The sequence below is a fragment of the Haliotis rubra genome, unplaced genomic scaffold, assembly GCF_003918875.1.
Source record: "Haliotis rubra isolate DU_JTF1 unplaced genomic scaffold, ASM391887v1 Scf142, whole genome shotgun sequence".
NCBI classification, from domain to species: domain Eukaryota; kingdom Metazoa; phylum Mollusca; class Gastropoda; order Lepetellida; family Haliotidae; genus Haliotis; species Haliotis rubra.
Genome location: NW_025765359.1, coordinates 1,079,279 through 1,151,367, shown reverse-complemented (window position 1 = coordinate 1,151,367; position 72,089 = coordinate 1,079,279). Strand labels below are relative to the sequence as shown.

The following is a 72,089-nucleotide window of genomic DNA, read 5'->3' as shown; positions in this document are numbered from 1 at the left end:
GGGGCACCTTATCAGTTCCAGTCTGATTAGCACAGACAGTGATTTCCGTAAAATCACTAATCTAGCCTTTTGAACTCACCCGTCAATGGCGGAAAGGTGTGAGCCGCGCTGTATACCCATTTTTAAAAGTTTCTGCTCTTTTAGCAAGTCGAGAGACAGTGGTATACACGTCCTTCCTTCATTTCCTAATGTGCAGCTACATTTAGGACTCCAATACAGTTCGCGGGACCAAAATATCACGTCAGCAGACAGATTTGCACCATCTAGCATCATGTTTTATATTATTTGTAAAGTCTAATGTGCTTTTGAGTAAGCGTTGTTTTAACAAACACGATTTTGTATAATTCATTTCGTTCATTCTACCATTCACGGACTTATGTTTGTTGTTAAAAGAAATGTGGTTTCTTAATCCTTGAATATGTATTTTCCACCACTTTCGTCTTTTAGATTTGTCGATCTTGCTGAAACTGTATGTATTATATGTGATCATTACTGTCTTTTAAAGCATGTAAGTCTGCTTCAAACGAACAAATGTTACGGATGTTGCTATACACCAGATCAAGATGTGCCAAATGTTTTGATATTTGACTCATGTGTTGATACATGGGTGATTGTTGCCACAGCGATGAAATGATACCACATTGATTTAACCTAGTGAGCAGCCTTGCCGTAACACAATATCGTGAGGTTATGTAAATCTTTTGTCATTTTGTTATTTGTAATATTATTCGTCTCATCTTATCGTCTCCGTTGATGAGCCATGTTCTAGTGGTAAGTTGTAAGTTATTGTTCAACAAGTAAATACCCATGGGGAGGGAGGGCAGCAATAGGAATTGCATGTCTTTTCCAACGCGTAACTTTTTAACCTTTAGGTTTTTTTGTTGCCATAAAAACATAAATCTTAAATGTTTAGAAAATGCTGTTGACTACAAACATTGTATCATGTCTCGAGCTGCTGCGTATCCCATTGTTAACAAATCGTATTCCCCAGTTGAAACACACCAAATGATTGAAATCGACACATTGAAAATTTTGTCACAAAATTGTAGAGGGTTAAACAATCATAAGAAACGAAAGGAAAAGTTTACATATTTTAAGAAGAAACGAGCCGATATTTATTGTCTTCAGGATGTACATATTACACAGCAAAAGTTTAGAGATAGGATAATTAAATTAAAGGATGATTTTGATCTCCACGATCCATGGAGGGAAATAAATCCGTATGGGAAAAGATATGGAGGCAAACAAATCCCTAAAACAAGGAAGAGTAGACTTGTTACCGTAACATAACATATAACCGTCGTTGGTAAAAGCCGAAATTGATCCAAGTTTCAAATCAGACCACTCCACCATAACCATTTCAATCAAGATATTATACGCGGTAAGGATTTTTGGAAATTGAATTATTCATTATTAAGAGATAAAGATTATGTAAGCATGATAAAGAATATAATTAAAGAAAGGATAGAACAATACCGAAAGGAGGATAGCATTGATGAATACACCATCGCTGACCACCTACTTTTAGAAACTGTTTTAATGACTATTAGGGGTAGGACAATACAACATTCGGCAATAAGGAAAAGAAAATGTGTAAAAAGAGAGAAACAAGTACAAACAGATCTTGACAAACAGTATATAAAACTAGATACGGAAGAAAATTGCTTAGTTAAAAGTAATACTCTTGGAGAAATTGACATGTTAACCCATCAATTAGAGCAAATATATGAAGCAAAATGGACCGACTTTGGAGAAAAACCAAGAAAATATTTTCTTGGACTGGAAACCAGAAATTTCTTAAATAAATCTATAACTAGAATAGAAGATAGTAAAGGACAGGTTAGTGTCTGGAAGATATATCGGGGAAATAACTCGTCAAATTTATGGCCTTATGGAATACACAGAAAACTATCAAATACATGATCTCTTATTACTGATCGATTTTGAAAAAGCCTTCGATACGGTCGATTGAGGTTTATACAACAAACCTTGACCTTTTTCGGTTTTAGAAATTCCATCAGACCTTCTACAACGGAATTCAATCTTGTGTGATAGTAAATGGATTTGGATCAATTTTTTTCGACATAGCCAGAGGTTGTCGCCATGGCGACCCCTTTCACCTTATATATTCCTGCTATGTGCCGAAATACTTGCTACACTCATCAGAAATAATGATAACATAAAAGGAGTAACGATAGGGAATATAGAACATTTACTTTCCCAATTTGCAGATGATACTACTTGTGTTCTAGATGGCACAGAAAGATGTTTACTTGCTACCCTGCAGGTATTGACATTCTTTGGTCGGTTCTCTGGGTTTAAAAGTTATTATCGAGAAAACAAGATTAATATGGACTGGCTCAAAGAAACGATCAAGATGAAACTATGCCCCCCCCCAAAAAAAAAAAAAAATTGGAGCCAGCAACCTTTTGACCTTCCATGTATAACATTTGACACTGACCTAACCCAAATGATTGAATTGAATTTCAATCATAAGTTAAGAACTTGTGAAACAATAATGTCTATATGGTCATTAAGAAACATGACACCTTTCGGAAGAAATACTATCCATAAATCCCTCATAATACCTAAGTTAAATCACCTGTTTTCAGCATTACCAGACCCTCCCGATTCGATATTAGAACCGTTCCAAAAGAAAATATTCAAATTCTTATGGGGCAACAAGCCTGACAAAATCAAGAGGACACAAATTATTTGCAACACAGAAGGTGGTGGTATAAATTGCCCCAAAATTAAAGAACTTATACAGGCTCAAACGATTTCTATGTTGCGGGGACACTGCTTAAACCCTTCAAGCAAATCAAAACAATTGTTTGAATTAAACCTGCCAAAGAATATTCGAAAACATATCTGGACGACAAAAATGAACGATCCACAAACGTGGATACAAAACAATGTTGCTAGTTCTTATTACTCCGATTTGCTTTTGCTTGGTTTCATTTTTTAAACAACGCTAGCCAGGTAGATAATTCTGAAATTAATATGCTATCTAAAAGTATTTGGCTAAACGACGACTTTCAATTGGTAAAATACCTGTCTCATTAAAGCTATGGCAAAGTAAAGGAATACATTTTATTAGTGATCTTATTAATGAAAACGGTTATTTTCATACCCTTGAAGAATTCAAACAACGTTATGACATTAATGTCAATTTTCTAGAGTTCAACAGCGTGTTAGCATCTGTCAAAACATATTGTCGTGGAAGGGGTTTTCCAAATTTTAAAACAAATCTTGAATGTCCTATTATGCCATTTACTATCATACATCTACTTAAAACGGTAAAAGGGAATCGATATTACTATGAAACTCTTATACAAACTCAGTGTATACGTAATCAACACTTTCCAAAATGGGAATTGATATTTGGAGAAACAATACTGGAACCCAATAGACAAAAGTATAATATGATTCCAACTATATGCCTGCAAATTCCTAAACAGCAATGGTTTCAATATCAAATTCTTCATAATATCTTACCATCAAATTCCTTACTCTTTAAAATGGGACACTCAGACAGCAATTTATGTGGTTATTGTAATAATCAAAGCGAAACAGTTGATCATCTGTTCTGGTATTGCAAACCATGTGAGTTCCATCTGGACACAATTTGAAAAATGGGTCAATCAGAAAGCCGATTTATCCATTAAACTAAACAAGAAAGATATACTTCTTGGCTCGCTGCTACCAAATTTTGGACCAATAAATCTTTTAATAATTGTATGCAAACAATTTATCTTCAAAAATAAAACATATAAAAACCAATGAATTTTGAAATGATCCAGGAAGAACTCACATGCTTTTATTTATTTATGAAATACACAGCAAAAATGTACGGACATCTTAACCAATTTACTAAGTTCTGGTCATCTTGTCACCCATTGTTTATATAGACAACTATGTACATGTGCAACTGTGTACAAATGCAACAAAAATAAAGAAATAATAAAAAAATAACAATTTCGTGAGGTTATGTAAATCTTTTGTCATTTTGTTATTTGTAATATTACTCGTCTCATCGTATCATCTCCGCTGATGAGCCATGTTCTAGTGGTCATCGGTTTCTACGTTTTAAACGGTGAAGAATCAGTGCAGTATACACTTACAGCTTGGATACATTCATGTCGTGTGTTTGGTACTTCAAAACATGATAACTGGTGAAACTCTGCATTGTTTGACGACGGAATATGGATTATACTGAAACGTCGCATTAAAATAGAATAAACAAAGGTCTTGCTGTTGCTCTGAGTTACCAACTTTTACAATAACAAACAACTTTTGGTTCTATGATTTGTTAGTGCTTAACCAAGTGATAATATTTGTCATATTTGTTTATATCAATAAAATTGTTTGCACATTACAGTTTTGTTTTATGTTTCCTACATCAGGAGTAGCATAAAACTGACATCATAACAAAAAACAGGAACATAGTATAGCAGGTGAATACTCATGTGTTAAATAAATATAGTAATCCAGTGACGTGTAACACGATGGTTTGTCACCCCTGTGACAGTCCTCGTGAACCTGTGTTAGTATCAAGCAGAGACGCCAACCTCTACGATGTTATCGTAGTCGCTACGAATTTTAGCCTCAAACTACGCCAATACGATTGCACTAGAATTTCTAGGAAATGTGAAGACAATTCATTAAAATTCGGATATATAGACAAAAACATATTTTCGTCGATCTAACACATTTTCGCCAAAAAGAGTTGACAAACAGAAATGTAATGCTGATAATTATGGAATTTACTGTTGGAGGTATGTGAAATTAAAGCTTCACTCTTGATTAGTGTCCATCATGACTTTAAGTATTTGGTTGACTACTTATTTCATGGTCAAACTACTAATTTTGATCCTTGAATCTACTATTTGGAACACTTTGGGGTTGGCATCTCTGATCAAGGTGTGAGATTATGAATACGATGGTCAGAAGGGGTCAGGATGCAGATGGAATGTCTCCTTATCTGACTGTAGCCCGTTATACCAAACCCCCTGTTGTGTAATCACTCGGTGGAGGTCAACATCACAAGGCAACAAAAGAAGAACGCCTTCAACCTGTGGATTTCGTTTCATCAGTCTCCATGGGTTTCTCTATGGTCATTCGATCCAGTAATCGATTAATATTTTCAAAAATGAGTGACCATTATGAGTATTGTATTCTTGTTTATCATCCGGAATTTATATACAATACCTTACTTTGAACATCCACCACAAGCAGAAGCAGCATTTCGTCCCTTTAATCTTAATCCTATATGCATTGGTTCAAAATCATTATTAGTTCTCATTATTTGCCCCTGCTTTAACTAAACAACGCATATTGAATTGTGTTAGCATCGGAAAATGAAACTGTTTCGAGAACTGACTTTCATAATTTTAAAGGAATTTAAGGCATCAAGTCTCCTGTTTTCAAACATCAAATGAAGGATTATTCTTTTGTCTAATTTAGTGACGTATGCTTCAAAGCAACATCAAGAAGTACATGCTCTAACTGATACGTTAAGCTCTTGGTGGAAACCCACCCATCTGTAACATGTGCATGCATACCTGGTTTCTTTCCATAACAAGGTGCAGCAAATCATCGAATAGTTTAATTCAGCCTTCGTCTTTTCTTGTGACCACCCCCGCAAACAGTCGAAATCCAATTATTTTCTCGGAAAATCCCCTAAGATCGTCTACATTTAATTCTGTTACACAGATATTATAACTTCTCTATTATCCAAATTAACGTGTACACCATACAGTGATTTTCAGAATTGAAGCGGCGGTACACACAATTGAAAAAAACTTTGTTGATGCCCAAACGGTCGATAATTCTGCCGTGTCTCTCCAATTATGAGGAATCAACAAAAACTATAGATAATACCATATACCCAGAGTTAGCTGCACATAACACGCCTCCAAATAGTCATTCGAATAGCATAATTAAGCATTCGTCTTTTTTTGTGACCACCCCTGCAAACAGTCAAAATCCAATTACTTTTTTCGGAAAATCCCCTAAGATCGTCTACATTTAATGCTGTTATCATTTAATACACGGATAAGATAACTTTTCTGCTATCCTAATTTCCATGAAAACCATATCGTGATTATCAGAATTGAAGCGACACAATTGGAAAACTTTCTGTTGATGCCCAAACGGTCGATAGGTCTGCTGTGTCTCTCCAATCACAATTAATCAACAAAGAAAACAGATAATGTCATATAAGCAGTGTTAGGTGCACACGACACGCCATCATTATTTGATCAATCAAGAAGACCTATTCACATTTCTTTATCTATGAATTATGAAAAATCAATGATCGGAAAAGAGAGTTTATCCAAAAGACCACTCCGGTGTATATTGCAGACAGTTGCCTGTGAGGTAAGACGTTTGTTAACAGCCATGACCAGAAGCGAAATTCCACTTCTTTTGTTGATAACTTGTTGTGGGTTTGATCTTGTCAGAAGTAATGTCTGTGGTGAATGCCAGGTAGAGCCACTACCTCTATTCCAGAATAAGAGGGTCAGCGTTGGTGTTCAATGGACAAAGACGATGACCAGCCGTGCAGAATGTGCTGCGCTCTGCAGCCACTTTCACAGCATCAGGTCCTTTGGCTACAAGGACAGCAGCGGAGAATGCGTGGCCTACACCGACCCTCTCACAACACCAGAGGACACAACCTATGTTGGTGAATCCGGATTCAACATGTATTCAACATGTGTATCAGGTAACAAAAACACACTCAATTCTGGCTCTTGTAAATATTTATGTCAGCTCTATTACATTTTTGGTTTTTTGTTGTTTAACGCCACACTCAGCAATATTATTGCTATATGGCGGCGGTCTGTAAATAATCGAGTCTGGACCAGACAATCCAGCCATCGACAGCATCTACGCAATTGGGATAAAATGACATGTGTCAACCAAGTCAGCAAGACTCGTGAAGATCTGGGTTAGAATTAGTCTTCAGCAAACCATACCTGTCATAAGAGGCGACTAATCGAGGGTCAGGTTCAATTATTTGATTGATGTTTGTCATCGTATCCAAATTGTGTAGATCAATGTCTATAACTGGATTGTCTAAAGAAAACAAAACAATTTATATTAAAGAATGAATTTATCCTTCTGAAGACCCAAAGATGTTATGTTGATTGCGGGGCACTCCTACAATTCAAGTAAGACCAATCACTTCTTGTACTTTTCAGTCAACCATTTCGGTTCTTGTGTCACCTCTACAGATTGCACTGGAGCCAACACTACTTGTAATGATGGGTTGTGTGTGTGTAACATCATGCACGTGTACTCCCATGGCAGCTGTGTTCAAGGTAGGTTTATTCCTGGGTAATAAAACACGGAAGCATGAAACACAACGTTATTTCAGACAAACCGTGGTGTTGGTGGACATAGATGATTAGGTTTCAAACTTCGATTCACGCAGCTTTTAGCAATACTCCAACACCAGGAATGGGGACACCAGAAATGGCCTTCACACATTGTAGCTATCGAACTCGTGTCTTTGGCTTGACGAACGAATGCTTTAAACACTTGGCTACCCCACCGACCCCGACATATATGATAATTAATATTCAAAATCAGCACATCATATGAAGACCATTTGCTTGGTATTTACAGTTTTCATTCCGATATTAAATTAATGACAAATTACAGTTTACAAACTATTTACAATCTTTGATGTTTATAGTATCTTTCGTGTTCAAATATGAAGAAAATACCATCATCTTTTACATGAATTTACCGATGTCTCCATTCCTACAGTGATAAACGTCTATGAGACTTGTATAAAAGCAATGTTCGCTCGATATGAAATGTAGCCAACCTTTATATGTCAGACATTTACTGAAAAAATAACCCCCCAGTCAGGTTATTCATTTGGATTTGATCTGTATTATGGATGCCGATTTTGTCAAATTATTTATTGTAGACTTTACGCTGTAGAGATCTAAATTATCATAAATGTGAAAGATATATCTCAAAAGATCCGTCCTGTTCGTACGGTGCTTATAGATGCACCATACTATCTACTTGCCTGTCCAAACTACGCTATGTTAAGAAATTATTAGCTTAAAGGCAATTCTATACGGAAATAGTGAAATATGTGGTTCAAGAATTGTTAGCTTTAAGAAAAAGTATCAGTTGTTATCATGAAAATGCTATTGAATTATTAATTAACATTTGATTGCACATTAACCTAGTGGTTTGTAATACGACTTTTGGCTTTTGGTTTTAACTTTATATATTGAATGGGGCGGCATTATTATAAGCTTCTTGCTTGTTTGTCAAACCCATTCATCAGTGTATGAAATAAGCCAAAAACCCACCCAGACATCAGGGCTGGTAACTTTAAAATGTTACCAGCACAAAATGGATTTAACCCGACCAGACACCACAATATGGTGAATTTACTCAGATGTATGGAACATCTAAAGTTTTTACCAGAACATCGGGCTGGCAAGCTGTAAATTTAGACCGTCCATCAGAAATCAAAACTGTCTCGGGCGGGCGGACACTGCATGTCATACACTGCATTCATGTTTCACGAATAAATATGTTTAAACCATATGTGAGACGTGTTTTGGCATAAATAACATACATTGTGTCACTTTTGCATTCCACATTCCTAACGTATCAACAAAGATAATTATCGTATGACACACATGTGTAGCTCATGAACATGTGCAACATGTCCAGCCTAAAAAGTGATCTTGTAAAACCTTAAAAAAACATATTTTATTTGATTTTTTTTTTAGTTTTTCCATCACTTGGACCAGTGAGTTTGTAACACTATTCTTCAAGAACAAAAAGATACTTCTAATTTCATTTTGCTAGGGTATGGGTTGGCCGAATCTCTTTGATGTGTCAGTGTGATTCACACAGAACTACTTTTTCAGGTTGTCCTCTGTACGGTACGGGATTCACCATATTCAAAAATAAGAACCTTGACGGACACAACAGCAGGATCATAAGCAATGTCACCACTATAGAAGCATGTATGTCTTTGTGCCTGGAAGAAACCGATTTTCTGTGCGTTACAGGGGACTACAGCTGGGGATTACAAAGATGTCTTCTTAGCATCTCGGCTTGGTATGAAGTCTCGTCAGAAGACACTTTGGACACTACCACTTTCGATCAACTCATTCGTAATTGTGCTTAAAACATGGAAAGGATTTTCCAGTTACAGACTACGAGTAACCGTTCAACCAGCTTGGTTTTCCGCTGCATAAGAAATACGTAAAATGTTTTGGTGTTTAGAAATCATTGCGCTAAGAACACAGATTTGCACAATCCAACAAGTGGTTTTAAGGTGGGAGGGCCTGAGTGGTGTTCAGGTGGGAGGAGCTGAGTGAGTGAGTTGTGTTCTGGAAGGAACGGCTGAGTGACTGAGTTGCGTTCGAGAGGGAAAAACACTTTTTATATGGTGAGAATGTTAACCCGAAACCTCTTCAAAACACCTGCCAAACTCAACTCAACAAAACACCTGCCTGAATACAGAACGTTTAGCCACTAGGTAGATGTGTTACAACAGAGAAATAGTATTATATGTTTCACTTAATTATTATTATCACTAGGTTGTTTGCTGGTTCGAATTCAGATCATTTAACATTTACTAAAATAGGTATCTTTAAAGTCAATACGATTTAATGCAACTGTCCAACTTGACATAGGTAGGGATGCTTTTGACTGCAATCTTCAGATAATTGAGCGGATGCACCAGAATCTCACTTAAAGCAGCGTCATATCAGAAACATTCTACACTCTCTTAACCGTTTGGAGTAAATAGCTAACCTGTCATGAATTATAGATTCCCTTAAAAGAAAACATGCACATTTTAAAAGTTTCTTCTGTTATAGCAAATGGAGAGATGCTATGGTATATACGTACTTCCTTCAATTTCAAACGCTCCTCCACGACAAGGGACCGCAATGTCACGTCAGCAGACATCCTGAAAATGTTATGGAGTAAAACATGTTTTAACTGATGCAATATTGCATGATGCATTTCGTTCATTTTACCATTTACAGACTTATGTATGTTGTTAATTGACAAGTAATTTCTTAGTCCCTGAATTTTTCCTTTTCTTCACCAGGAAAGTGTGTTGTCCTTCGTCTTTTCGAGTCAGAGATCTTGCTGAAACCGTTTGTAAAATATGTAGCTATAAATTTGCAAAGCATGCAAATTTGCCCTCAGTGTAAGCCAGTTTTAAGTATGTTGCTATGTATCAAATCCACATATACCAACTGTGTTGATATTTTGGCATGAGCGATTGTTGTCATAACGATGAAATGATACCAAATGGTTTAAACATATACTGAGTCAAAAAAGAAACTTCACAAAATGTAATTTGAAAAATAATGAATAATTTTTCTCTGATGATACATCTATGTATTCGAAATGGGATCCCTATCTTTCGACTCTAGAAAAACGTTAGCAAAACCCACTCAAACCCATCCATTCGTCGTGCAAATGACGTTAGTGCCAAATCAGGTTTTGCACGTGCAGTCGATCACGTGATCTTCGCATCGAAGTTTTCTTCATATGCACGTGGTTGCATTGGCCTCAAGAATTGAAAAAACACTTTTAAACCACAGTTCTAACGGTACTTGAAATGCCACGATTGTCAAATGTGCAACGTGAACGTGCCGTTGGCAAGCGGGAAGATCAGTTATTGACGTCGCAAGAGCAATGGGATGCAGCCGTCGTACTGTGTATGACTTGCGAAGTCGTCTACAACAAACTGGCACCACTTCTGATCGCCCAAGGTCGGGTCGTCCACGTGTGACGTCACGAGCAGAAGACCGTCAAATCGTCCTACGTCACCTACGTGACAGATTTCTGCCGGCTACACGAACCAGGGCTGAGATGTTTAGAGGTCGACTGTCCTCACAGACCATTTGAAATCGGTTGCGGGCTGCCAATCTCCATTCTCGACGTCCATATCGTTTCATCAACGTCAACGTCTGCTGTGGGCCCAACGTCACCTCCGATGGACCCAGAGAGACTGAAATCGAGTCGTCTTTAGCGATGAATCCAGGTTTACCCTCAGATTCGCGGACGGCAGGCATAGAGTCTGGAGACGACGTCGTGAACGGGATGCCCAATGTTGTGTACAGGAAGTCGACAGATTCGGGGGCCGAAGTTGCATGGTGTTGGGTGTTTTTTGTGGGAACAACCGTTCCCGACTTCTGGTCATCTGTGGAAACCTCACAGCTGCTGCTTACCGCGACCAGGTGCTCACCCCTGAACTCGTTCCTTTCATGGCGGCTCATGGCCCAGGTCTACAGTTCCAGCACGATAATGCTCGGCCACATACCGCGATGTTGACACGAAATTTCCTTCAAAACGCTGGAATCAACGTCATGGACTGGCCATCGAGGTCCCCTGACCTTAATCCAATAGAGCACGTTTAGGATGCACTTGGGAGGAGGCTTCGTGGTCTTAGGAACCAACCTCAGAATTTGCAGGAACTTGGCGCTGCCTTACAAGGGCAATGGCGCAGAATCCCCAACCACGTGTTCACAGGCATCAGGCAGTCGATGAGGAGACGGTGTTTGGCAGTGGTGAATGCGCGGGGCTGCCATACACGATATTGAACTGAGAAATTTCGCATTTTTATTCTTGTGACTTGACATTCTGTATACCCATGTTTTGGAACGGCGGTGTAGCCTAATGGAACTGATTATGGCACTGTCAGTGTATCGAGTACATCACACAGATCTCAGCAATGAAGTAATAACAATTTCACCATCTTACCATCTCTTGTTCTTTTATAGTGCCCTGAAGAAAGAATGTGAAGTTTCTTTTTTGACTCAGTATATTTGTATTTCACAAAACGGAAACCTGGATAGGCGAACAAGGCTAGTGACAAAAATCATTTCCGATGCAATTCCCTATGTTGACTTATACTATACGTTCCCGAATTATTTCAGACGAACAAATGACTAGACATAATATGTTTATGACGGGTGCCACCGGTGGGGCAGGATACGCTCACCTTATCAAGAACACCTGGTATCATCACTATTTCATAGTGATTCATAAACGCATGCCCTGTCATCGTATCGCTTGACAGTCACTGGATTTTCTGGTTTAGACTCGGTTTGTTTACAAACAACAGCATACAGCTGCAATACAGCTGGAACAAATATCTGCTCATGATATAGTCACAATTGTACAATGGTTTTGGCACAGATTTCTTATGTATGTGGAAAGGGTTTTGTCACTTCTATTTGTATGAACACTGCTCCAGTACTTTATAACAATAGCTGGATACATAAATGAAATAATCTAACAACAAAAGAATAATACTGTTAAAAATATTGAGAAAACATCATACATTATATCAGACATGTCATTGACTAATGAATAGGTTCGTTATGGTGTTGGTTATGGCCAGCAACGAAATGATACCAAATTGATTCAGCTCTTGATTTTACCGAGTGAACAGCCTTGCCTTAGGATATTTTCGTGTGGTTATGTAAACCCTTTGTCAATTTTTAATTGTAATTTTGCCCTCATTTTGAATATCGTCTCTCCAAACCACCCACGAGCCATGATCTAGTGGTGAGCGTCCTCTACAGTGGACAGTCAGGACATTATACACTTTGCATTTAAATTTCTTTTTGCTTGAATACATTTATGTTGTGTGTTTGTTACTTCAGAACATGATAACTTATGAAACTACATGTAGGCAAGCTCTGTATTGTTTGACGACGGTATATGGATTATACTGAAACGTCGCATTAAACTAGAACAAACAAATGTTTAAATGTTTTGCCGTTGCTCTGAGTTACCTACTTCTACAATAACAAACTTTTGGTTTTTGGTTGTATGATTTGTTTGTGCTTAACCGAGTGATAATATTTGTCATATTTGTTTTATCAATAAAATTGTTTGCACACTACAGTTTTGTTTTATGTTTCACTAGTAATGCATTAGGGTTTACAGCATAACACTGACATCATAACAAAAACAGGAACATAGTATAGCAGGTGAATGCTCATGTGTTAAATCAATATTGTAATACACTGACTTGTTACACGATGGCTTGTCACCCCTGTAACAGTCCTCATTAACCTGTTTGTATCAAGGTGTGGGAGCATGGAGCTGATGGTCAGGGGGTGTCAGCGTGCAGATGGAGTGTCTCCTAATCTGACTGCAGCCCGTTATACCGGTGTCCTCACATAAGAACTGCATCCCATAAGAACTACACCTTAAAACAACACATGTTACGGTCCAGTGCACAGATTTACATGCCAGAAAACAATACTATTTTAACTTAATAACTCATTCGTTTATATTTCACCTTTACTCCAATATACCTTTACCTTTACTCCAGTATACTAAGCTTGGCTTGTTTTTTCTATCATATGCATACACGAATATTCACTAACTACAATATACCCTTCTCTCTTAAGTCCTTTGCTTTCTCCGGATAGCGGAAGGTCGCGGGTTCGATCCCCGACCGCGTCATACCAAAAGACGTTAAAATATGGTACTTGTTTCTTTCCATAACAAGGTGCAGCAAATCATCGAATAGTTTAATTCAGCCTTCGTCTGTTCTTGTGACCACCCCAGCAAACAGTCGAAATCCAATATTATTTTCTCGGAAAATCCCCTAAGATCGTCTACATTTAATGCTGTAACACAGATATTATAACTTCTCTATTATCCAAATTAACGTGTACACCATACAGTGATTTTCAGAATTGAAGCGGCGGTAGACACAATTGAAAAAAACTTTGTTGATGCCCAAACGGTCGATAATTCTGCCGTATCTCTCCAATTATGAGGAATCAACAAAAACTACAGATAATGCCATATACGCAGAGTTAGCTGCACATAACACGCCTCCAAATAATTATTATTTGATCATCCAAGAAGACCTATTCACATTTCTTTATCTTTGAATAATGAAAAATCAATGATTGGAAATGAGAGTTTAACCAAAAGACCGCTCAGGTGTATATTGCAGACAGTTGTCTGTGAGGTAAGACGTTTGTTAACAGTCATGACCAGAAGAGAAATTCCACTTCTTTTGTTGATAACTTGTGGTGTTTTTGGTCTTGTCAGAAGTACTGTCTGTGGCGTATGCCAGGTAGAGCCACTACCTCTATTCCAGAACAAGAGGGTCAGCGTTGGTGTTCAATGGACAAAGACGATGACCAGCCGTGCAGAATGTGCTGCGCTCTGCAGCCACTTTCACAGCATCAGGTCCTTTGGCTACAAGGACAGCAGCGGAGAATGCGTGGCCTACACCGACCCTCTCACAACACCAGAAGACACAACGTATGTTGATGAATCCGGATTCAACATGTACTCAACATGTGTGTCAGGTAACAAAGGTCACTCAATTCTGACTCTTGTAAATATTTATGTCAGAACTATTACATTGTTTGTTTGTTGTTTAACGCCATACTCCAGCTACATGGCGGCGGTCTGTAAATAATCGAGTTATCAACAGAATGCGCAGCTATCTCCACAAGTCAGCTAGACTCGTGAAGATCTGAATTGATCTTCAGCAACCCATACCTGTCATGAGAGGCGACTAATGGGATCAGGGGCCAGGTCCAATGATTTGATTGATGTTTGACATCGTATCCAAATTGCGTAGATCAATGTCATAACTGGATTGTCTGGTCTAGACTCGATTATCTACACACCGCCATCATATAGCTGGAATATTGCCAAGTGCAGTAATTTGATGCTTTAGTGAAAAAGATAAAGGAACATTTATAAACTTGTTAAACGGCAGGACAGTGTATGGTTCTTTTATATGTTTGAATGTATCTTATTGTTAGGTATTCATGTTTGTAAATGCCCATCCAGTAAAACTCCAGTCTACAGAAAACTAAACAATTTATATCAAAGAATGAAGCCTCAAAGATGTTATATATTTGCTTGCGGGGCACTCCTAGAATTTAAGCAAGAACCACTACTTGTTCCTTTCAGACAACCATTTCGGTTCTTGTGTCACCTCTACAGATTGCACTGTTGCCCAGACTACTTGTAATGAGGGATTGTGCGTGTGTGACATCATGCACGTGTACTCCCATGGTAGCTGTGTTCAAGGTAAGTTACGGTTTCAGTAATAACAGTGCTGAAGTATGAAACCCAACGTTGTTTCAGAATATATTTTATATGTAAGAATCGATAAATCGTGGTGTTGGTTGACATAAATGATTGAATTTTTCGTTTTACTCAGCTTTTAGCGCTAATCCAGCAATATCACGACGCGGGACACCAGAAATGGCCTTTAAACATTGTAACTATCGAACCCGGGTCTTTGGCTTGACGAGGGAACGCTTTAAACACTAGGCTACGCCACCGCCCCTAACGTAAATGTAAAATATTATCAGCACAACATATGTAGACCCTTTGCTTGGTATTAACAGTTTCCATTCCGATATTAAATAATGAATTACAGTTTACAAACTATTTACCATGTGTTGATGTTTATACGATGAATAGTATCTTTCGTGTACAAATATGAAGAAAATACCGTCATCGTCTTCATGAATGTACTGATGTCTCCATTTTCACAGTGATAAACGTTTGTGAGACTTGTATATATATATGTATAAAAGCAACACTCGTTCGCAATTCAGTTGTTATCAAATATCTATTAGCTTATTGTAAGAATGGATCCTAGGTTTCAGTATGTCATTTCATCTTGTGGAACCCATACCTGCTATTGGCGGGTGTTGTTTATTTGGCAATGACTCGTTCCATGATTTGAAAATCGATGATTGGTGTCATGAAAACCATTTTTATGGTTACTCATGTATCAAGTGCATATGTTTAGATTAAAGTTACCATATTCTTATTCATCAAGTTTTAAATGGATACAGTTTCAAATTATAACGTATTATGAATCTTTGTGATCCTTAGCAAATTGTGAGTATATGTAAATTTTGGTTTGTTTACCTTTGTATATTGTACTGGAGAGGCATTAATATAAGCTTCTAGCTTGATTGCCAACCCAGTCATGTTTCACGAATCAATATAGTGTAAACATATTTTATTCAAAATAAATTGAACTAGGATTGGTAAACAAGCCGTAATGGCTTATTTGAATACCTCTCCATTTCATTGATACATGAATAAAACAAATATTAAATAATATGCAGCATGATAGGAAAGCAAACAACCTGCGTATTAAACATTATTAATCATTTATCAAACCTAAGCGATTTTATTATAAATGTATGGACAGATTGTAGTATGAAAGAATTTACAAGTTCATTTTTGTTTGGATTACCATTTAGGACAGAATTTAAATTATATCCATGTTCGTAAAAATACATGCGATGTCTGATGTTAGAATAATTAGGACAAGTAAAGAAGTAGTGTAAAGTATGCTCATAGGGGTGACCACAGGAACAGAATGGATCAACTGAAATGAGCCGTTCAAACATGTGGACGAACCAATGGACGAACCTTTTTAACTAATGCACCAATGTGGGAGTTCCATTTACAGTCTAATTGCAAGGTTACTCCTAGGTGTTTATGGTAGCCGACTTCAGTAATGTCTACTCCATGCATTTTGAGCTTAAGAATTGGTATTACCGGTATTTCTGCGAGTGAATAAAACAGCTTCAGTCTTACCAGGATTAAAGCTAACCTGCCATATTTCAGCCCAGTGAGAGATCCTGTTTAGGTCATTATTGAAGGAAGCGGCAGTAACAACATGATCATCAACAATAACATATACCGAAGTATCATCGGCAAAAAGACGAATGTTACTACTGATACCCTCAATGATATCATTTATGTAAACTAAAAACAGTAATGGCCCAAGGACAGATCCTTGTGGCACCCTAGCAGTGACTTTCTTTAGATCTGAATTGTAATTGTCTATAGCTACTCTCTGTAATCTATTGTCAAGATAACTGGAAAACCAATCAAGTAACTTACCCTTAATACCATAAGCTTCTAATTTCGCTATGATTCCCTTATGGCAAACCTTGTCAAAAGCCTTGCTTATGTCACAGAAAACTGCCCTGACTTCTTTGCCATTGTCTAATGCATGTGGTATAAAATCATTCAAGTATGTCAGTTGGTATATAGTACCATCCCCAGGCATGAATCCTGACTGCAAATTGGTCAATACGTTATTATCTAAAAAAAATACATTTCTCAAATACCTTTGATAAACATCTGGTAAGAGCAACTGGTCTGTAGTTTTTACATTCATTAAAACTACCTTTTTATGAATAAGAGTGACAATAGCTTCCTTCCATATTGTTGGGAATTTACAATATTCTAGGGATAAATTGAACAGATTAGTAAGGGGAGTACAAAGGGATGGCACAATCATTTTGATAAATCTGTTACCTATTTTGTCTGGTCCACTGGCTTTGGAAATATCAACTGATAATAGGATGTCTCTTACTTCTTGTGTAGTCAATACAATAGACTCAAGTGAAGTCTTTACTTTACATTCAAGTGTAGGAGTCTCCTTATCAGGATAGTCAACTTGTGCATGGTTAGCAAAATATTCATTAAATATATTTGCTTTATCTTTACTATCACTGATCAGATTATCGTTATGAATAATCGAAGGAAATTTCTTATAATCTCCATTTTTGGATTTTATATACTTGTTCACTAAAGCCCACCAAAATTTAGAATTACTCCCCTGATTGTTCTTATCATCTAAATCAGAAATATATTTCAAATTGGCTGCTCTCACGGCTGCTGATACTTTGTTCCGTAAAAGCCTAAATTTTTGCCAGTCTTTATCATAATTTCGAGTCTTTGCTTTCTTATGCTGTCTATTCCTTTTCCTGATAAGTATTCTTATAGCACTATTCATCCATGGATTGTCCCGAGGTCTTATAGTTACCACATTGTTTGGGACATCAACAAATTCATGTGTTAGAATATCAATATCATTACATCTAGAGATGGCATCCCAGTCAACGTTGTTAAGGCCTCGATTCATTCCCTCAGTATTAGCTAAATCATAGTAAAACACTTTCCTTTTAAATTTTAAAGGCGTTGAATCAGAGCTCCCAACAGAGACAAAAACTGGACAATGATCACTGCAAAAAGGATCAAGCACACCCGAAGTGCAAATACAATTATGGTTTGAAACAAAGATTAAATCAATTAACGAACTAGTCGTTTGGGTGATCCTTGTTGGTTCAATATGTTTATTTGAGACGTGTTTTGGCATAAGTAACATACTTGCTGGAAGACATTGGGTCAGTTTTGCTTTGCACATTCCTAACGCATCAACAAAGATAATTTAAATTTATATAAGATATGTGTATTGCTCATTAACATGTGAAACATATCCAGCCTAAATAGTGATCTTCTTGTAAAACCAGAAAAGAACATATTTGGTTCTGGAACAAAGTATGTTTCAAAGAAATCCCAGATTAACTGATGATGTCATAAAAGTTAATAAGCCAAGAATATATATTTGTTGATTTTTCATTCCATCACTTGGACCCGTGAGTTTGTAACACTATTCGACATGAACAAATCGATACTTCTAAATTCATTTTTGCTACGGTTTCGGTTGGTTAAGCTTGTTGTTTTGTTAGTGCGATTCACACAATACTTTTTTCACAAATCGATTTCATAATTTTATTTCAGGTTGTTCTCTGTATGGTTCGGGATTCACGATATTCAAAAATAAGAACCTTGAAGCACATAACAACAGGGCCATAAACAACGTCACAACGATAGAAGCATGTGCGTCTTTGTGTCTGGAAGAAACCTATTTCCTGTGTGTTACAGCGGACTATGGCTTGGGATATCAAAGATGTCTTCTCAGCAGCACGGCTTGGTATGAAGCCTCATCAGCATACACTTTGGACATTACCATCTTCGATCAACTCATTCGTAATTGTGCTTAAAATATGGAAAGCATTTTCTAGATATCGACTTCGAGTAACAGCTAAGTTTCCATTGCTGAAGAAATAAGTATATATAAGGTCATATGACTGTTATTCGTGTTAAAAAGTGGTGTCCATTCGCGATTGTCTGAGTGAATGGGTGGTGTCCATTTGGCAGGGTCTGAATGAATGATTGGTGTTGAGGTGGGATTGGCTGAGTGAATGAGTGGTGTTTAGGTGGGAGGGGCTGAGTGAATGAGTGATGTTCAGTTGTGAGAGGCTGAGTGAATGAGTGGAGTTCAGGTAGATGGGGCTGAGTGAATGAGTGGTGTTTAGGTGGGAGGGGCTGAGTGAATGAGTGATGTTCAGTTGTGAGAGGCTGAGTGAATGAGTGGAGTTCAGGTAGATGGGGCTGAGTGAATGAGTGGTGTTTAGGTGGGAGGGGCTGAGTGAATGAGACGTGTTCAGGTGGGAGGGGCTGAGTGAATGAGTGGTGTTTGGGTGGGAGGGGCTGAGTGAATTTGTGGTGTTCAGGTGGGAGGAGCTGAATGAATGAGTGATGTTCAGGTAGGAGGTGTTGAGTGAATGAGTGGTACTCGGGTTGGAGGGGCTGAGTGAATGAGTGGTGTTCAGGTGGGAGGGTTTGGTAGGAGGAGTGGTGTTCAGTGGTGTTGAGTGGTGTTCAGGTGGGAGGTACTGAGTGAATGGGAGGTGTTCAGGTAGGAGGGGCTGAGTGAATGAGAGATGTTTAGGTGGGAGGGGCTGAGTGAATGAGAGATGTTCAGGTGGGAGGGGCTGACTGAATGAGTGGTGTTCAGGTGGGAGGGGCTGACTGAATGAGTGGTGTTCAGGTGGAGGGGGTACTGAGTGGAGGGGTATGACTGGAGGGGTACTGAGTGAATGAGTGGTGTTCAGGTGGAGGGGGTACTGAGTGGAGGGGGGCTGAGTGAATGAGTGGTGTTCAGGTAGGAGGAGCTGAGTATATGGGAAATGGAGTGCGTAAATGCGGCCTTGCTAACACAACCCAGAACGCATGAAGTAAAGCGTTAAACTTCAAAAACTGTCAACGCGGTCGTCAAGAAATTCATGGGAAAATATAATAAAAAACAGCTTTGACGTCGGTTACAAAAGTTTCGATATAACACTGGACTATCCACCGGGAATGCCACCCATCTTTTGTCGAAGAGAAGGTCATGTCCAAATATTATAGTGAACACAATTAGTTAGACTTTCCAACAGGCTCTTTTGAGCCTCTTTCTTCAGGTCACATTGTAGTGAACGAAGTGGAGACTCCCTTAGGAGCACAACGAACTCGGATTTCACAGGTATGATTAATACACTAAAGTGTCGGGATCGGAAAGCAATTCAATTACTCTGTATTTTGCATTACTTTTTTTATCTAATTTTTAATCTTAATGTTGTCATTTGAACTCATTTGTGTTACTAGATGTTTTTGGCTTACCTTAGCTGAAAGCAAAATTGGCTTTTTGCTATTGTATTTCAGTGTTCATGAACACATCTAAAAACCTGCCTGAATACAGAATGTTTAGCCGCTATGGAAATATGTTTAAACAGACACAAATAATTATATGTTTCACTTATAATTGTTCTCTGAACTATTATAATCATTACGTTTGTTCGCTGATTCGAATTCAGATCATTTAACTTCTACTAAGATATATCTTTAACATGAAGATGATTAATGCAACTGTCCAACTGGACATAGGTGAAGGTGGCTTTGACCGCCTTCAGTACACCTATTAACTGATGCTAGAGATCATATTTATTACAGCTGCATATCGGAAAACGACTCACTCTCTTAACCATATGAAGAGTGAATAATACCCATAGGAACAGGCATAAGATTAATACTGGATGCAAAACATATCATTTCTGGATATAAAGAAAAACGAAATGATGTATTAAACCTGATTATCATCGCAACAAAATACTATATATATGCAAAGAGAATTTCTAATTCGCATCCGCAGTTTGTTGGATTAAAAAATTACTTACACACCCTGTATGAAATTGACTAATGTACTACCTTTTCGCACTGTAACTATGGTAAATTCTGCACCTTTTGGGTCATCTTGCCATAACCTCTTCACATAAATTATAATCACAATGTTTTCTTCTAGCCTACGGAGTATCTAACACTTGTGTCCATACTTTGTGTATTTATATGTACCACAAATGCAACAATTATGTACCCATCAAAAAGAAATAAATTGATAAAAAAGTGAATAGTTAACCACGTATTAAGTTTAACTAAACTTTAAAGAAAACATACAGATTTTCAAAATTTCTGCTTTTTTAGCAAGTCGAGACACACGCTGGTATATACTCCTTTCCTTCAGTTTCTAATGTGCAGCGACATTAAGGACCCCGATACAGTTCGTGGGACCAAACTATCACGTCAGCAGACTAATTTGCAGCATTTTTGTATATTATTTATAAAGTCTTAGCAATGAAGTAAACATTGTTTTAACAAACATAATGTTGCATAATGCATTTTGTTCATTCTTCCATTTACGGACGTATATATGTTATTTAATAGAAAAGTAGTTTCTTAGTCCTTGAATTTGTCTTTTCTTTCACCAGGACAGAAGTGTGTTGTCCTTTGTCTTTTAGAGTCAGAGATCTTGCTGAAACTGTACGTAAAATATGTAGTTTATAAATGTTTTTCAAAGCATGCAAATCTGCCCTCAATTTAAGCCTGTCAAGGATATTGCTATGTATCAGATCCACACACACATAATCTTTTGATATTTTACACGAGTGATTGTTGCCATACCGATTAAATGATACCAGATTCATTCGAAATCTGATTTTACCGAATGAGCAGGCTTAGCATATTTTCGTATGATCAAGTAAACCTTTTGTCACTTTTTAAATTGTAATTTTAACCTTATTTGAATATCATCTCTACAAACCGATGACGAGCCATGATATATTGGTGAGCGTCCTCTAGTGGACAGTGAGTGCAGTATACACTTTGTATTTAAATGTTGTGTGTTTGGTATTTCAGAAAATGATAACTAATTAAACGTTTTAAATTGTAATTTTAACCTTATTTGAATAGCATCTCTACAAACCGCTGACGAGCCATGATATATTGGTGAGCGTCCTCTATAGTGGACAGTGAGTGCAGTATACACTTTGTATTTAAATGTTGTGTGTTTGGTATTTCAAAAATGATAACCGATTAAACTAAGCGAGCTATGTGTTGTGTGACAACGGTATGCGGACTGATACTGAAACGTAGCATTTAAATACAATGAACAAATGTTTTGCCTTTGCTGTGTGTCACCAACTTAAGGCTTTGGTTGTATGATGTGTTAGTGCTTAGCTAAATGAAAACCGTATTTGTCATCTCTGTTCATATCAATAAAACTGGTTTGCACATTACAATTTTGTTCTCATATATACTACAGGGCCACCTTCCTAGAGCAGGAGAATGCTCAGTTTCGTGTCCCTTCAATCCGCGAGTGTATATCCCATCGTCGAATTTCCATGAGTCTGCATGGATTTTGCCATAGTCAGTCGACCCAGGCGTCGTTTGTGAGTTTGTGTACTCAGTATTTCAGTTATATCCCAATTGATCTTACCTCACACATAAATGCCGCTTTCTGATTGACTGAGCGCTCTTCTATTATTTTCAATGCACCCCGCTTACAAGCGAGTAACATTTCAATGTACCCCGCTGTCAATGGCAACTCATTTGGTACTTCGTGGTAGTAATTCTTTATCTCGAATTACATTGAATCACGTATGATGTACGGAAATTACCGATGTTTTGCGAATGCAAATCGATGGAAGGGAGATAACTCTAAATCTGTTTTTCTTGTCAGCAAAATCTAGAGATGGCTACAAACAGATTTATACCTGTGGGTACATCAACCCATGTCCCCCGAGGGACCAGTGAACAACTTATAATGTCGACTTTTGAGAAGAAAGAGAAAAGAAACATGCGGTCACTAATATGGTGATAGCAGTGATTATCAGGGCCAATATGGTGAGAGCAGTGATTATCAGGGCCAATATGGTGAGGGCAGTGATTATCAGGGCCAATATGGTGAGAGCAGTGATTATCAGGGCCAATATGGTGATACCAGTGATTATCAGGGCCAATATGGTGATAGTAGTGATTATCAGGGCCAATATGGTGATAGCAGTGATAATCAGGGCCAATATGGTGAGAGCAGTGATTATCAGGGCCAAAGTGAATTGTGCCACCAACCAAACAAATATATCAAAAGCTGATAACATACTATATTTCTCAATGATGAGTGTGTTGAAACATCTCACAAAGACCCGGGTTTTATTGTGATAAAAGAGATTGTTTTGAACTTTTACTGATTCTCTGCAAAACAATTTAATGCAACTACAACAAGTTACACATTCGGCAACAATTTATTTTCCTTTCTGGACATCGTTCATTTGCATTCAAGGAATAGAGAACTAGGTTTTGAAAATTTCATTTTGTCTTATATTTTTTTAATTTAAATTCTTCAAAGAAAGATTGATCAAGATCATTATTAGTCGATTCCTGCTAATTATAAGGAACATACATCATCAGATTATGTTTTGTTGTTTATTGTATTGTGAAACAAGGAGACAGGTAAATGATATGCATTTAGATCAATTGTTTCCTTTTATCGTTAACGCCTTCATTACTGTTTCGAATATTGATATGGCCTGTGGTCTTCATGCGTAACAAAATTGATGATGATGATGATGATGATGATGATGATGATGATGATGATGATGATGATGATGATGATGATGATGGTGGTGGTGGTGGTGGTGTGTCTTTTGTGTGTCTGGACCCGACATCTACATCAACAGTATCTGGGCAGGGACGGGGCAGTGATATAAAACCTTCCTTCAACCACAGACAGATGCAGCGTTTCGTCCCCGGTTATCTTAAGAGCTATGGTTCAAATTCAACATTCCAGAACTGTTGTGTTTTCGAAGAAATGTTGTCAGTAGTTCAGACAAGGATTTGCTGTTAAATGTATATCTCTTTACTATGGATACTTATGAAGTTTAGCTATCCAGTAGAAAATTTAAATGGATTGTTGAAGACCTTTAAGGAGTATGTAAATATGCATTTTGTCCAATAATACAGCGATTTTCAAAATTGAAATGGTGGTCGATATTTCTTGCCAATATTAATCAATCAACAAATGGTGCAGTAAATGGAATATATGTTGTGACAGTTTGAAAAGGTTATATGCATCATGTAATCAACCAACAAGAACAGCCCAGCTTCCCGTATCTTTAAAAACACAAATGTTAAAAATATACAGTCGATGCATAGCTCCTGGTTGCACCAGAAGCCCACTCCGGTTGTTATTGCAGATAGTTGTCTGTGATGTAAGACGCTGGTTAACAGTCATGACCAGAAGAGAAATTCCACTTCTTTTGTTGATAACTTGCTGTGGTTTTGATCTTGTCAGAAGTACTGTCTGTGGTGAATGTCAGGTAGAGCCACTACCTCTATTCCAGAACAAGAGGGTCAGCGTTGGTGTTAAATGGACAAAGACGATGACCAACCGTGCAGAATGTGCTGCGCTCTGCAGCCACTTTCACAGCATCAGGTCCTTTGGCTACAAGGACAGCAGCGGAGAATGCGTGGCCTACACCGACCCTCTCACAACACCAGAGGACACAACGTATGTTGGTGAATCCGGATTCAACATGTATTCAACATGTGCATCAGGTAACAAAAACACACCCAATTCTAGCACTTGTAAATATATACATATTATCCTCGGTTCTGTTTGTTTTTTGGGTTTTATTGTTGAGTCTGGACAAGACAATTAACAGCATCAGCAGCGATCTACGCAATTGGGATACGAAGACATGTGTCAACCAAGTCAGCGAGATCCGTGAAGATACGGGTTAGAATTGGTCTTCGACAACCCATGCTTTCGTGAGAGCCGACTAATGGGATCGAGGGGTCAGGTTGGCTAACTTAGTTGATACATATCAACGTATCCCAATTGCGTAGATCGATGCTTATGATGTCCGGTCATTTACAGACTGCCGTCATATACATGTAACTGGAATATTGCTGAGTTCGGTAACTTAAAGCTTTTATGAATTACTCCTCTTGTTTTATATGACATAGTAATCAATATATTCATTCTGACTTTTAAAAATATTTTGACCACAGGATGACATACGTTTGTTTCTTTCTTTATATACCTCCCATCAACACTTTAGACTCACTAGTGTAAATAAAGCCACTTACTTCAGGCAATTGTTCTAAACTAAATTTTGCAAAATATTCTACACTGTTTAAAGGTACTTTTTACACATGAACTGATGTATTGCAAAACACAATTCTTAATGTTGAAAAGATTATTGTCATGAGTTTAATAAATGATAAAAATCAGTGAAAATTGGCGAATTCTCAACAAAACTTTACACCAAAACGCAGCTGATCACATTCGCGATATTTGCACATGCTTTTCAGCAATTTGATGCATGATCCTCGTGCAATTCATCTGCATAAGGTTTGCAGTTGGTTCCCCCCAAGTAAGTGGATAAATTAATCTGCGATGTAACCATATATACACACACACACACACACACACACACACACACACACACACACACATAACATATAGTGGGTGTTTTAGGCGAGTGTAAAACTTTTGATGGGAAGTATATTAACATCCGTGCCAAGTACCGAGTTGGTGGAACCTTATACGATTATCTTCATAATTGCATAAATAAGTAGGGGCGGTGGGGTAGCCTAATGGTTAAAGCACCCGCTCGTCACGCTGAAGACTCGTTCGATTCCCTACATGGGTACAATATGTGAAGCCCATTTCTGGTGTCCCCCGCCATGATACTGCTGGAATATTGCTAAAAGGGGCTTAAGGTGACAACACACTCACTCATTCACCCACCCACTAAAACAATATAATCTATTAATCAACATTACATGTGATTGTATACTGTATATTGCTGGAACATTGCTTAAAGCGGCGTAAAATTATGCACATCATAAAAGTATAAGTAGTGGTTTTCGAAAGATTCCTTTGAGTAGGTGTTTCAAACACTGGACTGGATTACCGCATACTACTGCAAGCGAACACACGTTAAAGGTTGGTCACTCTCAGAAATATCAACGTAATTAAACGGTTTTTTGTACATTTTATAGTATTTCTTTCAGGCCAGCAGCTGGTGAATGACAGTGCACACGGTCATCCTGTCCTGCTGCCAACAGGTACAAACATAATGTACAATTTGAGTAAGGTTTGCATTTTCGTTCACACAATGAGTTACATAGTATGGATATGTATCCATGTTCAATCTCATGTCAAACGTAGATCTAAAGCCGAAAATGTAATATTCCACAATATTTTAAAATATATACTGAAAGTATTCTTGGGCTTCTGGTGTCCGAAATGTGTTATTTTCAAGCGGGTTTTCTTATGTTTGGTTTAAGCAAGATGTTGGTGATATAAAAATGTTTTTTGTTAACTTTTAAGCAACGAATAAAAGATATATATATTCAGAATTGGCACGCATCAGTAAATTCATCGAGTTTTCTAAGTCATTATTCACAATGTAAATCGATGTTCGGACCTGAAAAATATATTAGGGTCCTTAATGATAAGTCCCTTTTAAGAAATTTTTGTAAATTTAGAATCTCTCTACATGCCTTAAAAATACAGCGTTATAGAAAAGATAAAAATACATTGGAAGATTTATCATGTTCTCATTGTTCTTCTGGTAAAACTGAAGACGAACGTCACTTATTATTAGACTGTGAGGCATTCTCTGCTGGCCGAAAGAAGTATCTAAAATGCTTTAATGATGCCCCACAAACGATATATAAAATACTTAATTCTAATAACGATGACACTATTAAATCAGCTGCCATTTTCATAAAACATTTGATGTCCATCCTTAAATCACATGTAAAACCATAATTTCGTGTCACGTGACCAATATTTGTTAAAATGAAAATTCAACTGTACTATGGGCCACTGTGCCTACATTACTGAATAAAACCTGTCTGTCTGTCTGTCTGTCTGATATGTATCCATGTTCAATCTCATGTAATATTCAACAATATTTTGAAATATATATCTGCACACATTTACAAAGAATCGAACTGTTTTTGAGTTGGAAAATATACCATACACAATTTACAAATTACTCCTCTCTTAGTCCGCCTTTTTAAGACAATTTGATCACAGGATGATATAAGTTTAGTTCTTCATTTACGTTATTTGCTTAAGATTGCATGCATAAATAATAACCGCATTGGTGGGTACCTTATACGATTATCCCCATAAGTCCATAACTAAGTTATTCATTTCGAAAGATTCCTTTGAGTAGGTTTTTTTAAACCACTGGACTGGATTACTGCATAATGCTGCAAGCGAACACACGTTAAAGGTTGGTCACTCTCAGAAATATCAACGTAATTAAATGGTTTTTGTACATTTTATAGTATTTCTTTCAGGCCAGCAGCTGGTGAATCATCCTGTCCCGCTGCCAACAGGTACAAACATAATGTACAATTTGCGTAAGGTTTGCATTTTCCTTCACACAATGAGTTACATAGTATGGATATGTATCCATGTTCAATCTCATGTCAAACGTAGATCTAAAGCCGAAAATGTAATATTCAACAATATTTTAAAATATATACTGTAAGCCATTAAAAATGCAACTTGACATTCATACTTTCTTTACTCACACTAATTTCGACATATATAAACCTAACTGGCAGATATGTTTTAAGTGAACATCTGGGAATAATTTCATCTGAAAATGTCCAGTCAACAACAACATCAGTGACGCAACAATGACATCAAACAAAGAAGGGGTCACTTGCAGTCAATATCGTGTGTGTTCACCGTGCGCTGCAAGACATGCTCGCAGTCTTTGGGGCATTGAAAGACACACATTTCTCAGGAACAGCTGTTGGATGGTCTGCAGCCTCTGATGGTCTGTGGTCTGATCATGACACCACCCCCCTCCAAAACGATCATGTTCAAGGACACAGTTTGGCGCAAGTCTTTCTCCTTTACGTCGATAAATCTGTTGACGTCCATCTGCAAAGGATAAGTTAAACTTGGATTCATCTGAAAAAATGACATCTGGCCATGTCCTGTTGCCAAGATTGGCCCCATTTGCTGCCCATCGCTGTCTGGCAAGTCTGTGGCGATGCAAAAGGTTGGACCACAGTACGGGTGACGACACCGGATGTTGAAGGCAGCAAGGCGTCCTTGCACCTTTTGGGCGCTAAAATGACGTTGACTTGTCCCAATTGTCCTCCTTGACTAATCATCAGCTGTTTGGAACCGATTTCGCAAGTGTGAAACTCGGATATTGCGGTTTTGTCGAGCTGTTATCACAGGTGGTGCACGAAGTCGCGGACGATCAGCAACACTTCCGGTAGCCCGAAAACGTTGTCTGAGTCGACTTACAGTGGATGGGTGCACATTAAAGTGCCTGGCAATCATCACATCTGAAGCACCTTGGCTGACCATACCGATAACCTGATTCCTTTCGTCTTGTGTCAAGTGTGGCATTTTCTCAAAGTGATTGAGTTCCACAATTCCGTGTGCTTTTACAGGGCCTGGGTGCAGGTAATAATGCATGTGCACAACATGTTTCATGAATGTGGTTGTGTTTACGAGAAATGTCAAAGGTTCAGTTTTAAGTATCAAAGGTCATGTGAGAGGAATGCTCCGGGACTCGGTAAGTAACTCGAAATCGGCCAGAATAACAGCCTTTTATCCCTACATCCTCTGTACAGCAGGAAAAAATCTTCAATAGAACTTTTGTAAGTTTCAGGACAACAAATACCAATTGCGTTTTTAATGGCTTACAGTATATATATGCACACATTTACAAAGAATCGAACTGTCTTTGTGTTGGAAAATATACCATACACAATTTACAAATTACTCCTCTTTTACTCCGCCTTTTTAAGACAATTTGATCACAGGATGAGATAAGTTTAGTTCTTCATTTACTTTATTTGTTTATGCATAAATAATAACGGCATTGGTGGGTGCCTTATACGATTATCCCCATAAGTCCATAACTAAGTTATTCATTTCGAAAATCCTTTGAGTAGGTTTTTTAAACCACTGGACTGGATTACCGCATACTACTGCAAGCGAACACACGTTAAAGGTTGGTCACTCTCAGAAATATCAACGTAATTAAACGGTTTTTGTACATTTTATAGTATTTCTTTCAGGCCAGCAGCTGGTGAATGACAGTGCACACGGTCATCCTGTCCCGCTGCCAACAGGTACAAACATAATGTACAATTTGAGTAAGGTTTGCATTTTCCTTCACACAACTTAGTTATTCATTTCGAAGATCCTTTGAGTAGGTTTTTTTCAATCTTTGGTTTAAATCCCGTATACTGCTGCAAGCCAACACACGGTCAGTCTTGGGCATGTCAACGCAACAGTTTGGTACATATTTTATTATTTCTTGCAGGCGAAGGACTAGTGAATGGAAGTGTAGATCCTTTACCAACATGTACAAACATGACGTACAATTTGAGTGTATCTTTTCACAAAAATACTGAAATTTCATATTCAGTTTTATTACTAAAAGTGAATATACTATCTTAACATTAATTCATCATATTTTCACTAAATACAAATAGACACATTTACAAGGAACTGTCATGGTGTTTTGAAAATCAATTTTGTTCGTTTGAATGACAATTTACGAATTACTCCCCTTGTTTTGGGTAACATTGAAGACTAACATCTAGTCTCTGACATGAACATGCTTCACAGACAAAAAACGGTTCTCAACGTTTACTCACAAAATATGGTAAAAATGAGCCTGCAAACTTTCTTCATTTTTCTGAAACTGTGATAATCCAGCCACATATTCCAGACTTGCAATTTGGTATACTGGGTCTGTTTATTTCAGGTTCTATATGAGAGACTAAGTAATTTGTTTCGCCTTTTGTTAGATAATTAAGTTAATAACATCTGATTCTGGCTTTACTTTATATTTTTTTCAAAAAGTGCATTCATAAATAATAACCGTGCAATCTACCCAGTAAGTACGATTATCCTCATAATCCCTTAAATATTAGCTTTTCATGCATTGCATTTGGCATCCTAGAGGAGAATAGATTAAACCACATTATTATGGACAATTATATGTCCATTATTTAAACAATTTTTTTACTTTTTTTAAAAATATTCTTCTGAGTACATTTTTTTCAAAATGGGGACTAACATTAGTCCTGACGTCGCAAAAGGCACCCAACAACCCATGACATCAAGCAAAATAGTGAGACATTTGTAGTAATTCACTACATTACATGATAAGGCTAATTGAATTGAATGCGTCAGCAGACCGACATGCACAGATCGGTGTTTGTAGGCTGAAATCAGGATGGGTGCTGTATTCTTGCTCACTTGTCTGATTTGCAAAAACCTGTCACATTTTATCAATATTATTTCATATACTCATATATAAGTCTTCATGCTTGTATATGGAATAATAGTAATATTTGTATATAAAAATTATTACAACATAGTTAAATTACACAATCTAAGGTGTAATTTTCATCTCAGATAGGACCATCCATTTTCCTGTTAAATCTTTTTTATACACAACGATTTCATCATTATTTTATAATAATACGAAAATATTAAGTCGTATACAGTTTCAATATCTAATATTTGCGTACCCGGGTTAGAATTGGTCTTCAGCAACCCATGCTTGTAAGAGGCGACTAACGGGATCAGGTGGTCAAGCTCGCTAACTTGTTTGACTAATATCATCGTATCCCAATTTCGTAGATCGATGCATATGATGTTGATCACTGGATTGTCTGGTCCAGACTATGATTAACAGACCGCCGCCATATAGCTGGAACATATAATATCGTTAAACAGACAAACAGACAAACCAATGTTAGTCTGGTTCCGCAAGACAAAACAACACGATATTCAGCATGGTTCATCAAAACAAATTCCCACCATGTACAATTCCATTACTCGGACAATGATACATGTGAAAAACATTCTTCACAATACATTGTCTCCGATAAGTACACAATTTTGGAATTCAACACAAATGTAGCAGCAGAACACGTCATGGGTTTAACAGTTGCAACAATTCGTAGCCTTCAGAGCGAATAGGTGCCTGACTCTGAAGGTGTGGGTTCGAATCCCGGATGGGACTCAACCCAAGAAGTACAAGAATTTGTAATTTACTAAGAAAGTGTAATCCCAAATATAACATATGTTACATTTGACCACTTTCTAAATGTCATTGTGTAATCACGACTAAGATTGTTATGTCACATGACTTGTGTCATTACTTCAGGGATGTCTCTGAAATATTCAAGGATTTTTGCACACAAAAATAATATTTGCATATTCCTTAAAGTTAATCAACAATTTAGAAACAAAAATCAGTCCAACTTTCTCCTTGGTTCCTAAGCTTCATAAGCATCCATATTAAAGAGCTGTACATTTACAAGCAAATCCTCGTCTGAACTACTGACATTTCTGAAAACACACACGTGATGCTTTGTCAAATACCTGCAGTACTGGTGTATATGTGTGAGGCAAGTAGAGTATATTATATGGAAAATGAAAACATCCACTTTAGGTTAGGGAATTTAGATTTAGACAAAACCTGAATGTTGAATTGTGTGTATTTTTGACAGGCTTTGTATGATTATCCCCCTTGATAGCTTGAAACAAAAAATATATAAATGTGTAGTTTTCTCAGTTCTTAATAGATGTGGTCAATTTGAAAAAGGAAACCGGAACGTTTATGTACGTCTACTCAGAAATATTGAGATGCAAACACACGTTTGTTAACAGCGAACAGATATGTACATAAGCCATTTTGACCCTGATAGTACTTTTATTCCCCAGTGTTCAATGAATCTATCCATTCAAAGATTCAAAGATGTGATGTTGATTACGGGACACTTCTACAATTCAAGTAAGACCAGGCACTTCTTGTTCGTTTCAGTCAACCATTTCGGTTCTTGTGTCACCTCTACAGATTGCACTGTTGCCAAGACTACTTGTAATGAGGGATTGTGTGTGTGTGACATCATGCACGTGTACTCCCATGGCAGCTGTGTTCAAGGTAGGTTACGGTTTGAGTAATAACAGCACTGAAACATGAAACCTAACTTTATTTCGAATTGCATTTTATATCAGTCAAAATCCCAGAATCGATGCCGTTTAGGTCATAGTGGTGGTTGCCATACCAATACATTCATGGATCTTAAATTTCAAGAGTTTATTATTTACTTACGTACATATTACTTACTTATCATATCGATAAAAGTTCCACATGTAAGACGAAATGAAGAGAGTCTTCGTTATGGTAGCCACAAGAGCAAACAGGATTATCAAAAAAAGATCTTTCAAATCAAGATCACTGCCAAGTCTTAGACAGGAGTGAAATCTGACAGAATTTAGAACCGAAGTTTAGATAAAAAAAGAGACAGTATTTACATTATGTTTATCATTTTATTTATAATCTCCAAAGTATATCCTACTGTACTTGCATCGAGAATGAATTCCAAAGTTTGGCTGTGTCTGCAAGAAAAGATTTAGAAAAGATTCGTTGTTTTACACTTGATAGTTTTCAACTTCTTACTTCTTCTGATGTTATAGGGGCGGTGGGGTAGCCTAGTGGTTAAAGCGTTGGCTCGTCACGCCGAAGACCCGGGTTCGAATCCCCACATGGGTACAATGTGTGAAGCCCATTTCTGGTGTCCCCGCCGTGATATTGCTGGAATATTGCTAAAAGTGGCGTAAAACCAAACTCAGTCAGTCAGTCAGTCTGTTGTTATAACTGTTAGCTTCTGACTCGATAGGTGGTACAAGATCGCCAATATAGCCAAGGACAAGATTATTTATCAATTTAGCAAATGTTGTCAATTTGAGAATATATCTGTTACCATTTAGTGGCCTGAAAGTTTTTCTTTGTATAACTTGCATTATTTTTACTGATACCAACATATGGTTCTTAGTGTATCTAGATTAAGATTTGCAAGCAATTGTGACAACCCTTTGAGCAGTTGTCACAAATATGACAGAATTAAACAGGAAACATAAAATATATATACATAGTTTCCATTGTTTTCCTAAAAATCAATTTTTAAGACTTCTAAGGCAGCTTGTCACTGGACTTCACGTTTTCTTTAAGCTGTTCATTCCACGAGTCTAATCACTCTGATGTACAAGGCCAAGATGTTTGTGCGACTGGACGTCGTTAACTTAACCATTATTCATTTTGAGATCTAGTTTTCTATGGGATTTGTTATGCGTGTTGTCGTATCAAAGTCAAATGATTCTGTTTTGCAAAGATTAAAATTATCTTTCTACTTTCGGCACAGGTCGATATTATACTCAGTTGGTTATTTAGAGGGGTGGTAGGGTAGTGGTCAAAACGTCGCTCGTCACGTCGAAGACCCGGGTTTTACTTCCCACGTGGGTACAGTGTGTGAAGCCGTGATATTGCTGAAATATTGGCGGCGTAAAATTAAACTCACTCACTCACTTATTTCGAGCACTCACAGCGGTGACAGGAGTTTCACCAACTTCCTTTAGTGATGGATCATCTGCAGATAAGCTAATGGTACTCTCTATGCTTCCAAATATATCGTTGATATAAACAATAAACAACAGCGGGCCTTCGGCAGATCCTTGCTTTACTCCAGCCACGACTGGCCTTGTGTCAGAACTGTAAGCATGAATAACCACCCTTTGAAATCTATTTTCTAAATAACTTTCAATCCGTTTTAAGAAGCTGACCCCAAACACCACATTGATTTAAGTTTGTGTATGAAACCATTGTGCCTGACTTCATTTGAGGTTTTACTTATGTCACAAAATACTGCCACTATTCCGTTTCCCTTATAAACTGTGCATTCGGTAGGAATATAAAGATGTTTCGAAATTCGTTTAACCACAATATCAGTAACCAAGTACTTGAAATGCATTTAACCTATGTTTTATCTGTCTTTGCTATGTCAGTGAGATTTACGCAACGCTTTCATTCAAAATCGACTTAATAATGTTATTTCAGGTTGCTCAATGTATGGTTCGAGGTTCATTCAAGATCGACTTAAAAACATTATTTCAGGTTGTTCTTTATATGGTTCTGGATTCATTCAAAATCGACTTACTAATTTTATTTCAGATTACTCTTCATACGATTCTAGATTCATTCAAAATCGACTCAATACTTTTAGCCATACCGCTTGCCAAGTTCTTTACAGTGTCAGTTCAATTCACACAAAACGTTTAATCAAAATCGACTTAATTATTTTATTTCAGGTTGTCCTGCATATGGTACAGGATTCACGATATTCAAAAATAAAAACCTTGATGGATACAACAACAGGATCATAAACAACGTCACAACGATAGAAGCATGTTTGTCTTTGTGCCTTGCAGAAACCGATTTCCTGTGTGTTACAGCAGAATTCGCGTCGGGAATTCAGAGGTGCATTCTAAGCAGCACGGCTTGGTATGAAGTCCCACGACCATTCACTTTGGACTCTACCATCTTCGATGAAGCCATTCGTAATTGTTCTTAAAATATTCTCTACCAATCAACTTCGAGTAACCGTTAAACCATCTTGGTTTCGATTGCTAAAGAAATATTCGAAGTAAAAGGTCATATTATTGGTTTTGTCTTTCGAATTCACCTGAATGGATTTGCACAATCCAGCAGATAATTTAAAAGATCTAAGTAACATGGTGTTATCGCCTTGAGGGGGATCGTTGAAATTATTTAAAATCGTTGTTTGTTTTAAACATATTTTATTCATGAAAAAAGGATTGGGTATAAGTTATACAACTTAGAACACCCTCTCCGTAGTATTTACATATTATTATTTACATTCATTCTACAAGATGGACAGAGAAGAACAGAACAGAAATATGGGAAAAAGAGGAACAATTGCAACAATTTGGAAAATCGTTTTAAATGACAAATATATGTTTGGACAATTTTAAATATGTTTTGATTTATGTTAACAGTCAGATCTGCATTGCCATGTAATAATAACTCATAGGTTATATCCACATTTGTACTGCGTAAATTAGTCATCATGGTAGTTCTCTGTACTGTATATAATTGACAGTCAAATAGGTAATAATAAGAATTTTCACAAACATTTCCACAAGAACAACTTGGGTTATCTCTTAAACCAGCACGTTTAAATCTGAGTGAACGTGTGGCGTTGAGGGTGGAGGGCTAAGCGAATGGGATGGCAGGGGCTGAGTGAGTGGTCCTTGTATGGAAATGCAGTGAGTCAAAGCGTGCATGCCAAGAACTCCAGAACGCATAAAGTAAAGCGTTTATATGAAAACCGTCTACGCGGTCGTAATGTAATTCCTGCGAAGATATATATGCAGCTTTGTGGGCAGTAATACCAAGTTTCGATTATACACTGGACTATCCACCGGGGATGCCACCCATCATTTGTCGAAGAGAAGGTCATGTCCAAATATTGTAGTAAACACAATTACTTAGACGTTCCAACAGGCCCTTTTGAGCCTCGTGTTCAGGTCACATGGCCTTACTATGCAGAGTACAACACTCAGATTTACTCAAATAAAATGTTGATTTTAACATATAGATACAGAAGAAATTCGGTGTTTAGCATTTGAATAATAACAAGTCGTTTTGGAAAATACTGATACAGGATAACGGTGGTGAGAGACAAACTGTTTGATTATTTTTAAGACATAAATAATTACTATAATGCAGACAGTGATTAAACAGAAAAAAGCGGTATAGTTTTGATAAAGCTCGTGATTGTCTTGATCGTCCAATTACAGAGCAAGAAATAGTATATGCAGTTAAACAGTTAACAACTAACAAATCAGTTGAATGAATCATTATGAATGTATTAAGAGTTCGTTTGACAAAATTAATGTAAGTATCTTAATTTATTCAACATACATACTTGATGCAGGATATTTCTCTGAAATAGTCTGCCGGGCAAAAGAAAGTTTCGTCGACTTCACTTGTCCTAAGAATAGGAACAAAGACGTATGTGGTATTTATGATAATTATTTTATAAACAGAAATTATTTTCCAATAATTTGACTGAAAATTCATTGTAATGCTGGTATTGCATTTGCCTGAATTCAATAAGAAAGAGTCATAAGGTCAAAATAAAAAATACACAAATCAGAGTTTATTCCAAAAGTGCATAAGAATCACATAATGAGACAGGAGTCAGGGGACACGTCATCAATAGCGAGTGTTGTCACCCTGGGCACGCCAACACACGTCTCCTCGATGGCGTCGTCAGTCGGCGGATGACGTCAGCAGAAATCCTGCTTCATAAGTCCAAGTGAATCTGTTCAAGTTCCTGTCGGTTCGCTGGAGGTGGTACACGCTGTCTCAGCTGACGATCAAGACGATCCCAGAGATGTTCATTTCTGGAGAACGCGCCTACCAAGGCAATACGTTGACGTTAACGTTGTGCAGGTTTTCTCGAACAATTATGGCGTTGTCGTGCTGCACAATGACTCCTGTAAGCTGTTGCCGAATAAATGGTACCACGAAAGGTCTCAACACTTCATCCCTGTATCGCTTGGCATTCCGATTTCACTGGATGATAGCCAGTCTTGTTGTTTTCTGGCCACAAATGCCGCACCCATACCATGACGCTTCCTCTATCGAACGGATGAACTTCTTGAACGCAGTTTGGCGCCAGTCGCTCTCCTCTACATACAAAAACTCGAACTGTGCCATTGTTTCTGAACAGACTATACTGACTTTCATCTATAAAAAGCACTATCTCCCAGTCACGTCGCTGCCACCGACGTACAGTTCGTGTCCATTGCAGTCTGCGGTGACTGTGTAGACGGGTCAAGGCCATTCCACGGATAGGGCGGTAGGCTCGTATACCAGCCATACCAAGTCCTGGGAGGTTTGTTCGACTGCTGATGGCATGTCCTAGTGCTGTCGCCGCCGTTGTTGTGGTCGCCGTCACGAATCTGTCATGAGGTGGATCTGCCGGATGTACCGATCTTCTGGTGGGTGTCGTGACTCTTGGTCTTCCCGATCTTGGGCGGTGTTGGGTCTGGCCTGTTTGCTGGTAGCAGTTTATCAATTTGCTGATAGTGGCCTGGCTTCAGTTGAAGGTTCTTGCCAGCTGACGTTTTGAAACACTGGGTGTTTCAATGGAAAACCCGCAACACTCGGTTATCTCGTGTACAAAGTTCTTCAAATATAAACCAGAAAATAAGTGACTCTATTGAATTTTAAATAATCTCGTCCAGATAGGTAATCACCATATTCTGACTTATCATACCTTAGAAAAAAACAAATTATATCCGCGTTGGATGAGTGGGTTAGTGCGCCGACTTTGTGCGCTGGCGATTGGTGCCTGACTCGAATCCCACATGGGAGTCCTGGAATCCGTACTTACATTGTTACCCCAAAATATCACATATGGTAATGATTCCCCGTAAAAATCCAATGACATTGTAGTCGATTACCAAGGCCTTATGTTTATATTCCAAATGATGAATTTACTTAAATGCAACATTAAAGAGACATTCACGAGTTGCTGTAAAACACTCAATAAGTTGAAGTACTTGTGTAGTGTGTCATCTGCATACAAAAGTCTATTTATTGATCTCCGATAGCTATCTAGTCTTATGCTATGTAAGTTCTGTTTTGTTCCGCCACCGCGGAAAGCACGTTAACGATCAAATTCGATTAATATTTCTTAACATTTTAGTACCTTTCAGGTTCAGGTACTTTCTTCGCAACCGTCTCGTTTATCAGTATTACGTTTAAATATATGAACAACAATTGAAACACGTCACATATGCACTTAACCGGATACCTATTCACAGTGTTTGTTCGAAGCAGTCAATACGGGTGCACTATCTAGAACCATAAAATGCAACATAAAAATGCTTGCATTAGTATGTTTTGATCTAATAAAATCATAAAATGCAATTTCAAGGCAATTTATCAACATCGAAAGCAAGCCTTCTGATTTTTTAACCAGGTGGTTACAATATTGTCTTAAGATGGAATTCGTACACGTCCCTTACTAACATAACTAAATGTATCCGGTAAAATGCATTCATGTCCATGTTTCATGCATAAGCTGTAAACTGAATGTTGTTATTTTAACATCTTTGTGTTTGCGACTTTAGCCCTATGTGAATAGCGCAATACTAATACTTGTTTTGTATGTGTTCACTTAATTTAGTCTTATAAAGTGATTAATAATTATTCTTTTAAGAATAATTCTACCATTTATGGGATCTATTGTTGTTAATAGAAAAGTGGCTTCTTAGTCCTTGAATTTGTATTTTCATTCACTAGGGCCGAGTGAGTGAGTGAGAATAGTTTTACACCGCACTCAGTAATATTCCAGCTATATGGCGGCGGTCTGTAAATAATAGAGTCGGGACCAGACAATCCAGTGATCAACATCATGAGCAACGATCTACGCAATTCGGATGCGATGGAACGTCTCAACCAAGTCAGCGAGCCTGACCACCCGATCCCGTTAGTCGCCTCTTACCACAAGGGTTGTTGACTCCCAATTCTAATCCGGATATTCACGGGTATCACCAGGGCCGAAGGTTCAGGTAAGATCATAGAATGGAGTGTTGTCCTTCGTGGTTTCGATTCTTACTGAAACTGTGCTTATGTGATATACGTGGTTATAAATGTGTTTATAGCATGCTAAACAGCCCTCAACTTACCCCACTTAAAGAGTTTTGCTTTAGAAAAGAGCATAATATCAGACACTGCTATAGGGAACATTGTTATTACATAAATAATATTATATTGCTAGTTATTATCCTCCCATTAAGAACAGACCGAACAACAAATCCACGTGTACGGAAATATTGTGTCACTTTTTCAATTGCAGTTGTACCTTTATAACTTCTCTCTAAGCCGATTTTGTGATTAGCAGTCTCTAGTTGTCAATTTATATTGAGCTTCAAGCACGGATTTTATGACTGCTTCCTTCAATACTGGCGCTTCTCACTTGACTCTCGTAAATGTATGTAGTCCGTTTGGCTCAAAAGCGGACCGATGAATTGCAATCTAACTCGAAAACTAATAAACATAAAATACTCCATGAAACGCTGATCATAATCAAAACTTCAGACCAACTCTGTGAGGTTTTTACCGAATTTATGTCATAAAATTAAAAAGGTTGTCTAACAAACTATCATTAAAATATTGACACAGTTCACTATTTGTTACGAGGGAGGAGTGCAGAGAAAGGGACAGCCAGTTGTGCGAGAAAGGATGGAGACGGCACAGCACAGGTTAATGAATCAATAACTTTGTCGGCACTTGTGCACGTGCTTCTCTAACACCTGGCTGTCCTTTTCTCTGCACTCCTCCCTCGTAACAAATAATGAACTTTGTCAATATTTTAATGATAGTCTGTTAAACAACTTTTTTTAATTTTAGGACATAAATTCTGCAAAAAACTCACAGAGTGGGTATGATGTTTTGATTATGATCAGCGTTTCATTGATTATTATATGTTTACTAGTTTTCCAGTTAGATTGCAATTCATCGGTCCGCTTTTGAGCCAAACGCACTTTTTTAATAAATATTATTCACTACTTAAATCTAAATACTTAATGTTGAACAGTACTTGTCCTGTGACCTATCATATCAACAGAAAGTTATAGCTATGTTCCACTGTAACAACTTTAGACTTGCAGTGGAAACCGGTCGCAACACAAATACACCGTATAATGAACGTCTCTGCCTTCACTGACTGACTGACTGAGTTTGGTTTTACGCCGCTTTTAGCAATATTCCAGCAACATCACAGCGGGGGACACCAGAAATGGGCTTCACACATTGTGCCCATGTGGGGATTCGAACCCGGGTCTTCGGCGTGATCTGCCTTCACTGCCACTCTGTCGGTTTAAACTATGTTGAAGACGGGCTCCATGTCCTACATATCTGTGGTAAATATTCTGAAATAAGAAAGAAGTGTTTCACAACCCAGACCCACCCTCAAGCAATTAAAACCTTTGTGCGTTTAATTACCAGTAACAACACAAATGATATAAAAACATTAAGCACATTCCTGTCCACTGTATTAAAACTAAGAAGTAAACCCACCATTATAAGATAACTGATCTTGAATCTCAATCTTCACCTTATATTCAATATGTATGTATTATTTATATTTGCATTGTGTTTGTATTATGGGTCAATGACCTACATTATTGAAATAAAATATCTGTCTGTCTGTCAGTTTTCAAGCAGTAGACCGTCAGTACAGTAGACATTTTGCATATTTGTTTCGTATAGTTCGAGTGTGTATGTTTGGTACTTCAGAACATGAAGTACCAAAATACGTAAGCAATATGTTGTTATATCTCACAGATCAGTTTCAGTTGAAACCTGTGCATCTTTTGCATCCCTTGACGTAAAAGGCAAGATTTGTTATGAATGACAAGGTCTCTGTTCTGTTATGATGTGGGGCGGTGGGGTAGCCTAGTGGTTAATGCGTCCGCTCATCACGCCGAACGCCCAGGTTCGATTCCGGGTACAATGTGTGAAGCCCATTTCTGGTATCCCTCGCAGTGAGATTGCTGGAATATTGCTAAAAGCGGCGTAAAATCATACTCACTCTGTTATTATTTGACGTTGCGGTATAGATTGTTATGTTGTTGACCAGCAAGAGGACCTACACTGAAACGTGGCATCATAATAGAATTAAGCTATCATTTTTTTAAATACATTGCCGTAACCTTTACTTGACAACGGCATAAAGTGAGTGAGTTAAAATTAATCGTCACATCGGCAATATTTCAGCCATATCGTGACGAGAACAATTATTTTTATACATAGTAAGTAATGGTAAATTGAAAAACCTGTCAACGAAGGACAGTAAAATAACTAGATTATCACAGATTCGAATTTAAAACAAGTATTTCAATCTAAAACAGTTAAACTATAGATGACAATACAAGATGTGGTGGCGCGTGGTCAAGTGCTCAAAGCTCAGGTCACAAATCGGTGAAGTTAAGCAGCTCGGTGAGTCCTTGGATGGGTGACCGTGTTTGGCAGCTTGACTCCTGAGAGTCTCTAGGACTTGAGTCCTGTCCCACACCGAAGCATATGTGACACATGTGGTCTCACCTTAGGCAAGTGAGTTTGTTCAAAATTGTCTCTGTTCACCCAGCAGGAAAATGGGTACCCGGTGGAAAAAGTCATATGACTATAACCTTTTAGCGCCTAACAGGCAGCTAGGGTTATCAGGGGTAATAATGTGCTGGGCTTGATTGTTAGCGCTATGAGCATACCTAGTGTGGAGTTTGGCGCTATATAAATGGACACATTGTAAAAACAGGCTTTATAGATGTAAAAACAGGCTATATATTGCCAACAACTGAAGGTAGATCACCATACTAGGGACCATGGGGACTTACGGTACATTGACAACGGCATAAAGATCTTTAACGAAACGTCATATTAGAATATAATAAATAAGTTATCATACCAGGTATGTCTTGCCTTTGCTGTGCGTTATTAACGTTTTAACACACAGCAATTCCCTTGGCCACACACTTATTCCGGACTTTCATCAAATTATATGATATGTAATTGTAACGTTTTAACAACACGTCTGCCTATTTATGTTATTAAAATTGTTTTGCTCATTACAGTCTTGTTTGGTTTTTACTAATATGTCAGGATGATCATAAACTGACTGCATTAAAAAGAGCAACTTACTGTAGCAAGAGAATCCTCATTTTCGGGTTTAATCAGTATAGTAATACAATGACTTGTAACACAGTGACTTGTCATCTCATGTAACAGTCACTTTAATCCACGTTTGTATCAAAGTGTGAGCATGGATCATCACCATCATCATCATCATCATCATCATGTAATGAACACGCTTATAACGAACTGACGTTTATAACGAACGTGTTATTAGCCATGAGTGAGTGAGTTTAGTTTTACGCCGCTTTTAGCAATATTCCAGCAATATCACGGCGGGGGACACCAGAAATGGGCTTCACACATTGTACCCATGTGGGGAATCGAACCCGGGTTTTCGGCATAACGGGCGAACGCTTTAACCACTAGGCTACCCACCGCCCCTATTAGCCATGACCACTTGCTGTATAGTTTAGTCGAAATGCGTATAACGAACTACAGTTATGAAGAATTTAAAATGCGACAATCGTACTTTACAGCATTTACAGTTCCTGTAGATTCTCGACCCCCTCCTAGTTTTGGTTAGAGCGTTAAAAGACGTTAAAATATGGTACTTGTTGATCCCTGCGCTCGGCATTAATGGACTGGTCGGCTCGGAGTCAGTATAATGTGTCTGAGAAGGGTATTCATGCTTCACTGCGGCGTGGTATCTCAGTGGGCTAGCACTATAAAACCAGCATAAGTCTGGGCTAGTACAAGCAGCCACACATACACACGCATGCACGTCGTGAATATTCTCGACGTTAAACCCCATTTTACCTCATCTCACTGTATAAAATAGATTCTCAAAACAGACTGCCTCAAACAATATCCAGCATCTCAATCCTACCATTGGAGATTTATAGCCGCCTCCGTTGATTTGCTTGAATTTTCAGTCAAGGGAGGACTTGTCAAAGAACTAATAAGATATGGACGAAAATCGGGTAAATTCATTGAAAAGCCTAGCCTAAAAAATTGTAAACGATAACTAAAAACAAGTTTCCGAATGTAGCCCAGTCAGGAATTGTTGCTGGTGGATGGACGCTGTACCAGACTGAGGGGTCATTTGTATGTCGTGAGAACATAAGGGTACGTTCACATTTAACGTCAACGACGTCAGCGACGTCAGCTGCTTGCCACATAACTCTCACGGCAATTCTCACAGCAATTCCCTGGGCCCCATCTTGTCTTAGCTTGTTAACACCATACAGGTAATCATGCCTTTTATCAAATTGTTAGACATGTAACTGTGACGTAAGACAACTTCATTCAACAGGGGTGGGTGAAAACTTCACACCCTAAATACCATGGATGTATATTTTCCACCCTTAACAGTTTGCATGCATTGAATACCATTTGAACCAAATACACAAGCAGGAGTGTATTACCGGAGGCACCTGACGTGTCTAGGTATGTTCTGTTGAAAGTCAACTGGCTAAGCGAACCGTCATGCCAACAGCCATAGTAAATGCTTTGACAAAGTACCTTCATTTTTCAACTTTTGAGGTACATTCGAGCATGCTTTTTCACAGAGCGTCATACGATTCTTGCGCAGAAGTTCTTTGATTACGTTTACAAGATTCAAGGTCTCAGTAAAGCTCAGAAAGGGTTTTGGTGGTGATCTGGATAATTTGAAATTTACTTTAAAGGTATATTAGGTGAGAGTACCTTAAGGTTGTGTTAGGTGTCGGTGATGCTAGTTGTATGGTAGGTAAGATGTCAGTGACCCTGGGTTGTAAACGGTAACAGTCTGTGACTGTAGTTAAAGGGTGTGCACCGTGTCGGTGACGCTAACTTAAGTTTATGTTAGGTGTCGGTGACGCTAACTTAAGTTTATGTTAGGTGTCGGTGACGCTAACTTAAGTTTATGTTAGGTGTCGGTGACGCTAACTTAAGTTTATGTTAGGTGTCGGTGACGTTAACTTAAGTTTATGTTAGGTGTCGGTCATGCTAACTTAAGTTTATGTTCAGTGTCTGTAATGCTAACTTAAGTTTAAGTTAGGTGTCGGTGACGTTAACTTAAGTTTATGTTAGGTGTCTGTAATGCTAACTTAAGTTTAAGTTAGGTGTCGGTGACGCTAACTTAAGTTTATGTTAGGGCACGGTGATGCTAACTTAAGTTTAAGTTAGGTGTCGGTGACGTTAACTTAAGTTTATGTTAGGTGTCTGTAATGCTAACTTAAGTTTAAGTTAGGTGTCGGTGACGCTAACTTAAGTTTATGTTAGGGCACGGTGATGCTAACTTAAGTTTCTGTTAGGCGTTGGTGACGCTAACTTAAGTTTATGTTAAGTGTCTGTAATGCTAACTTAAGTTTATGTTAGGTGTCTGTAATGCTAACTTAAGTTTATGTTAAGTGTCTGTAATGCTAACTTAAGTTTATGTTAGGTGTCGATGACGCTAACTGAAGTTTATGTTAGGGCACGGTGATGCTAACTTAAGTTTAAGTTAGGCGTCGATGACGCTAACTTAAGTTTATGTTAGGGGTCGATGACGCTAACTTAAGTTTATGTTAGGTGTCGGTAATGCTAACTTAAGTTTATGTTAGGTGTCGGTGACGCTAACTTAAGCTTATGTTAGATGTCGGTAACGCCAACTTAAGTTTATGTTAGGTGTCGGTGATGCTAACTTAAGCTTATGTTAGGTGTCGGTAATGCTAACTTAAGCTTATGTTAGGTGTCGGTAACGCTAACTTAAGTTTATGTTAGGTGTCGGTGACGCTAACTTAAGTTTATGTTAGGTGTCGGTAATGCTAACTTAAGCTTATGTTAGGTGTCGGTAACGCTAACTTAAGTTATGTTAGGTGTCGGTAATGCTAACTTAAGCTTATGTTAGGTGTCGGTAACGCTAACTTAAGTTTATGTTAGGTGTCGGTGACGCTAACTTAAGTTTATGTTAGGTGTCGGTAATGCTAACTTAAGCTTATGTTAGATGTCGGTGACGCTAACTTAAGTTTATGTTAGGTGTCAGTGATGCTAACTTAAGTTTATGTTAGGTGTCGGTAACGCTAACTTAAGTTTATCTTAGGTGTCGATGATGCTGAAGCTGGTTTTAGGGTATATAAGGTGTCGGTGACATTAGTTTAAGTTTATGTTAGGTGTCGGTGACGCTAACTTATGTGCCAGCAAGGCCAGGGCTGATTTTCCACAATTTGTACTTTTGAGCAATACATGTACACATACTGTAGCTAATAGTATATTTCCCAGGTGTCAGACAATTGTACCGAATGATGAAGTCTAATGTTGGACAAGCTGTGGAAAACATAATGATTAGGATGAAAAGATGGAAGATGAGGATGTGATACAATGATAAATGATGTGATAAAACTTTGTGTGTATAAAATATACAGATTAAATAGAACATATAAGTGTTTTCTACGTTTACATGGATCAAAAAGCTGTAAGGCCAGTAAATGCATGGCCTCGAATTTGTTAGTACAAATTTGTGTCATTTAGATCCCATTCTTGACAGGGGCGGTGGGGTAGTGGTTAAAGCACATGCCGGTCACGCCGAAGATTCGGGTTCGATTCTCCACATGGGTCCAACTTTCTGGTGTCCTCCGCCGAGATATTGCTGGAATATTGCTAAAAGCGAGGTAAAATATTCCACACTCACGCACTCACTATTCTTGTAACCAGAGGCCAAATTAGCAACCAGAGACAGATTAGCAGATACATGGACACACCATCAGTAAAATGCCTAACCCATGCATTTGTGACATCACGTCTAGACTACTGCAACAGTCTACTCTATGGAATACAGCAGAAGTACATGGACAAGCTACAGCGTGTTCAAAACACAGCTGCCAGGCTCATAACACGTACACATATGTATGTGCACATAACACCAGTCCCGAAGGACACTGGCTCTCTGTAAAAGACAGAGTAGTATTCAAACTTCATGTGTTTGTTTACAAGTCCTTTAATGGACTTGCTCCATTCTATCTCCAGGAACTAGTCAACCTCACAAGCCTGGAAGGTCACTCAGATCAGCTAGTCAGCAAAGCTTAGATGTTCCATCTGTCCGAACCACAACATACGGGGACAGAACATTTAGCAGAGCGGGTGCTGTACTCTGGAATGGATTACCTGTAAATGTCAGAAAATCGGAAAATATCAACAGTTTCCGATCTTGTCTCAAAACCTACCTCTTCAAACGAGCATTCGACTAAGCGCACATGAGCAGGACTCTGGATATGTAGCGCTATACAAATGTCTAATTTGATTTGATTGAGAGGCCAGTTGAGAATTTGCGTGTAACACAAATGTAGCAAATGAATTCTTAAGTACATCTCTCAGTTTTGGAAATTCCAAACAGCCGGTCGTGTTTGTGGACAACTTTCAGGAAAAAAATAAAGTTCCAAACAGTTAGCCAAATATCGATTTATGAAACGTGAGGAACCGGGCTAGGATCGATATTCACCAATCCACCTTTGTCGTAAAAATCACTTCCAAGGTCGGGCGGAAAGCCTAGTTGACTTGACAGATGGATGTCATTGTATTCCAATCGATGTCTAAGATGGAGTATTTACAGATCGTGGTGATTATCCACAAACAAACAAAAGTATCGATTTATAAACCTTTAAATAAAAGTGCAATTTTTAGTTTCGAGTGAAAGATGATAGAGAACAGGCAGTAGTTTCTACCAAATGCCGGGACATCGTTGCAGCTCAAAGTAAGCAGATGACTATGTTGAGAGTTGAAAGACTGTACCCGCACCAATAATTCTAAACACTAATGGACATCATTGTTATCTCTGAGACGTTGAAAATCACAAATCAATTCCTTGTATGAAACCTAATGGGTTTACCACTGTTGTAACTGGAACGCTGGTTTAACAATTGAAACGACGTCTCCACACTGCTTTCAAATTCGGGTTACTGTTTGATCGAACGGCCAAAAGGTAATGTCTGAACAGAGAGCAGTAGGTGCATTACGTTGCCATTCTTTGTGTCATCAAGTGTTCATTTGAAAGAAGCTCGTTAGTGAAACTGAAGAGGAAACGAGAAATCCGTGGACTTTTTATTGGCTCTTTGATTCAACGGCCAACAAAGAGTCGTTGTATTTTGTCTGGCCGCGCTTAACTGATTATACGAAAGTATAATCTGTATTGTTCCATTGTGCATGTAATCAATAAATTATCTGCCGTTGTGGACACCTACAGCCAGATGGTCATATTGAGGCAGGGGTGGATTCATGCAAGATCATGTATGTGCAACTTCCTGTAACCCTTGGTATCTTTTATCTTCATGTTTTTCAACTGTCTGCATCAACCTGTTCCCCCTCCTGTTGGGTGAAGGCAATGTCGGACTTCGACAACAAGAGAGTCACCGAGGGCCTGATCTGGTCAGTAGAAGCGGTGGACACTCGGATAATCTGTGTGAGGAGTTGCATGAAGGATGGTCAGTGTATGATGGCAGGGTACACCCCGGGCAGTGGTCAGTGTCGCGGATACAACGTGGACGTCAGGTCTCCGGACAACGTTACAACTGTTGACGATCCCGGCTTCAGCATGTACTTGATGTGTAGAGGTGAGAATGTGTGTAGCTTCTTCTCTTCCAGTTCATACCACTTATGAGGATAGAGCTTAAGTTTCAGCTTCGAATGTACTAAGATATTCATTCTAACCATATTTCTTCACAGCCTTTGATTAATAAGAAATACATTATGACCATGTTTTCTTCAACAGCCCTTAATTTCATTGGCAAGATGTGTAACAGTTCCAGTGACTGTTCTGGCGACAGGTCTGTCTGTGAATCTGGACAGTGTCTGTGTGATATCGGCTACAGTCACTCCAGACACAAGGGGTACGACACATGTGACAGAGGTAGGATATTTCATCATATACGTGTACCAAAACCTATGAGAACGGCAAGCCGTCTTGCCATACGGGAGTGATTCAGTGCGTAGGATGTTACTACAGGGGAGTCTATTGGTCCCCCATTGCTTATCACGCCGAAGACCCGGGTTCGATTCCTCACATCTGCGAAGACCATTATTGCTGGAATATTTCTAAAAGCTGCTTTGAGCAGTATGTCACGTCATGGCAGCTCAAAGCGGCAGGAAAGGAAAAATAATGAAGCTCTTCTCACTTTGGTAAACTCGATGCATATTGCTGGCGAACCCATTAACGCACTCATGGCAAACCGGCTATTATCACTATGTACAAAACATGTTACCCGTGAAGATCCGGGTTAGAACTGATCTCCAGTATCTCATGCTTGTCGTACGAGGCGACTAACGGGATCATGCTCGCTGACTTGGTTGACACGTCATCGTATCCCAGTCGCGTAGACCGATGCCCATGCTATTGATCACTGGATTGTCTGGTCCACACTCTATTATTAACAGACCGCCGCCATATTGCTGGAATATTGCTGAGTTCGGCGTTAGGCAAAACAAAACAAAACAAAGCAAAACAAAGCATGTATTCTTTTTTCAGACTGCACAAACTACGGATCGACCTTCACCTCATATTCTGACCGTGCAATACAGTCTTCGAATACCAAAACCGTTTTCGGTCTTTCCGTGGCATCCTGCCAACAGTTCTGTCTCAATGAAACCACATTCCTGTGCAAAAGCTATGAATACTATTTCGCCGATGAGAAATGCAACACTATGTCATTTTCTTGGCTGGACAAAGGCACTGACTTCCACCGTGTCCTTCCGGACTGGGCTTACTATAACCGGAACTGTAAACTTTGAACGTAGGTCATCAAAGGATCCAGATACTTCGCCATATCACGGTCATAAATCGTCGGTACCTTTCGATATTTCTAAAGACTAGACTCACTTTGCGACTATTATTCTGCGTGGTAAGCTCAACTTTCTAAGCCTTGTAATTCTTGGAAATAAATCATCTGAACTTTTGTTTCCATTTTATGTGTTCATACAAAAGTTAAGCTTTAAAATCCTTTAATTTCTTAAAAATAATTATGCAAAGGACATGACCATGTTTAGTTAACCCTTGAAGATCCGGGTGGCCTTTTGAAGCCCATGCGTGTCATAAGAGGCGACTGATGTGATCGGGTGGTCAGGCACGCTGACTTGGTTGACACATGTCACCTATTGGGTAGATGTCACGATATGGCTGAAATATTGCCGATGTGACGTTAAATATTAACTCACTCACTATTGGGTAGATCGATGCGCATGATGTCTTTCACAGGGCTGTGTGGTCTAGAGTCGGGATAAACTTTCTAATCTGACAACAGGTGTCTTGGATCTTAAATTATCGGTACCAGCCAGTATCCTAGTTTGTAAGTATACTATCCCCAAAAAGAAACGCATAGGCGTTTTGTATTTTTTTAAATCTCTTAATTACCTATTGTGTTCAAACAATCGTCAAAATATGTAACAAAAGTGTTCATAACATGATTTTAACAGTTGCACAAGTGAAAAGTCGACTTTACCTGAAAATGTTGATTTTGATGAGATTTCTTACACGAATTAAAAAGGCATCGCCACAACGCAACAGAAATCACCTTCCAGTTGAAATTGTGCAGCAAAGAGCATGCACTGTCTGGCTTTAAATATCCATATTACTTTCGGGAACTGGCATCCATTTTGAAGGAGTTTCAAGGTCAAATCACTACGCCAAGTCTTGACGCTGCGACACGGAACATCGCCATTGAAAGAATACACGCTGGAGATTACCAAATTTCTGTTGCCAGGCGTCTGAATGTTAGTCTGAGCACGATATCACGGCTTGCAGCTCGTTACAACCAAACAGGTATAACAAATGTACAGCCAGACCTCGAGTCACCACTGCAGCCCAAGATTGGTACATCCGGGTATTACATTTGCGTGATCGTACTGCCACGTGTGAGAGCACAGCAGTTAGGGTGCCTGGACTTCCGGTCCGGTCAAACTGTGCGGAACAGGTTGAGAGAGATTGGACAGAGGGCCAGGAGACCCGACGTCGGGACCATGCTACGTAGTCACCATCGGGCTCAACGTCTCCGTTAGCTAAAATTATCCACTTGGTTGTATAGACACTACCTTCTTCTAAACTGAAGTATAAATTCATTTCTTAAAGTCTACTTGTGGACGAGTTATACATGTTTGAAAATACAACATGTTCACAACGGATTTCTGGGTTATGCGTTTCTTTTTTGGAATAGCATAAATTTAGTCAGGTATATCGAATGTAAACATAATCAGGGAGACCCAAAGCATCCGTGTTATATTGTGGACATTATCCATACCCAGTCGTTTCTGAGCGCCATGACACCTTCATTGGACACGGTGTACTACGGTGGGTACAAATTTAATCTGTTACAAAATTGTCATTTATACAGATCGATTTCCTAATCTAGGCGTTCAAATGAAGCTGAATGGTTTTTGAAAGGAGAAGTGAATTGAAATCGGTTTCAACATTTCGTTGGCATAAACAACATTGCATTACTCAACAAAACATTCACATGTTGCAGGACCCGTGAAGATCACGGTTAGAATTGGAATTCAGAAACTCTTGCTTGTAAGAGACGACTAACAGGATCGGGTGGTCAGGCTCGTTGACTTGGTTGACACATGTCATCGTATCCCAACAGCGTTGAAGATGCTCAAGCTGTTGATCACAGGATTGTCTGGTCCAGACTCGATTATTTAACAACCGCCGTTATATACCTGGAGTGAGTGAGGTGTTGAACAACAAACCTACAAACATGTTGTACGTGAAACTGAAACGTTGTTAACAGGGCCAAACAAAATACTCACTCATCGCTATTGTAAGGAGTCTATTCTGTATCTCACTAACGCTTTCGTTCTTTTTATAGGAACAAGCAAACGTTTTAATAGGACTCGTGAAGATCGTGGTTAGAATTGGTTTTCAGCAAACCATGATTGTCGTATGAGGCGACTAACGGGAGCGGGGGATCAGGTTCGCTGACTTGGTTGACACATGTCATCAGATCTCAATTGCTGTCCATCACTAGATTGTCTGATCCAGACTCGATTATTTACAGAAATCATGTACTTGGAATACTGAGTGCGGGGTTACACAAACTCTGTCAGTCATGCGATGAAGTTACTAAGTTGTAAGAATAACACCGAATGCGACATACTGATATACCCGTGAAGTTCCGGGTAAGTGTTTGTCTTCAGCAAACCATGCTTGTCGTAAGAGGCGGTTTTAATGGATCATGCTCGGTGACTAGATTGGCACATGTCATCATGCTGTTGATCACTGGATTGTCTGGTCCAACTCGACTACTTACAGACCGGCGCCATATAGCTGGAATATTGCTGAGTGCGGCTTTAAACAACAAACAAAAAACATAGACACGTATTCAAATGACAAGGAGACCTGGGAGGGTTGTGAACTGCGCCTTTATTCAGTGGAACATCTGAAGCTCGACAGTTATTCGACACGTCATCAAGGTTCGAACACAGGAAGTACACAACAGAGAACGCACTAACAGTGTATTACCGGGAACAGGTGCCCCTGTGGAACCCATTACATGGGTCAATGATTAAAGTGCATAGTCTTTCCGTCCTCAGTTTCAAATTATTCAATGAAAGCATCTCAGTAAAGGCTCCCATACCTTATTGTACGGTTCTCAAATACGGATGAATATAGTAATGTTGTTTTAAACTAAATGATACCTGTATCAAGGGTGAAGTTTGTCGCCGGCAGGTTTTACTATCGCTATAACGAGGCGGGTTGCGATACACAAATATTATAAATACTTGGATGATGGTTTGTGTTTAAGATAAAGTTGTCTTAAAGGCGTCGACTGCATTTTACAATTGTTCATGCTTTAATTGAGAGTACAACAAATGTTCTTGACCAATACCATAAGGATGTTTTAAGGCTGGTGATTTGAGGCACCGATTCTACCTCATTGTATCCATCGGATGGAGATTTCAAAACAGAATATATTACTGAAATGTTACTTGAATGGCCACAAGTTGTTATCAGCGAACCCCACTAGGAGATCTCGCGTCATCGTTTGTAACCAAATGTGCGATATAAATCAAATTAAATTATCAAATGCATCTTCATGAAATGTCAACAGTAATTGTTTCTTATCATGCATTCGAAAATAGTCTGTAGTTTCTTTGTTGTGTGCTTCATGTTTTAACACATATATTTTATTACAAGTACAACAAAGAAAGTTAAACAGTTACACACTACGAACTTGAAAAAGGAAGGTCAATTGAAAAACGTTTCTGCATCCATTAATTTATCATATTACACATTTTAACAAACCACCTCACATGAAGATATTGATTATAGGAGATAGAAGCTGGCAACAAGAGACGCCATCAATGACCACGCCAAGGCTGCCACACACTCAGCGCCACTCTCTGGAATGGAAGAAGTTATCAAACATGCTTTAAACACTATTGTTTAACGAATTATTAATTTTTGTTAGTTGTATAACGCCGCAATATTTCAGGTATGTGGCGGCGGTCTGTAAATAATCGTGTCAGGACCAGACAATCCAGTGATCACATTCAGGAGTATCGATCTACGCAATTGGGATACAATGACATGTGTCAACCAAATTAGGGAGCCTGACCACCCGATCCCGATAGTCGCCTCTTAGGACAAGCATGGGTTACTGAAACGGCTTAATTCAGTGCACTCCAGCAGTTCATCAAATAATTTTACAGTTAAGGGGTTCAATATGTTGTCCATTTTTTTCTTTCAAACGTTCCGTCGTACACATGTAGGGGGAATTTCTGATACAAAACCGATGTCCTCTGCAATTCCATATTGTTGTTCCATAACGTTTCGGGTTTTAGGTAATAATTGACAAGCCTTTGCATGTATTTATGCTGGTAACGTTATTTCATGATGCCCCCAACTTTGGCCAAAACCTGGTGTCATCACTGTTTTGATAGCAATTCGAAATAACTATACAATTGACTCTGTGTTTAGAGGGGATTTCTTGGATGTGGAAACGGTATTGTCGTTCTGGGTGCCGTTCCACTAATCGATCTTAACTAAGATCAATCTTAGCAAGTTACGCCAATTTTACAATCGTCTTAGCTAAAAGTTACACCCGTTCCACTAACCGATCTTAGGCCGATCGTAGCCGGTCCCGATCTTACGATCCGATCAAAGCTTAGATGGAGACTCTTTCGTTAGAGAGATAGAGAAATGCACGGCACGAGTTCTCTTTTTGCATACTGGTACTGTAGAAGACGATGGAAGCAGTTTTGGTACCAAGTGAAAACGTGGAGACAATTCCTCGAGAAAAATATTAGGGTAGTGAGCCTCTTGGTTTCAGGGGCAAATGGCTGTGAACACTGGGTATCAGGCATAATGTGTGGCTGAACCTTGTCGATCAGAATAAACAAGGCGTGACGAGGCATCCTCTACCTCACACCCTGTTTACCACACGCACTGTTTGCTATTGGCCGTTGGTCATGAGCAACTTAGACTTTGGATCTTAACTTTACGATTGACTTGGGTAAGATTGGTTAGTGGAACGGTAAGCCGATCGTAACGTCACGCTAAGATTTGGTTTTAGGGGTCTACGATTGGCTTAGAGCTAAGATCGGTTAGTGGAAGGGCACCCTGACCGCAAATTATTATGATTACGTTACGTATTAAGTGTTTCAAGAAAAACAATTAATAATGCAATATAACGATAACAGCTGATTGCCAATTTTCTCGTTTGTAGACATGGGTGGCTTGAAAGAAGTATAGGCTTTGACACTCAAAGTAAACTGTAAAAAGAACAATTAATTTTTTTCTACATTTGAAGAGATATTTTAGTGGACTTTCTCTCCAGTATCTACGGTACACCGATTACATGTTCAAACTGTAAAACGAAATGGGAACAAATTAACATTCTCCATCTCCATATTCCTTTTACAAGCTTCACGAAACAATATCATATGTAACGTCAACTCCAAAGTCAAACCAATCTCGATCATCCAACGAAACGGATACACTTTCGGTCCAATCATGTGAATGGACCACTGAAAATTACATTCTGAAGCGTACATAGCACGTACCCTATTCCCATATCGTGGGGTTTTTGTAACTCTGCTGGCCAATAAGAATATCCTTTTTACAAGGGTCTTACAGTCGCGTACTCCCTTTCAAAACACTGTGTGACGAATCTATTACCCTTAAGATCTTTTCATTTAGCTTATCTTTAAACAACAACATTCAGTCATCGGCAGAATGAGACGCAAAACGTTTCGCCATGATTTTTTCTGAACGGTTGAAGGGAGATAACTCAGGATGGCTTAGTTTATGATAAAGAAATATCGAATTTGAGGTTTTGTTAAACGACAAGTGAAATACAGAAACATTTTATTTTTTGGATATATTTATTGACACAAACAAGTAAGAAATTATGGCAACAATACTCATTATTGTAAACGCCAACACAAAAAGTTCGAAGCGATCACCCGTTTGGCAGACACAATTCATCTAAGGTCAAGGTCATTCATACAACCCGCGTAGTGTGTCACATGACAGATTTGACGGAGTCTACCGTCCGTACTCCCTGGTAAATCCGCCTAAATGGTTTGGTATGCTTTGACTATTGACCAATCAGAATTCGACCAATCAGAATTCGACAAATTTATCTTAAGGGTACTAAAGAACAATGTTACTGTTTGCAGTAATAAATATTCATTACTACGTTTCGACACTGACCCCGGCAATGACTACCAAATGGCGGCCAATGGCGGCCTTCACTACTGGGAGACACGGCACATATTTACTTAAAATCAGAGAAAGGGTGGTTAGAATTTTTTCATAGCATTTTCATCGATGCTATAGCAAAGCATACGTCACCAGAACAACGCCCTTCGTTACTTTCAGTGTACGAAAACGTTATTGAGCAGTTTCGAGACACGACAGTTGTCGTTACATGGGCAACATTGACACACACCCCATTTTCAACACGGACATGTGCGTTGATATTTTTTGTCAGCTCGCTATTGTCACGATATCATATTCATAAAACATGGATTGGAACGATCACATCGATTAAATATAGTTAGCATCTTTATTTTAGCAAATTTGATGACGTATATTTCGATGATTTCGGCCCTTTTCTCCTTTTGTGTGCTGTAAATAAACTGAACGCTGAGTAATAGTAACTAGAAAATAGTGTTTTTGATCTGTATCAATCATGTTTAGCGATAGAGTCTGATATTTGTCCAACTGAGTGTATTTACATGCAAGGAGATTTATAATTAAGTTGTTACCCCTTTATAGTACTGCCACAGCAGACCCCGGGAAAAGGCTGATTTGTCACTGACGTTTCCAGTATTATGTATTGTATATTATGTAATATCCCACAGCGAGCTGAATTCGACGTTCTGGTGTTTTCGACGATTGTATTGCTGGCGCTATATCGGGGGAGTACGTGCGCGATCGGTTAGCACAAGCAATTTCATCGCCAGGGCGGATGCCAAGTCTGTCGTGAGAAGTTTTATTGACAATTGAAAACCGGAAGTTAAGTTGTTTAAAAAGCAAACAAACATCAATATTATTTACCCGAGATCGTTGATACCACTTCAGATGCAAAATCAATTGCCTTTATAACAAAAAATAGCCAGCGAAATTTCAGTAAGGTCATTCGTCTGCTGGTGACAGGCAATATGTAAATAGAAAGCCACTTTATCACAACAATCCCTCGCAGTGCGGAGCGAAAAGTATGGCTCCTCGTCGAAAACCCATACAAAATCCACGGATGTGGCGAACGGCAATAGTGTCGCCGATACGATGTCATCAACCTTATTTTTGTAGGAAACACTTGATATTTTTGTGTGAAATAGATGAATATATCCTTTATCACCCAAGGTTAGTAAAATTAAAACTTCAAATGATATTACACATACAAAATACGTTTTTGTCTTACATCGTCGAAAACCCCTGATACCGGGGGGTATATATTATACTCACCACACAGTTTGCCCGTGTAACCCTTCACGCACGTGCACCAGTATGGATCAGTGCTCGTGATGCACGTGCCTCCGTTCTGACATTGCTTCCCTCCAGTGGTGCACACGGGTTCTAGAAACATACATTGGAGAGACAACAGATTCAAAAATCATACTTTAAATGTCGTGAATAATTTTGAATCAAATCCTTTGCTAAATTCTTATGTGTCTCTTGTGGCTTCAAGCTGCGAAGGGGCGGTGGGGTAGCCTAGTGGGTAATGCGTTCGCTCGTCACGCCGAAGGCCCGGGGTTCGATTCCCCACATGGGTACAATGTCTGAAGCCCATTTCTGGTGTCCCCCGCTATGATATTGCTGGAATATTGCTAAAAGCGGCGTAAAAGCCAACTCAAGCTACGAAACCGCTTCCGTGGTGTAGTGGTTAGAGCGTCCGCCCGGAGAGCGGAAGGTCGCGGGTTCCATCCCCGTGGTATTGCACTTATAGCAACGCACATGCATAGCAACATAATCACGTGCATGCACATACACGCACGTACGTCCTTTTTGAATGCTAGTATATTTAATCTGACTATTCCACCTAATATTTCTGCCACGTCGTTCCTGTTACATCAAACGTTTTACCAAACTTACTGAGATGCAACAGGAACGACCTCAAACGTTTCACCAAACTTACTGAGATGGAGCAGGAACGACCTCAAACGTTTCACCAAACTTACTGAGATGGAGCAGGAACGACCTCAAACGTTTCACCAAACTTACTGAGATGGAGCAGGAACGACCTCAAACGTTTCACCAAACTTACTGAGATGCAGCCGGAACGACCTCAAACGTTTCACCAAACTTACTGATTTGCAACAGGAACGACAGCAGAAGCAAGATGTGAAGTGCCTTCGCTAGGTATATTTTACTGGCGCATTTTCCAGTGACCCATTAGAGTACAAACATGAACAAATGAACATGTAAGCATCCACCTTAGCGTACATCGTTATATTCCATCAATACTCCATAAATGTATTTTATGTGTGTATCCAATGTATTTTGCTGGGAATGTATTTATATATATATATTCCGTGTATTTCTCCACAACGTATTTCATGTACATTCCATGCATTTCTCTCTGGAAGCATTTTTTTATGTATATTCCAGGTATTTCCTTAGGAATGTATTTATATGCATATTCCATTAATTTCTCTAAGAATGTATTTTTTTGTATGTTCCATGTATTTCTGTAGGAATGTTTTTCTCTAGGAATGAATTTTTATGTATGTTCCATTTATTTCTCTGAGAATGTACATTTATGTATGTTCCATTTTATTACTCTAGGAGTGTATTTTATGTATGTCCCATGTATTTTCCCAAGAATGTATTTTTATGTATGTTCCATTTATTACTCGAGGAACGTATTTTCAATGTTGAGTCCCTGGATAGTAGCACAGTGTTGAAACTGCATCACATTGTTTCTGGACGGGGCGGTGGGGTCGCCTAGTGGTTAAGGCGTTCGCTCGTCACGCCGAAGGCCCGGGTTCGATTCCCCACATGGGTACAATTTGTGAAGCCCATTTCTGGTGTCCCCCGCCGTGATATTGCTGGAATATTGCTACAAACGGCGTAAAACCATACTTAGTTAGTGTTTCTGGAAGTTTGATCACTGTTGCTGCTACGAACGTTTATTGCTCTATATGTGCAAGTAATGACATTGGGTTTGGAACTGTAGATTGGCAACGCATACTTCGTTACACATTTGTTTCTCACTTTCTGTTTCACAAGAACAGATTTTGTTTTTCGAACGTCGCCGACGTGCACGATTTCGCCATGTTTTCATTCGTGTCAATTGCGCCCATTCTTATACGTTATATAAGTGATAATGTTATTTTAATGTTTTTCTCACAACATTATATGGTTCGAATTGGTTATTTTCTGTGCAAGGATTCATTCCCTATGAGTTCATAAACTCGACACACTGCATACAGTATAATAAATAAACGGAACCGAATCCTCGCACTATGCATGAAGCTAGCGAATTGTCCGTTGACACAGATCATAAGTGCGGCTAAAGGACTGACTGACTGACTGAGTTTGGTTTTACGCCGCTTTTAGCAATATTCCAGCAACATCACGGCGGGGGACACCAGAAATGGGCTTCACACAATGTACCCATGTGGGGATTCGAACCCGGGTCTTCGGCGTGACGAGCCAACGCTTTAACCACTAGGCTACCCCACCGCCCCGCGGCTAAAGGAGCCACTGCATTCGGGATCAAGGAAACATTGGAGCAAGTTTATGGGGGAAATGTATTCGGACGAGAAGCATTTTAAAGGGTTTGTTCGAGTAACCCCGAAGGGAAACATCATTTGAGAAACTGTGTACAGATTTTAAGTACAGTATAGATAAAAAGGAAACGTGTCACATGTTTACCCAAAGAATGTATATATTGGTATATAGCCATTCACGTGATGCTCACCTGTGACGCAGGTGTCGCCCCCATAACCGCCGACGCAGTTGCACACGTAGTCTTTACAGGAACCTCCGTTCTGACACTCCTTCCCGCCCGGCGTACATGCAGGAGCTGCAGCAGAGACGGAATGTCTGGTTTAATCTTGATCTATGTTGGAACAGCAACGAAATCTATACTAGCCACATAAAGAAACTGTGCATTGTCAAAATATTATCCCAGTTGATAAGTACGATAACAATGTCAAAGGTACATATAAACTTTAATGGAGGGATCATGAGACCATAACAAGTCGGGAGAATTTCAATTGAAAAGTCAATCACAATGACGTCATGAGTCCACAAGCGGGACAGGGATCCAACGACCATGTCACAAGCTCAATAACAGGTATGTCCACCATCGGCATTGAGAACAGCAGTGCATCGACGACGCATAGAGCCTATCAATCGTGCAAGGAAGGCTTGTGGGATGACACGCCAGATTCTCTCAAGTTCTGTTGCAAGGTCAAGGACGTTATCTGGCGGATGAGGAAGACAGCGTAGACGTCGATCCATCTCGTCCCAAACATGCTCTATCGGGGAGAGATCCGGTGAATTTGCAGGCCAAGGCAGTAAGTCAACGTTGTGGTGTTGCAAGAAATCCATAGCGACCCTTGCCGTATGAGGGTGGGCTTTGTCCTGTTGGAATGTTAACCCAGGGCCATGACGTTGCAGAAAAGGAATTGCCACAGGTCGAAGAATCTGATCCCTGTAGCCCACACCAGTTAAGTTGCCCTGAACAATCACCAAAGGAGTTCTTTGGCGTGCTGTTATTCCACCCCAAATCATCACGGAACGGAACGTCATGGAGGGACGTCGTGGTCTGATCTCGTGATGACGTAAACGTTGTGGAACTGTGTTTGGGGCGGATACGGCGAAGTCCTGGGATGGTTCGGGCAGTCATCACTGCAGTCTGAAACCTGTGGCGAAGATGGGTCACCCTTATCCATGTGTCCTGTCTTGGAGTTATTACACGTGGACGTCCAGAACGTGGCCGATCGATGACGTCATTTGTGTTCTGGTAGCGTCTCACCAGTGCAGAAATGGTGTTCCGGTGGCAGTGGAAATGTGCAGCCACTTGTCGTTGAGACATTCCCCCACGGACCATCCCAATGGCCTCATGACGTTGTGCAGACGTGAGCCTTGGCATGCTATTCGTTTCAATAGCCGTTTACTTTTTTGAACGATCGTAAGGGCAGGGGTTGAGCTTTCCAAAGTGACAGTATTGTGTGGCATTCATTTGCTCTGTTTCTCTTTCCCGGAATGCACGTGCAACAACGTATTGCAAGTCTCAAGGACGAACCCACTGACGTCACGGAACGTGGCACGTGCATGCATGTTGGATATATGTCACTAATCTCTGAGTTTAAATCCTTATGTGTCTACACAGGTTTGATAAATTTTGATTTTAATTTTTTGTATGCACAGTTTCTTTATGTGCCTAGTATATTTGAAGTTTGATTATGAAACAGGATTTTACTTTATCAAGATATATATCCGATGTGAGGCTTCATCAATTTCTATATTCGTCTTAACTCCAATGTGAGGCTTCATCAATTTCTATATTCGTCTTATCTCCGATGTGAAGCTCCATCAAGTTCTATATTCGTCTTATCTCCGACATGAAGCTTTATCATCAAGTTCTATTTTCATCTTATCTCCGATGTGAAACTTCATCATCAAGTACTTGATTCGACTTATCTCTGGTGTGAAACATTACCAGCAAGTTATATATTCGTCTTATCTCCAACATGAAGCTTCATCATCAAATTTTATATTCGTCTTATCTCCAATACAAAGCATTGCCATCAAGTTCTATATTCGTCTTATCTCGGATATAAAACCTTCGCATCAACTTCTATGTCAGATTATCTCCGACTTTATGCTCACATCGACATAAACATAAACTGTCCTCAAGTTGTGGATGTGTTGTGGCTCAAAACATGAAAAGCTCAATCTACCAGAAAAGAGCTTGGTACCTTGACGACGTTCTGTGAAACTCTGACACAACACACGACTGTCAGATTGACACGTCATCGTATCCTATTTTCGTAGGTCGATGCTCATGCTTTTGATCACTGGTCTTACATCAGCAACCAATGCTTGTCGTAACAGGAATCGGGTGGCCAGGCTCGCTGACTTAGTTGACACATGCCATCGTATCCCAATTGCGTTGATTGACGCTCATACTCTTGATCACTGGATTGTCTGGGGACTCGATTATTTACAGACCGTCGACATATAGCTGGAATATTGCTGAGTGCAACATGTCTATCACGCACCTGTTTCGCAGAGGTCTCCACTGTAACCACTGACGCATTCACAAAAATAGTGAGTGGAGTTGGACGTGTTACAGGTCCCATCATTTAGGCACTCACTCCCGTCGGCAGTACAAACTGGAGCTGGAACCAAAGACGTTGGAGAAGTTCTTAATCAATCAAACGTATTTTGGACATAATTTATAGAACTCTGCCCTTTACTCGCACTCTGAATGTGACCCATGCCAGGGGATGTGTTGTAACCGTAAATACGTTAAATATAAAAGTGTTTAAGCATTCCTTCTGTTATCCAATACCATTCTGTCTTTAGATGATGACTTGCAGCTGACTCTAACGAGTTTGTCATATTCAGTTGAATTAATAAATATTAATGAATTATGTAAAACCAAATGGAAAAAACGTCATAATGCATTTTACGAAGAGAACAACACATAGCACTCAAATGACAAATGCATTGCATATTTAAGGGCACATTTGAAAAAGATGCAACTAACGGGATCTCGGCTCGCCTTCTTAGTTGCTACATCACATTTGCGTCGATCGATGATGTGCCTTACTTGATTGCCTGGTGCAGACTGGATTATTTAAGATATAGCTCGATTATTCCTGAATACGACATTAAACAACAACCAAAAGAAGCAAGAACAAATATTTATCTTGAAATGAAATAATATTGTGTCACAACCGTGAGTACCCGTGTGCCTACCATGTTCACAAGTAGCTCCATGGTAACCGTTCACGCATGAGCAGAAGTACATGTCTCCGTCTGTGTTACATGTTCCGCTGCTCTCACATTCACTTCCGCCGGAAGTACACACGGGAGCTAGAAGAGATTTTCATTAGCATGATAGGACGAACATCAGTTGAAGAATACTTTCAAGCTTTCAAACTCGCTAATACATACCCAGTTCGCACGCATCCCCATGGTAACCATTTACGCATTTGCAAACGTACATAGCGCTTCCTGTCACGCAACTTCCGCCGTTTTCGCATACGCTTCTGTCCGCAGTGCAAACTGGAGCTGAACAGAATGTAAATACGACTTGAGATGATGTGAAAAGGGTTAACGTTGATTAACATTCATTGTATTCACACCGGTTTATAGTGCAAGTCCACTGACACACTATTCGATTCCCTCATGGGACGAAGTGTAAAGCCCATTTCTAAAGTCCCTCGCCATGATATTACTGGAGGGGGGAAGGGGTAGCCTCGTGGTTAAACCGTTGGCTCGTCACGCCGAAGACCCGGGTTTGAATCCCCACATGGGTACAATTTGTGAAGCCCATTTCTGGTGTCCCCCCGCCGTGATGTTACTGGAATAATGCTAAAAGCGGCTTAAAACCAAATTCAGTCAGTCAGTCAGCTGTATGGTGTTTAACGCCACATTCAGCAATATCACAGCTGTAATGGAGCCTGGACCAGACAATCCAATGATTGACATCGTGAGCATCATGATACGACGACATGCACCAGCCACGTCAGCTAGTCTGACCACCCGATGCCGTTAGTCACCTACTGCGACAAGCATGAGTTCCAGTTTTCACGGGTCTGTTTTTCTATGAAAAAATATGAATGCAAAGTGTTTAAAAGAGGTGAATCCTTGTTTCATACCTATCTCACAATGTTTCCCATGGTAACCGTTGACGCATGTGCAGATGTAGGGAGAATGTGTTGTGTTACATGACCCTCCGTGTTGGCATTCATTCCCATCGGCAGTACACACTGGAGCTACAGAGACAGAACCAAGTCAGTCAAACTGTACACATTGTCTTGCGCGAAGTAACAGCGAACGCGCAAATTAATTCAGGTAAAACAATGCATATTGCAAATCGATATATTTGCATTGGTAGGTACAGTTTCAGGGTCACATGACTGCCTATGCTGCGATATTTGGGATCTATTTCTCAGTACTGTACGTACATATATTGTAAACTGGAATTAAAACGAAACCGTCACTACGATTACTTCTGTTATATAGAGAGAGACAAAGTTAACACGCATACACAAATCCATTATTATACAGAGTTACACTCAAAAGCATGTTTTCATATTTTAACACATTTAGCATCACAATATTATCTATGTACAGTTCAGAACAAAAGCCGTGACAATAATATTTATAATAAAATGGGCTATAAGAAGATGAAGCAATAAATGTTTTACGGATAACATGTTCTTTATAGGCTTAGAAATAAACCATTTTATATAATAGCTGCTTTATTCAATGTAGTGATATTAACTACATCGGATGAATAATAAAAGGGTGTTGTCATCCATAGAAAGCACCTGTAAGTGCATGTAAACTGTGTAACAGATAAGGTAAAAGAACGCATCCTTGCCTCATACCTATCTCACACTGCTTCCCGTGGTAACCCCTGACGCACGAACAGTTGAATGGCGTCTCGGTTGTGTCACATGACCCTCCGTTTTTGCATTCATTTCCATCGGCAGTGCATGCTGGAGCTACAACAGCAAAACCATAATCGTCACATCTGACTGAAAGCTTTTAGAATAATCTTCAGATGGGTGCCTGAAAAAATGGTATACTGCGTTGATGAAGATTGGTCGATGTGTTGATTAATGCCGCACTCAGCAATATTCCAGCTATATAGCGGCGATCTGTATATAATCGAGTCTGGACCGGACAATCCAGTGATCAACAGTCTGAGAATCGATCTGCGCATTTGGGAAACGATGTCATGTGTCAACCAAGTCAGGGACCCTGACAACCGGATCCCGTTAGTCGCCTCTTACGACAAGCATTGGTTGCTGAAGATCAATCTTATCCGGATCTTCACACGTGGAAACTTGTAGATGGAAGCATGTGTTGATAACCTGGACATTAGTGAGTTATTTTGGTGTATATAGTGCAAAATGTCGTATCTTGAGTTATATTATGGTAATCTTGTCGAAGCGCATCATGTAACATGTTTAACTACACCAGTATAATTCAAGATACAACATTTTGACACCGAAATAACTCATTTTGCAACATGTCTAACTACACCAACATAACTCAAAATACAACATTTTTAACTACACAAATGTTACTCAATATGCTACGTGTTCAATTACGGCATTTTAATATGTGACATAGTTTAAGAATGGTACAGTCCGCCACATTTACCGAGCTCACAGTAGCCGCCACCAAAACCCCCGACGCACGTACAGTGGTAGGACTCGCTGTCTTTGTTACAAGACCCTCCGTTCCTGCAGTCGGTGCCATTTGCATCGCAAGCGGGGGCTACAACAACATCACATCGACATCTGAATTATAAACCCCTTACACTCGATGTTATTGGATTTGTTTTTGGGGGGTTTAATATTATTTTTTTAACAGAAACAGAAAATGATATATACTGAGAGAAAAAAATAAGGGATCACATGAAAGCACAAGTGTTCACTATATATTTTTTCCAGGTTTCTTCACAAGCGTTGCATCGCTTAGCTTGTGAAGAAACCTGGAAACAAGTAAAGGAACACTTGTGCTTTCATGTGATCCCTTATTTTTTCCTGCAGTATATGATTATTGACACAATTACTAGAGCAAATTTGTTTTTCCAAATCGGCGTGAAATTTTTGAATTGACGTTTATGTGTCTTATAGATCATGTCGTGAAGTACGTACCATCATGTCTATTGCAAGCCCAGGTACATACCCGTTTGGCAGTCACTTCCATGGTAACCACCCACGCATGCGCATGAGTAGGGAGATTTCGTAACGTCACATGACCCTCCATTCTTGCATACGTCTCCGCCGGGGGTACACTTGGGAGCTAAATCAACATAGAAGAGTCGGTAGAAATTCCGCAGAAAAGTAGTATAAACAATGGGGTAACTAGATACTACCCAGAAACGATATATATTGACCCTAAACAAATTGCAACAGAAATAAATCCAACTGTTTTGTACTCAGACAACATCAGTGAACGTCATACTAAAAGTCTTAGTAAATCCACTGAGGAGAAAATATTTTAATTTGACTTAATTAAGTAAGTAATTAACAGAAATTTCCAAAGATATGAAAATTGTTCTATTGAATGGTTTTCTGGTTGTAAGTGCCATTTATTACTTTACTAAAATCATAAAATTAACTAGATCTTCATTAATTAAGTTTTAATTGATTTTGAATTAATTAGTATTATTTACATACAAAATCTATGAAAAAGACCCTTGTAACTATTCTTTTGAAAGGTGATATATCTCAGAATGTAATTAGTGTAATAATTGTTATATAATAAGCATACTTATAAAAATATTAATTAGATTACAAACTTACGAAATAAATTTCCAACATGTGATTAATAGGGGCGGTTGGGTAGCCTAGTGGCTAATGCGTTCGGTCGCCAGGCCGAAAGCCGGGGTTCGAATCCCACAATGTATGAAGCCCATTTCTGGTGTCCCCCCTGTGATATTGCAGGAATATAATATTGTAAAGCGGGGTAGCACTTAACTCACTCACTCACTCACTCACATGCAGTAGAAAAGACAACATAAAGTGTGGGCAGCTGACCCCGGCGATGTAACTCGCCTCCAGCAGAACTAGTAAAGTCCATAGCACAATAAGGCGGAATCTCTGCATATAAATACTTTTAAGAGAAATACACAACTAAATTTAAATTGCAAAAAAGCATATCAGCATATCTACAGAGACATATCAGTTTCCCTTCCACCAGCCTTCCTGCACTGTTATAACACTAAATGAAGAAAACCTACAGTATATTTTCCCCAGGGTTCCATTTCAATCGAAATGGGCTTGTTTCAAAAATATAATGTTCTCAGAAACTACGCGTTAAATAACATATAAGTATATCAGTAAAATGTAGCCTCACAAATGAGCTGATACTTAAAGAGTACTGCGTGGGTGGTTCACAAAGCTGCACGACAAAAGCTGGTTAAGTAATATAAAGGTGTATAAGATATGACATCGTATCCAAATATATACGCACGCACTGTGTCAATAAAAGACATAGTTACCAGTACAGTTGCTGTTTACGTGCGTAGACGGGTGATGGGGTAGCCCAGTGGTTTACGCGTTCGCTCGTCACGGGTTCGATTCACCACATGGGTACAATATGTGAAGCCCACTTCTGGTGTCCCCAGCCGTGATATTGCTGGAAAATTGCTAAAAACGGCGTAAATCCCAACTCACTTACTCACTTAGGCAGGTAAAACATATTTACCCACACCACAGTGCGTTCCACCATAGCCGTGCACGCATATACATCTGTAGGGAGTGCTATCGGTGTTGCAGGATGCGCTGTTCTTGCATTCGCCTCCACCAGCAGTGCACACGGGCGCTGCAACAACGGAACCAGTTCATATACAGGTTGGATTGTTTTGTTTGTTTGTTTGTTTTGTTTTGTTTGTTTCCGTGTTTGTTGTTTAACGCTGCACTCAGCAATATTCCAGCTATATGGCGGCCGTCTGTAAATAACCTGGACCAGACAATCCAGTGATTGACATCATCTACGCAATTGGGAAACCATGACATGCATCAACTACGTCAACGTGCCTGACCAAACGATCCCGTTGGTCACCCCTTACGACAAACAAGAAGATCAAGAAGATGAAGATGAATTCTAACCCGGATCTTCACAACAGTACTTCCGATAGCGTCAAGGGAGCTACATATTTCAATTTTTTTCAAACCTTCAGTTCGATGGAGAGCGTTGTGTAGAATAGTCTTTAGGAAAATGTTTTATACTATTATTATGATGAAATATGATATGCAATAGTGCTGCATAAACACCCAAGATTGTCTTTAAAAGATGTAACATAAAACTTGTTTCAAGGGACTGTACTGCATTCGGAACACATGATGATGATGATGATGATGATGATGATGATGATGATGGTGATGATGATGATGATCCATCTAAACAAACCTGTATCACACGTGTCTCCTCTATATCCATTTACGCACACGCACGGATTGGTCGTATCAGGACAGCTCCCGCCATTGTTGCAATCAGTATTCGTAGAACATGCGCAGTGGGCTACTTCGACCGCTATGGTAACTACCAGGAAAGCTGCAAATAACAATATTACAATGACCAAACTGATTGATTTGAATAGTGTATCTGTTTATTTTCTGAGTGAGTTTAGCTTTCTGTTTATTTTCTGACAATGCGGAGAGAGCTGTGTATAATTCATGGACATATACTTCAACAAAACCTACGGAGTTCAGCATCTGTTCGTAGGGATGGTCATGCAGTTCTGTTCATGTTAGATGCTTTGAAACAGTGATACAGGAATAGGTACTAGATAAACAGTCTCTACTACGACCACCCTCAAGTGAATATTGATGGAGGTGAGGTGAACTTGGGTTTAACGTCGTGCTTGAGAATATTTCGCTCATATGACGACGTGCATGCGTGTGTATGTGTGTGCGCGGCTGCTTGTACTAACCCAGACTTAAGCTGGTTTTATAGTGCTAGCCCACTGAGATACCATGCCGCAGTGAAGCATGAATACCCCACTCAGACACATTATACTGACTCCGAGCCGACCAGTCCTTGTCGTACCCATTAATGCCGAGCGCCAGGCTAGGACCAACAAGTACCATATTTTAACGTCTTTTGGCATGACGCGGTCGGGGATCGGACCCGCGACCTTCCGCTCTCCGGGCGGACGCTCTAACCACTACACCACGGAGGTGCTCGAATATTGGTGGATGTAATATTCGATGTTTGAGGTAAATAATTGATCTGCCTTTGCATGTATAGAATGATAAGGTCACCTTTTATCGAACATCAAGTATCATCAGCTTTCCACAGTGATTTAAGAAATACAATTCGCTCTACCACCATGTATAGTGTAATAAAACACAGTTTCGCCCTGAACTATTATAGTTAAAGTACGAGAAGGCTTGCGTCCGAGTGCTTTAACGTTATAATAGTTCAGGGCGAAAGTGTGCTTTATTACACTATACATGGTGGTAGAGCGAACTGTATTTCTTTTCTTAGAAGCCAAATTTAAGACTTTCTGAGGATAATTACGATTAATTTAAGGCAGAAAACAAACGACGGTGTCGGTGACCTAAATTAAGAATCCTCGCACAGGGCTAACTGGCGCGATGTTCTATGGATGTGTCTTCCCCCCTACGTTAAGACGAACGTTACCAGAAAAAACAAAATGATAACAGTTTGATGACGGTTAACGTTCGGATTAAATATCTTCTCTGAATTATTTTAATTACATCTGTCATTAACGTAATCCCTATGGGGCAATATGAACGTTGCTTTTCTACTACCAACGTAAGTTTAGATCAGTACATCCAGATGAAGCTGAGTAGTCAAGCGACATTCCACGATTGCATTGTGGGAGTGTAAATATTGCGAACGTTACCGTGTTGCTGAAAACTTGTGAGTCAAATTGACACATTTGAACCGTCGTAAAACATAAACGTGATGTTTCCACCAGTGATGTTAGCTGCGTGAAGCAACTGCAAACCAAGAAACGGGATGCAACGGAGTAGTGTACTGTAGGAGGCCGTACGAGGCGATGACAACTGACATGCATCGTGACGTCGCTTACATTGTGACGTAAAGTAAAATGGTTCGATTACGAGGGGGCACAGTAGAATGGCTCAGTGACGGGAAAACGTCATTCAATTGTTACGTCATCAAAAAACTATACCTTTGTTGTCTGATAATGTATTTTTTTTTCGATTGTTCTAACCGCTAGGCATCTTAGAATCCTTAGTAGATCTACATGATGACGATATAAAACTGTAGTATAACTCCGTGGAAAGGAATTGGGCGGTTATTATATAATATAAAAAATAATAATGACAATAAGGCCAATGATAATAAGGCCACTATATACCGTATACGTGACATTATTACCCCAGATAACCCAAACTCCCTAATCTGAATGAATAGTAAGTAAACTGAAGAAAGTTGGCTGGTTTGTTGTTTAATTCAGGACTCAGTAATATTCCAGCTATATGGCGGCGGTCTGTAAATAATCAAGTCTCGACCAGACAACCCAGTGATCAACATCATGAACATCGATCTACGCAATAGGGATACGATGACATGTGTCAACCAAGTCAGCGAGTCTGACCACCCGATCGCGTTATTCGCCTCTTACGACAAGCATGGGTTACTGAAAATCAATTCTAACCCGGATCTTCACGGGGAGACAAGCATGTGTTACTGAACATCAATTCTAACCCGGATCTTCACGAAGTGAAGAACCATTATATTTAAGTTTACCAAACCTTTGATTGTAACCAGAGCCTTGACTTTTCGTAAAGAATTGCACTGGAAACTTTGTGGAAGTTCCCAAGATAATAATCATATATTGATTGCCTGACTCAGTTTTAACGCAGGTTTGTTTGTTTGTCGGTCTATAAATAGTCTGGAGCAGACAATCCAATGATTGACATCACAAGCATCAATCTACGAAATTGGGATAAAATGGCAACAGTCAGTCGCCTCTTTCTATAAGCATGGGTTTCTGCAGATACATTCTAACCAAGATTTTCATGGTTTTCACGCAGAAGACCAACACAATCAGTGATGATCCTGCTTAAAGGTACTTCAAAGACTGGAAATGGTTTTAGTTTTTTAGACAAATGATATAGGACAGAATTTTTTGTCAAAGGTTTTGTTTACATGTAAATGGCCTGCCAAAGGAGTTGCATGTGCCAAAAACAAGATATGTTCCCCTTATCAATTTTGGGGAACAATCTGAAGAAAAAAATCTCTTTATCAACAGGCTGTCTCCATTTTTCATCAAAACAAAATCCTTGAACATGAAACAAACACGAACCTTGTCAGTTCCTTTCAAAGTAAAAGTCCTATTGGCAAGATCTTTGACACCAGGGTAGCTGAACCAACTTCTCACTAAGAACTAATTTTGCAACAGTGTCAAAACTTTGAGTGTTCATTACAGAAAATTAAGACCGGTCAAGAGAATGAACCTCCAAATTGCCAGCCAAATTGTACCTGGAATCATTCTCAGAAGCCATTTCATACTTATCTGGGCGCATCTTGTCTCCCACATATGGGTGTTTAAGCTCCTTCATCAAACCCAACTGCTTATACTATCACAATTACTACTGACATCCTCAGAAGACACCACCAGTCAAACCAAGATTCTTTTAGCATACCTTTTCTTTGCAGATTTAAACTTTTGCCGGTAACCAAGCGTTTGATACTGCAGTCATTACAGTCTTATAATCAGAAATCCTATCAAACGGTACGGTAGAATACACAATTAGAGCTTTGCCTCTAAAACCACTTGGCAACATGGTCCTATATAACTAAGGCCATGTTAAATTGTTTACCAGCTTTTTAAAATGTAAGAATAACTTTTCAATATCCTGTTCAAGGTAGGACGACACAAGTTAAATCGGCTTTAAAAGATGAAAGGTCTGTCAACTGCTGGAGCACAATGAGCGAAATAGAATAATATGTAAATCGGTTTGTTTTTAGTTTTTTTATCTTACAATTTCTCTCTTGTCTTTATTTGTCAAAATGAAGTCTCCATTTCAGCTTCCATTCTCATTATTATTTGCCAGATTCTTTTTCCAGTTCTAATTTCTTCGAGACCAAAATATCAATTAAATTTTACAACATCATCATTCAAAAATTATTCCTCAGCCGGGTAAGTGATCATCATTTTCTTAACATCACAGCCTTACATTTGTAATATTTAGCCCATTCGGCTAATTTAGGCATGAACGCTTGTTCTGTAAAATGTCGGCAATGAAACTCATCTATATTGACTAGTAGTTTTATACACAATACATGACAATATACCAAATTATCCAAACATTTAGACAAATACTTTTGTGGCATATAAAATTTCGAACAAGACAAGCGTAGTTTCTGTTACGATGTCCTGGTGTAAACAATATTCTAAGAAAACAATAATCTGTTTGCAAACGAAAGTGAGAAGCAAAACCAACAAAGAAATGTTATGCAGTTAGCAATTAACTACAAAAGCTATACAAGAATTAGCATTTCTTGCTTCTCTCGTAAGTATAAAAAATCTCTCGTACATAGGGAATGTGGAAGGGAGATGACCAGATACATTGGCCATTTTCATAGTTTCACAAACACGTTATTTCAGTTTTCTAGAAAACAAAAACAATATGGAAGAAGTTTGCATGAAGGCCTTGTTTTACTAAAATGTGGAGTGAACACTTGATGTTTTGAAAATTAAACATATCCTTTGTTGAAGGCAGGAAGAAGTAAAACATTAGAAGGAGAAGAAAAATAGAAGGAGAAGAAGAAGTAGAAGAACATCAGAAGAACAATAACAATAAACACAAATGAAAAGTATCCTTTGTTGAAGAATAAACAAGAAATGCAAAGTAAGTTTGAAGAAGAAGACCTTTTAGATAATCAAATTTAGAACATCAGAAGAACAATAACAATAAACACAAATGAAAAGTATCCTTTGTTGAAGAATAAACAAGAAATGCAAAGTAAATTTGAAGAAGACCTTTTAGATAATCAATGCAAGCGGACGGGTTCAAGGCGGATGGAAAGTCCTAATATGTTCAAGATAACCTAACAAATTAGACATGGACCATGTTTTCAAAACTATCACTTGGGAAAATTTATAAACTCACCTTAAGTCAACACATAACGAATATTAAATTATGAAACTTGTAATGAGATAGAAGCTAGTGTCTCAGAAACAGTATACATTATTACTTCAGAAAAACATTTTTTCTGATATGAAATCACGAATCTTGTAATGCGATGGTAGGTGTTGCCTCAGAAACAGTTCATGGTATATATTCTAAAAACACTTCAGACATGAAATCACGGATCTTGTTACGAGATAGAAGAAGTAAGTTGTCTCAGAAATACTTTATGTTATTACTTCAACGCAGAAATAGATATTTTCAGATATCAGCATGTCTTGTCTTGTAATGAGACTGAAGTTGTTATCTTAAAAACAGTTTATATTATCAATTCACCGCAGAAAAGCAATATTCAGATATGAAAATATGAATCTTGTAATGAGATAGAAGCAGTTGCCATGCAAACATTGACCTACCTAGGAGGAGGGGCTGGGCTACAGATGTCATGATGATACCCGTCATGCTCAGGTATCACTGATGAAATAGTCATCGCTTCTATATGTACCGGGCGTAGCCAGAAGACTTCAGTGCCACCTGCTGACGACATTATTCAAGCCAATTCTCATACAGTGTATATCGTTCCTGTCGCCATAGTGATAAAAAACACGTCCTTCTACATAATAAGCTGAGTTATGCTGGTTCCAGATCTCACGTACCTAGAGAATAGATGACTTGAACATTGATTTCTCTGTGATGTAAATAGTTCGTGATATAAGTTTAACCCACTTAAATATTGCTGTAGAATTGTGGTAGGTTTGCGTTCGTGCGAATAAGCCATTATGTATGGTGCCTTCTAATGGCAAAATGAGCAAACAGAAGAAATCGCAGCTTAAATATTATTATTCTATTGATTTTATTTATCAGTACATTGCGACATAAAATTTAATTTTAATCTTGTGTCGCTGTAGCTTAATATTAATCGTCGGTACAGAAGTTCACCTGCATGATTTGCGCGACAAATTAGTTTTAAAATGCTGATCACGCTTTCTTGTTTTCAAGTATTTCAATCTACAGTTCTCTTTATGACATTCACCCGTGAAGGTCCGGGTTAGAATGAACCTTCAGTAACCCATGCTTGTTTTAGAAGCGACTAACGGGATCAGGTGGTCAGGCTCGCTGACTTGGTTGACACATGTCATCGGTTCCTAATTGCGCAGATCTGTGCTCGTGCTGTTGATCACTGGATTGTCTGGTCGAGACTTGATTATTTACAGACCGCCGCCATATAGCTGGAAT

At 38.9% G+C, this 72,089-nt stretch overlaps 3 protein-coding genes and 1 long non-coding RNA gene across 4 annotated transcripts; 2 read left to right on the top strand and 2 right to left on the bottom strand.

Moving 5' to 3' along the window:
- Positions 1 to 22,632: 22,632 nt before the first annotated feature.
- On the bottom strand, positions 22,633 to 42,430 carry LOC124269088. The gene is made up of 3 exons (XR_006896418.1): positions 42,418 to 42,430; positions 25,649 to 25,651; positions 22,633 to 22,751 (listed from the first exon to the last, which is right to left on the bottom strand). It is a non-coding gene; the product is annotated as an uncharacterized LOC124269088 (long non-coding RNA).
- Positions 24,215 to 34,673, top strand: LOC124269112. Its single transcript, XM_046704129.1, has 4 exons — positions 24,215 to 24,591; positions 26,056 to 26,109; positions 31,878 to 31,997; positions 34,202 to 34,673. Exons 1-4 carry the CDS (start codon positions 24,267 to 24,269, stop codon positions 34,462 to 34,464), a joined length of 762 nt encoding a protein of 253 aa, XP_046560085.1. The 5' UTR covers positions 24,215 to 24,266; the 3' UTR covers positions 34,465 to 34,673.
- A 4,335-nt stretch (positions 42,431 to 46,765) lies between the features above and the next one.
- Positions 46,766 to 48,466, top strand: LOC124269111. The gene is made up of 3 exons (XM_046704128.1): positions 46,766 to 47,128; positions 47,287 to 47,424; positions 48,040 to 48,466. Exons 1-3 carry the CDS (start codon positions 46,804 to 46,806, stop codon positions 48,300 to 48,302), a joined length of 726 nt encoding a protein of 241 aa, XP_046560084.1. The 5' UTR covers positions 46,766 to 46,803; the 3' UTR covers positions 48,303 to 48,466.
- A 2,445-nt stretch (positions 48,467 to 50,911) lies between these two features.
- LOC124269104 (notch homolog 2 N-terminal-like protein C) lies at positions 50,912 to 71,315 on the bottom strand. Its single transcript, XM_046704122.1, has 9 exons — positions 71,270 to 71,315; positions 65,428 to 65,544; positions 63,373 to 63,489; positions 62,592 to 62,708; positions 61,857 to 61,973; positions 60,952 to 61,068; positions 57,938 to 58,042; positions 55,480 to 55,590; positions 50,912 to 51,908 (listed from the first exon to the last, which is right to left on the bottom strand). Exons 1-9 carry the CDS (start codon positions 71,313 to 71,315, stop codon positions 51,832 to 51,834), a joined length of 924 nt encoding a protein of 307 aa, XP_046560078.1. The 3' UTR covers positions 50,912 to 51,831.
- Between the last annotated feature and the right edge of the window lie 774 nt (positions 71,316 to 72,089).

Excerpts from the sequence above, each read along its gene's own strand:
- LOC124269104 (XM_046704122.1), bottom strand. The coding sequence starts at position 71,315 with ATGACGGGTATCATCATGACATCTGTAGCCCAGCCCCTCCTCCTAG. Across the intron at positions 61,974-62,591 it reads CGGGAAGCAGTGTGAGATAG|CTCCAGTGTGTACTGCCGAT; the intron begins GTATGAGGCAAG and ends CTGTCTCTGTAG. Across the intron at positions 51,909-55,479 it reads TTACACGGGCAAACTGTGTG|AGAGTGGCGCTGAGTGTGTG; the intron begins GTGAGTATAATA and ends CTTCCATTCCAG.
- LOC124269112 (XM_046704129.1), top strand. The coding sequence starts at position 24,267 with ATGACCAGAAGAGAAATTCCACTTCTTTTGTTGATAACTTGCTGTGGT. Across the intron at positions 24,592-26,055 it reads GTATTCAACATGTGCATCAG|GCCAGCAGCTGGTGAATGAC; the intron begins GTAACAAAAACA and ends TATTTCTTTCAG. Across the intron at positions 31,998-34,201 it reads CCATGGCAGCTGTGTTCAAG|GTTGTCCTGCATATGGTACA; the intron begins GTAGGTTACGGT and ends ATTTTATTTCAG.
- LOC124269111 (XM_046704128.1), top strand. The coding sequence starts at position 46,804 with ATGTATGTGCAACTTCCTGTAACCCTTGGTATCTTTTATCTTCATGTT. Across the intron at positions 47,129-47,286 it reads CATGTACTTGATGTGTAGAG|CCCTTAATTTCATTGGCAAG; the intron begins GTGAGAATGTGT and ends TTTCTTCAACAG. Across the intron at positions 47,425-48,039 it reads GTACGACACATGTGACAGAG|ACTGCACAAACTACGGATCG; the intron begins GTAGGATATTTC and ends TTCTTTTTTCAG.